The sequence below is a fragment of the Thunnus thynnus genome, chromosome 9 (assembly GCF_963924715.1).
Source record: "Thunnus thynnus chromosome 9, fThuThy2.1, whole genome shotgun sequence".
Classification (NCBI taxonomy): Eukaryota; Metazoa; Chordata; class Actinopteri; order Scombriformes; family Scombridae; genus Thunnus; species Thunnus thynnus.
In genome coordinates, this window is record NC_089525.1 from 3,187,147 (window position 1) to 3,258,478 (window position 71,332).

General features: G+C 38.9%; 4 protein-coding genes, 1 long non-coding RNA gene and 1 other non-coding gene across 10 annotated transcripts; 4 read left to right on the top strand and 2 right to left on the bottom strand.

The window, feature by feature from the left end:
• The first annotated feature begins 8,858 nt into the window (after positions 1-8,858).
• Positions 8,859-16,981, top strand: cfap96 (cilia and flagella associated protein 96). 2 transcript variants are annotated; one of them, XR_010929557.1, is made up of 9 exons: positions 8,859-8,927; positions 9,706-9,814; positions 9,998-10,217; positions 10,344-10,481; positions 10,743-10,818; positions 14,635-14,820; positions 14,957-15,120; positions 15,318-15,433; positions 15,717-16,981. XR_010929557.1 is itself a non-coding variant. In XM_067598532.1 (8 exons), exons 2-8 carry the CDS (start codon positions 9,715-9,717, stop codon positions 15,769-15,771), a joined length of 939 nt encoding a protein of 312 aa, XP_067454633.1. In that variant the 5' UTR covers positions 8,859-8,927; positions 9,706-9,714; the 3' UTR covers positions 15,772-16,981. The 2 variants fall into 2 exon arrangements, 1 of the variants encoding a protein (XP_067454633.1); XM_067598532.1 differs by lacking the exon at positions 15,318-15,433.
• A 1,105-nt stretch (positions 16,982-18,086) lies between these two features.
• Positions 18,087-21,867, top strand: LOC137188942 (uncharacterized). Its single transcript, XR_010929558.1, has 5 exons — positions 18,087-18,195; positions 19,495-19,582; positions 20,988-21,048; positions 21,233-21,297; positions 21,590-21,867. It is a non-coding gene; the product is annotated as an uncharacterized lncRNA (long non-coding RNA).
• On the top strand, positions 20,128-20,326 carry LOC137190396 (small nucleolar RNA SNORA74). Its single transcript, XR_010930222.1, has one exon. It is a non-coding gene; the product is annotated as a small nucleolar RNA SNORA74 (small nucleolar RNA).
• A 633-nt stretch (positions 21,868-22,500) lies between the features above and the next one.
• Positions 22,501-40,082, bottom strand: LOC137188860 (protein NLRC3-like). The gene is made up of 11 exons (XM_067598437.1): positions 39,985-40,082; positions 38,676-38,789; positions 37,464-37,577; positions 36,252-36,365; positions 33,316-33,397; positions 32,809-33,037; positions 29,589-31,377; positions 27,433-27,606; positions 26,927-27,100; positions 23,916-23,959; positions 22,501-23,511 (listed from the first exon to the last, which is right to left on the bottom strand). Exons 1-11 carry the CDS (start codon positions 40,080-40,082, stop codon positions 22,943-22,945), a joined length of 3,501 nt encoding a protein of 1,166 aa, XP_067454538.1. The 3' UTR covers positions 22,501-22,942.
• A 4,566-nt stretch (positions 40,083-44,648) lies between these two features.
• Positions 44,649-49,540, top strand: hvcn1 (hydrogen voltage-gated channel 1). Of its 3 annotated transcripts, none has more exons than XM_067598537.1 (6): positions 44,649-44,728; positions 46,177-46,398; positions 46,700-46,804; positions 46,890-47,121; positions 48,593-48,705; positions 48,982-49,540. In XM_067598537.1, the coding sequence occupies exons 2-6, from the start codon at positions 46,225-46,227 to the stop codon at positions 49,036-49,038; spliced, it is 681 nt and encodes a 226-aa protein (XP_067454638.1). In that variant the 5' UTR covers positions 44,649-44,728; positions 46,177-46,224; the 3' UTR covers positions 49,039-49,540. The 3 variants fall into 3 exon arrangements, with proteins under 3 accessions (XP_067454638.1, XP_067454636.1, XP_067454637.1); XM_067598535.1 differs by lacking the exon at positions 44,649-44,728 and adding an exon at positions 44,966-45,185; XM_067598536.1 differs by lacking the exon at positions 44,649-44,728 and adding an exon at positions 45,192-45,435.
• tctn1 (tectonic family member 1) lies at positions 49,476-59,118 on the bottom strand. 2 transcript variants are annotated; one of them, XM_067598534.1, is made up of 14 exons: positions 58,792-59,118; positions 58,336-58,453; positions 56,999-57,132; positions 56,535-56,686; positions 56,319-56,421; positions 54,211-54,323; positions 53,900-53,920; positions 52,413-52,547; positions 52,143-52,268; positions 51,442-51,527; positions 51,124-51,261; positions 50,875-51,028; positions 50,142-50,273; positions 49,476-49,791 (listed from the first exon to the last, which is right to left on the bottom strand). In XM_067598534.1, the coding sequence occupies exons 1-14, from the start codon at positions 59,075-59,077 to the stop codon at positions 49,645-49,647; spliced, it is 1,845 nt and encodes a 614-aa protein (XP_067454635.1). In that variant the 5' UTR covers positions 59,078-59,118; the 3' UTR covers positions 49,476-49,644. The 2 variants fall into 2 exon arrangements, with proteins under 2 accessions (XP_067454635.1, XP_067454634.1); XM_067598533.1 differs by having other exon boundaries at positions 51,442-51,530.
• Positions 59,119-71,332: the final 12,214 nt, after the last annotated feature.

Below are 71,332 nucleotides of genomic sequence, written 5' to 3' on the forward strand. Positions count from 1 at the left end.
AGCATTCATAATGATATGTATGAAAATCCTGCATATCTATAACAACATGAAGACATTCAGTATATAATTGATTTTGGAGATAAAATATATTTTTGTGATGTATAATTTAGATTTTTCCTCTTGCTTCTTAGTCTTGATGACATTGATCATCCAATGGAGGCCAATCTTAACCTTCTCCTTTTAAATTTTTGAGTTTAGTTTGTTTCATATTCTGTTTGAATAATGCAATACACTCATTCAATAAGTGATATATTTTTTATATTTTGGTTCATTGAAGTGAAGACTATAAGTCCCATATGTTTAGATTGATGTCAGGCCAGAACTGACACTTATTGTTTTAACATATGTTCCTTTGAACACTGATGACTTTGGTACCTAATAATTTACGTGTAATGTTAAAAATACTCTCACCTTATTATTTTCTGTTCATCAAATTTAGACTGTGAGTGAGACTGTTTGTTCAGTCTAATATAAACTTCTATTTAAAACCCAGTAGATTGGTCCCAGAATACAATCAATTCACACTGAATTCTTCAGTGATTTTCCTCTTGGATTTGTAATGGAATGCATTTGCTGCATTGTACTGCATGTCAATAAAGCTTAGAAAGGGAGAGGAGGAAAGTAAAGGGCTGGTATCAGTATTTATTGGATTCAGATTACTGATTCAACTCATTATACTCAGCACTTCAACAAATATACTTCAATTATTTGCTGGACTCATACGCTATCATGTTTGAACATGTGGCTTTTGTGTTCAGTTTGAAGTCATTTTGAACATCTCAACTTATTCAATTCTTACTCAGAGTTTGCAAAAATTTAGTTTCACTTTTATTCTTCACAAATCCCCTCATCCTCACATACTAGTGGCATCCCTCTCAAGTACACTATAACAGTCATGCTGGTTGTGATTGCCAATGGAAAAAATAACCAGCTCTGACATCAGTGAAGCAGCCCCAGGCCATGACACAATGCTGCACAGTGGAAACCACACACGCAGAATATGTCACATTTTGATTCATCGGACAAAAGACTGACTTCTACTCATCAGTCAGCTCTGTGTTTTATGGCTCAGACATGCCAGAAAGACTTATTCAAGTCTTATTCTGCTATCTAAGTAACAATTTCTTTTCTGTGTTTTTTCCCTCTTAACCTCCTCTGAATAACTGATGTTGATATGTATGTATTGAAGGAGCAAGGAGTTATATGTTTTGCGGTCAGAACAGCCACTTTGTTTTTCAAGTTCATGTCTGTGTGTGGACTAATCTGGGTCATAAGCAGATGTAACGGAGTCACCATTACTGCAATTTCACGTCACGTGTAAACCTTTGCAAAAACAGTTGCAGTTGTTGTAGTGGATGTAACGTTTTTTAGCTGCCTTTGTGTAGGTTTTTGCTAAGAAATATGTCCAGGAGATCCTGAAGAACCTGTTACATGTTGAAATAGACTCCCTGGCCCCATTTACACCTATTAACATGTGATCTGTATCTGGATTCATTACCTGGATAATGACATCCGGTCTTTGCATTTACACCTGGCATTAAAATGTGTTCTCATTGTCTTAATTCTGCCTGCATTGTGATCACAACATGTCATGTCCTAGGTCAAGGAAACAGCTGCCACAAACGGATGTCATTCATTTCTAAGTCACTTTTTGTGACAGAAGACTTCTAACTGCCGCTGCTACTTGCACGATTTAGCTGGCAGGAGGAAGCAGAGTTGGGTGATCTTTCAACTCGGTGGGACGATGTTTTTCTTATGAATGTCATATAGGTAGCATTTACATCTGGCTGAGATCTGATCACAATATGAGCCTGACCACCTTCATTCAGATCCCAATGTGTGAGTGCATTTACACCTGCATTTACATGCATTTTTCCTTATCCAGATATCGTATCCAGATACAATGGCATTCATGCCAGGTGTAAATGGGGTAACTGAAATAATGTTGTATGTAAGCTAGATCAACAGCTGGGTGTCTTTTCAGCTGCTAATCACAAAAAACAGCGTGCTGGGCTGTTCTGTCAGCTGTTCTAACAATAACCTTCAACTTAAAGATCTACAAACTGAATCTTGCTTCTCTCTGTTTCCTGCTTGCAACAATTTACAATTTAATGTTTCAGGTTTATAATGAATGTATTTTATCTGATAATAACGCAGGAAGAGATGGGCTGAAGTTTGTTGATTGATGACCACATTCTAGTAAATTAAGTTTGTATACTTATGCTGGCTAGGGATAACTTGCTACATAGCACCTTCACATCCATTCTTTTAACATCATGTGCATTCATGTACAATACCTTTAATCCAGCCGTTCATGTTTCATTGTCAGTGTACTTGTGTCCCTGGTGTCCTTTATTGAGAACACATTGGTTATGCAGCAAAACGTTAGGCTACTGCAGGACTGTCTTCCACTTACATGCCTGCAACCTGACAGCATGGCTCTGCATATAGCAAATTTGGCGTGCATGTTCCCAATTGTCTCTTATGATCTCATGTTCTGTTTCCCTGGGCTGAGGGAGCAAGACTGGACTCTATCAGTCCAGACAGTAAGTATTTGGACTTATTTTGCTCTTCAGGCTCTGTTCTTCAGCACATTGAGTTTGAAATAAAATAATGGATACCACATTAAAGTGCCAAATCTCAGCTTTAATTTGAGTAGGTTTACATCAATGTAAAAAGTGGAGGATATAGCCATTTTAACACATAGTGCCCAAAGTTCAGGGTTTCAAAAGTGTTGGACACTTGGCTACTAAATATTTGTTGGGCAGCTGTGTGTTGTTTCAAATTAGTTCAGCACAAAAGAGCTCACACATGGCTCAGAGCTGATTGAGAGCTGAGTTACCATGTAGATGGAGGTGGTATTATCTGTCAATATGAGGAGTAAAGAGGTGACCATGCAAGTGAAGATAATAATGAGGCTGGAAAAAAGCAAAAGTCTATCAGAGATATATCAAAGGTAGTTGGTTTACCAAAATTAACAGATGGGTTCATTATAAAAATAGCAGGTGAACACAGGAAAACTGGAAAATGTGAAACGAGCTGGTAGACCAAGGAGCACAAGTCTTGTGGATGAGCAGAAAATCACTTGCATGGTGAAGAAAAAGCCCTTTATGACCGTACAGCAAGTCGTGAATGCTTTCCAGGATTCACCACAATATGCAAACCCCCGGTAAACCTCAAAAACAGAAAGACAGGCTGCAGTTCACAAAAAAATACAAAAAGAAAGCAGTTGAGTTCTGGAACAAAGTTTAAAAAAAACCAAAGGACTGATAAAACAAAAGTCAACCTCTATCAAAATGATGGAAAGAGGAAAGTGTGGAGAAAAAAAAGGAACAGCTCATGAGCCAAAGCATAGCACCTCATCTGTCAAACATGGTGCTTCTGTTAAGGCTTGGGTGTGTATGGTTGCCAGTGGAACTGGCTCACTGGCATTTACTGATGATTTTACTGCTGAGAAGCAACAGGATGAAGGCAGAGGTATACATGAGCATTCTGTGTGCTCATATTCAGAAAAAATCAAAACTGAATGGAGCACATTTCAGGTCAATGATGAATTGTGAGTCAATCACCTGATCTCAATCCGATTGAGCTGCATTCCTCTTGCTGAAGACCAGACTGAAGGCAGGAAGAGTCCACAACAGCAGAAGCTGATTGGTGATTGGCTGCAAAGGATTTTCCGCTAAATATTGTATATGATCTTTTTGTTTCACTCCATGTGAATCCGTCCAATTACATTTGAACCCCTAAACTTTGGGCACTATGTGTTAGAAGGGCTATATCTTCCACACAGTTCTTTCTATATTGATGTAAACCTACTCAAATTAAAGCTAAGACTTGGCATTTTAATGTTGTATCCATTATTTTATTCACAATGAAATGTGCTGAACAGTAACAGAAATGTACTCCTATGAGACTGGTGGTGACCAGCCTCTCTCTTCTCTTTGTGTAGGCAGCTCAGGGTTTTTTTTATGGATAAAAGGGTGGATGGCAACATTTCCAAATTGTAACACTGTCCAGAACCATAATTAAAACAATTCACCCTATCAGGATTGTCTCTACATCCCCACCATTGCTCCTAGCCTCCCCCAAGTGTGTCGCATCAATTATGATATCTCTCCCATGTGTAGTTTCATTCTTGAACTTAGAAATAAAATTATTAATTCAAGTTCCACTAAATAGATTTTTCCCAGAGCTTTTAGCCATATCCCATGGCCTTCACCAGTGGATGGATTAAGAGAGAAAGAATTTATAGATAAATAAATGCTTCATTTATAAATGAATATAATTTCTACATGATAAATATTTCATATATACTGTAAATTATTGGGACATATTTTACATTATTACAACTGTGTCACAGTATATTGTCTGTCATTCATTATCTCTTTATACACAAGTTACAGATGCATCACATGAGGAGCTCTAGTTGTTAAAAAATACATTCATAATCATTTAACACTTATCCCTGCTTGAAGCTATATTATAGTCTGTTATAACCATGTATAAACTATTTATGAATGGTTTATAATACTGTGTAAGATAACATGTTACCAGATTGCTGCTCTGCACTATCTCACCTTCACACTGGTTCTGTGCGCTGCTCACAAGAACACATATTTACATCCGCAAACAAAAGAGCTACATATGCAGTTTTTTGTCCAATAAAACTGAAGAACTGAGATCAAAACAGAAAAATAAATACAAACATTGATGGTCTCATTACAATGAATACACAGCAGGACAGATCCTTCAATAACATCGCAGAGATGTCTGTGTGTCTGCCGGATGCTGGATGAGTGTCATGCATGCTTTCCCTTTTTGATTACTGTGGAATATGTCTGCATATGCATGTGTGCACATTGGTCAGTGTGTGTGTGTGTGTGTGTATGTGTGTGTGTGTGTGTGTGTGTGACCCAGCTGCCGTCGAGCTGCCCTCCCCCATTCTCCAAGGACGTCTGGCCAACAGAGAGTCAACCCCTTTGTCTCTCAGTGTGCTTACATGTATCCTCTCTCTTTTACATCATCTATGTCCGTGTCTCTCTATGTCTCCTCTAGATCTTTCTGTCTCTCTCTCTCTTTCTGTCCCTGTCCTCCTCTTTCTCAACGTCTCTCTCTCTCTTTCTCACAACTGCACCTCTCTCCCCTTTATCTGTCCATCTCTTCTCCGTCATACATCACCTCACTTTCTTTACGTTTCAGTCTCTTTCATTCTGGTTCTTTATGTACCTCAGTGTCGTCTGTCATTTCACGGCAGTGTGAAGATACACTTTGTGGAAAGATGAGGGATCTAGAATCCAGTGAGGCCTATTTGAAGTCTTTAAACACTTTACATGTGTAACAGTGTTGGGTACTCTTCAAATTTTCATTAACTAGCTGAGAGCATTTGGGCTTTTCACAGCAGAGCCCTTTGTCATCATCACCCTTCATTTCCAAGGCTGGCCTGCCACCTTGTGGCTACAGGAACAATAGACTTCGAGGCCTCCAAATTAGACCACCTTAAGGGATAGGTATCAGGTATTTTTCAAGTGTGTCTTAAAACAACAGTCAGGTGTCCATATGAACAATGAAAGAGGTTTTCCTCACTGTAATCATTCCTCCTGTTCAAACTGGCTATTAAAAGATCCCCTTCAAATGTGCTTTCAATGTAAGTGATGGAGGCACACAGTGTGTCCACACAGTCATTTTGTACAAAAATGTATTTAAAAGTTGATATGAAGCTTATATGAGGCTTCATCAGTCTGAGTTAGTCATATCAAGTGGATATCTGACACACTTACAGTCTTTTTAGCATCAAATTCCCTCTTTGTGTTTCCTCAGACAGTGTTTCCCTGTTGAGCTGTGGTGGAAGTATAGTAGAAAAAAGAGGAACTTTGGCACTAAAAAGACTGTAACGTTGAAAGATATCTACTTGATTTGACTCATTTGGACGCTGAAGCTTCATATTAGCTTCAGATGTACTTTTAAATACATTTTTACACAGAAGGAGGACTGTTGATTTTGTCCCTCATCATTTACATTGTAAGTGCATTATGAAGGGATCTTCTAATGGTCAGTATGAACAGGAGGAATGATTACAGCAAGAAAAACATGTTTCCATGTTCATCTGGGCACCTGACTATTGTTTTAAAATGGATTCTTTGATGTGAAATAATACCTCAAATTCTACAAGTTAACAGCTTTTGCCAGTATTTAATTCTTCCAGGGTGAAAATAAATAGATAAAAAGCATTTAAGATGGCAGTTATGTCAGAGTCACATCACCCAGTCATAAAATGACAAATTTATTCTCAAAATCTCTCTTTGTCCACAAGAGTATCAATGATGTGGAGCTCAACCTTTTTTGGGGGTTGGAGTATTGTGCTGGTTCAAACGAGGAACATTTTTCAATGAGAGTTGTTCAAATATGGAGGCTTATTCTGTTGTTAACAGCAGTGTTGTACTGGATGTGACTCGTGGCTACGATGTGCAGCTACAATATCATTACAATAAAATCATTTGTTAAACAGTCCTGTTTGTATAAGCATGAAGGAAAGCCAAATGCCTTATGTCCGATGCATCACAAAATACACTTCAGTCATGCATGATTCAAGCTCAAATATATTAACATACACACAATATATTTACATACAGAATAATTCAAATACATGTCAAGCATAGCAAACATAATGAAATTATAGAAACATTACTGCTGCAATATGATCCCTGCAGCTCAATTACAAGTCAGCAGTATAACTCTCTGCACCACCAGCACAGTTTGAACTCCCACATGACTTTAATGCTACAGGGGTTTTTTCTTTTTCTTTCTTTTTTTCAACAATTTTTTGCTTATTATTGCAGTAATACACATAGGGGGTGCTGATGATGATAATGATAATAATTTATATTCATCATCATACAGTACCAGTCAAAAGTTTGGACACACTTATTCAAGGGTTTTTCTTTATGTTTACTGTTTTCTACATTGTAGAACAATACTGGAGACATCAAAACTATGAAATAATGCATATGGAATTATGTAGTAAACATATTTCATATTTCATAGAGTCTTCAATGTAGCCACTGTTTGCTTTGATGACAGATTTGCAGACTATTTGCAACATCTCAACCAGCTTCATGAGCTCGTCACCTGGATGCTTTTCAATGAACAGCTGTGCCTTGTCAAGAGTTAATTGAACTTAATTGGTGGAATTTATTCCTTTCTTAATTCGAGAATCGGTTGTGTTGTGCTGAGGTAGTGTTGGCATACAGCAAATGGTATGGATGGTATCTGCATGTGTGGTTCCCACTGTGAAGCACAGAGGAGGAGGTGTGGTGGTGTGAAGGGGTTTTACTGGTGACACTGCTGGCAATTTATTCAGAATTCAAGACACATTTAACCAGCATGGCTACCACAACATTCTGCAGCAGGTTTGGGATTAGTTGGACTGCAGAGTGAGGGAAACGCAGCCAAGTGCTCAGCATGTGTGGGAACTCCTTCAAAACTGTTGGAAAACCATCCAGGTGACGACCTCATGAAGCTGGTGGCGAGAATGCCAAAAGCGTGCAAAGCTGTCATCATAGCAAACAGAGGCTACTCTGAGGAATCTAAAATATAAAAGATATTTTGGTTTGGTTAGCACTTTTTTGCTTACTATATGATTCCATATAGTTTTGATGTCTTCAGTATTGTTCTACAAAGTAGAAAATTGTAAAAAAAAAAAAAAAAAATCAGTCAAATAAAGAAAAACCCTTGAATGAGTCAATGTGTCCAAACTTTTGACTGGTACTATATATCTTCTCATTATATCAGGGATTAACTGTGCTTCAATACAATTTAATCTTTGTGCTAGCATTTGTGCTATTGGTTTGTAGTAATGCCCTCGCTAATGATGAATGCAAAGAAAAGCTGGTTGACAGATAACAGAGGTGCACATGAATGAGTGTGTCCATTTGTGAGTGGGATACACATCAGTTCATTTCAGGAGCTTCAGGAAAACACAACAACACTTTAATTTTTAGAACATGTAATACAGTATGATTTTTATTATAGGACTGTCACCTATGATCAAAGTGTCTTGTTGTTGGAGATGGTAAGGGGCAAACACCACCAACAATAAACACTGCAGACGTTGTACCTGGCTGGTACAGTATGTCCACTGGCTTCTGAACAGAATATTTTTGTCTCTACTTTTTTGATTGTTTTGCTGCCTCAGATAAAGGTTTTATCTCTTTTATGTCGGATGCAGAAATGTATCAAAGTAAATCAGCCATGCCAAAGTTGAAATGTTTATCCAACATGCATTTCCTGCTGTGCTGTGGTTCTTTCTTTTTTTAGAGAACAGATTGATGAATTTCAGTATTTCAAATGGGATATAGATTTTTTTTACCCAGGCTTACATCTGTAGGAAACTGCAGACAATGTATAGCTAATGTTAATGAGTTGTTTTGTTTGTTTGACAATTGCTAATAGCAGTACAATCAGAATGGAGCCTAGAGGTTTGTGCACAAAAAATACTCAAAAGAGAGTACATGCAGAAACTAAAGGCATCCAGCAAGCACAACTTTGTTTTAATAAAACAATACCTGACAGATTATAGTAGTGCAAATTTTCACAAATACCCATTGTATCATTTCATCATTACTGTATTATGTACATCAACAACATCTTATACTTTTATTCTGAAGGCACCATTGCCTCACCAGTAATTCGAGCACTCGCTTAGCACAGTTTATTTACTTCCCCTTCACCATGGTAACCGAACTGTATACATAGACAGAGACTGTGCAGAGATAGGTAGATAGATAGATAGATAGATAGATAGATAGATAGATAGATAGATAGATAAATAGATAGATTTATAGATAGATAGATAGATAGATAGATAGATAGATCTCTAATGACACTGATATCCAATAGGACAGCCGAATAGTCCAACACATAGAAACCAGGTATGTATGTCTGTGTGTTGATGGTGTTTTTCTGTTGGATCATACAGCACACTGATCAACCAGTTTATTAGCTTATATTTGATTAAATCCTCATGATTCCTGAGGTCATAATTGGTGGTGGGGTTGCATTGGACTGCATTATATTAAAAGTGTTACTTTTCTTTTTACTTTTAATTGTCCTTGTCATGCATGCAAATTGGGGTGTAAAAAACCTTTCAAGATAATTCCAACACAATCCCCAGTACTGAGTTAGGACACAAAATTCCATAATATAACCTATCCTTTTACTTGCATGAATATGTGTTTGGCCTCTTGGAGGCAGCATAACAAGCTGTTAACACACCGCGGACATACAGTATCTTGAACTTATGTTAGTTGTTTGCAAACAGTCTCCTACTCACACATCCAGCAGATGCAGAGCAACATTATCATTCATTTGGAGTTATGATTGTCTTCACCTGGTGAATCTAAGTGCAATATTCACTCTCTTTCTTGCTCTGTTTTGCTCTCTACCAACTCCTGGAAAAATATCTGTGTCTGTCTGCTATTTGGTGCTGAGCAGGTAGTGTGCCGTGGGTCTTTTGTTTTTTTCACTGAAAACAGCTGTCTGATGCTGCTGGAAACAAAGCTGATGAGAGCCGTAGGAGTGAATCAAAACAATTAAGGGCCATAAAACTAAAACGATGAGCTGAAAAAGCTGGTTTTGTAACAATGTCCAGCTGTCTCCATAGTATTACATGAGTGTTATTGGAGTGTGTATGTGTATGTGTGTTTCCAGTGGGTAAAGATGCCATTAGATGAGGGGAAGAGTGACATGGAGCGTCTGGGTGTCTTCAAAGAGATGAGCTACATCTCTATAGGAGACAAGTACTCCCCACCCACCAACCGTAAGCATCTTATCAGCTTATTTATCTGCCTGTTTACCTGTAAATTACATGCCAACTTTATTAACTGTCTTTAAAGTAAAATCTCATGAATGCAAACATCAGCTTTTAGCTTGAGATGATTGACAATATAAGTAACACGTCTATACAGTATGTAAGTGTGTCGTCTCTTCCTTCCAAATCCAGGTCCATTCAACGAGTCTGCCTATCGTAACCGGCAGATTCAGGCAGGCATCGCTAAACAGCGCTGTGCACTGCAGAGCGGCTTTTTCGACAAGTCATTTAAACGGATATTTGAATGCGAGGCACTGAGTGACCCGGTGAGACTTGCCCGACAGAACCGCATCCAGCAGACCAAGAAGAACCTGGGGAAGGCCTTCCTACCCTGTAATGGGATCAAGAAGACGTAAAAAAGCACACACAGACAACACACACATAATACACAGAAATACTGTACACTTTTAAGTGACATAAAATGTATTTATTGTGGTACTTAGCATGCTTCATGCTTTCCTTGTCTGTTTGCCTTCAGCTGTGGTTCAGGTAGTTACTACGGGACTCTATCAGGACCACTTGAAGCCATGAGTCCTCAGTCAGTTGCTCAGAAGGTTCATCGCTCACCTGGACGCAACATCGTCACTTCACCTCCCAAGAAAGGCAGTGGTTACAGGTTCACGGCAAGCACTCTTTCTAAAGCGGTTCATCACCATTCAACAAGCATATTTTAGACTCATTTTGTCTCTGGAATAATTACAATACTAGAGAGTGAAAATGCATTTTTACAAAAGGTGTAGCCTAAGCAACATATTTGCATAATTGGAGCTTATGCTTGTGTTGAATTATCTAACCCCTGTTTTAGGATGGTTTCCAATGACTAGTGATGAATGTTTATTTTGTGCATCTGAAGTAAGTAAGATTTTATCTCCGGCAGCTATCCTAATGTAACACTGTCCAGAGTGGAGTTGTATGCCTCAGACCCCTACGACAGAGCCAAAGAAGCACTGAAGGTAATGCTTAAAGGGAAAGTTCTGTATTTTTCAACCTGGACCATATTTTCTTTGTGTCTAAGTGACTAATGGGGACAACAATTTTTGAAATTGGTCCATTATTGAACAAGAGCACTGCAGTCAGCAGCCATGTACTTGTTCCTGACATGGGTGCTGTGATGTAATCTGATGGGGCAATAGCGCCCCATCAATGTACGTCCACTAAAAGTGCTTGTTTTCGCCACTAACAGGCTCAGATTGTTATAATAAGTGTCTGACAACATTATGGAAAGGACCGTAAAGAGAAATAAGACGTTTTTCTTTACCTTTCGCTTGATCCTGTCTGTTACTGTGTCTCACCAAGTCTCAATCAAGAAGTCTCGTTCTGAAATCTCGTGAGAGTTGAGTTGTTGTTAAAATCAGCTAAATATTCAGCCATGACATGACAAGAGGAGTTTGTTGTGGTGGCGTACAGAAAGCATAGCTTAATGTTATCTAAAATATTTTCAAGGTCATGGCTGAATACTTAGCTGATTGCCGCTATTGCCCCGTCAGATTACAGATTACAGATTGCAGCCTGTTTCGCAGCGCTCTCACTCAATACTGGACCAATTTCAAAAATTGTTGTCCTCATTAGTCACTTGGACACAAAAAGATGGAAATATATGGTCAAGGTTGAAAAATACCAAAGTTTCCCTTTTAAAAAAAACTCGTTTTCTAGTTTTGGCCATCATTCCTTTCAGTTAAGGTCACAGTGGACTCACCAGAGTAATTGTTGAGATCTGAGGATACGGTGATGTCACTACAGCCAGATGTGGCGGGAAACACGTGCAGTCAGACAATCAGACAGGTTGTAAACAAACAAACAGTTCATCCAGATTATGTAAAACACTTTATTTGAAGGGAAAACTGGCAGTGAACACACCTGAAATGGTGCTAATAACTGTTCATTGCCAGTAGTAGAAGGAGTATTTACTAGGATCATTTACTTGAAGTAGAAATTCCACAATATATAAATAGCCTACTCCATTACAAGTAAAAGTACTGCTTCCAAAATGTAGGACAAATGTGAAAACAGTTAAATTGATTTAGTCTTGTGTTTTGGAGTTTCACAGCTTTTATGTGTAACATACAAACACAAGGCTAAATCAATTTAACTGATTTCACTATTGTTAAATCTGCTGTTAGATCTAGATAAAATTGAATCTACTGGGTGGATGTGGTCACTGCAGTCCACGCAAGGCAGGTCCATTCGCTGAAGAACAGAAGAGCATGTAATCCGTGTGCATGGATTGTGAATCCAAGGGCACAGTTTAGAAATCCATTCGAACGGATTTACACATTTTTTTTCTATCCTGTGAGCCCAGGGGGGCTCCCTATAAAGGTGTTCCAGCCGAGGAGCAAAGGCTAGAACATGTTACATGTTAAAAATATATTCATAAAAAGCCATTAAAATACAGGTTATAATCTATAAAAGCTAAACTTTTAAATAAAAATTAAGCTAGTCCAGTGGCTAGACATCTTTTCTGGGCTCTTCTGTTATCAGCAACTTTACTGGCATTAACTTCCCCCCCCCCAAAAAAAAAGGAAAGTAAACGTCTCTACTACATTAAATCAATTTTACTTTTATAAATCTCCATTGAATCCTCATGTGTCAATTGCATTCTGAGTGACATGCAGACAACAGAGTGACCAGAAAAAAAGGCAGAGCATCAATAGTGAGCCTCCATTCACGCCCACGAAATATGACAGCAACAGTAGCTTTGAAAATAGTGTTTTTCAAAGATGACTGACAATCACAATTACACAGAGTTGAGGTAGTAGATCTATTAAGGTTAATTTGCCTCGATTTTAAGCTAGAAGAATATACTAGCAAACAATATATAATAAGTTAGTCTAACATTAATTCTTGCATTTCATACACATTTTCACAGCCTGCCAGATGTCCTCAGTACGAGCAGGTCACTATTATTTTAACATTCATAGCTGGGTATTGTTTGTATCTAATGAATTAATGATGTAACTAGGCCTGCTGTATGGTGATGGTGATGTAAATGGCTAGTTTTTAGTTTTTGCTTTAATTTCAAACTTGGTTTCGTTGCCCCTCTATCCCCTCTCACCTCTCTCCTTAGAGGCAGGACATTGATTTAGGATGTCCCTCTACCTCCTTTATGTATCTATGTGTCTTGTCTATATGTGTATGCCTCCCTGGTGTTAATCTGTTTTTACCAACAGTCTTTGTCCTGTCTTACTAACATCCCACTTATTGTCGGTACCTTGCTGTGGTGAGTGGGCTTCATACCAAATCAGGCCTCAAGTTGTGTATCTTGTCTCAAATGTTGAAACTTAAAAACAATTATATTCTCCCTCAAATCTGTGTACACAAATTCATAGTATTACATTCACGTTTCTTAAAGGGAACAACTTAAAACAACAAATTCATAAGTTATTGACATCGCATCAGGATACAACAGAGGAGAAAAACTTAATTGTCTGTACAAATGGCAACTTTTAATGCAAATCTGTCTTCAGGCTTCTCTGTCCAGAATGTTTTCAGTCAGTCAGGTTACAGATGCCCAGCACAGCCTTAGGGGATGGAATGACTTGAAAATAGATTTCATAATAACCTCAGGTAATGCATTATGATTTTGTGACAACATATCCATAAACAGTAATCATGGACTTGATGGACTTGGACAAATGAATTATCAATATATTGCATGTAATGTTAATCAATGAAAGACTGAAGATCTTTAGTGGGGGGCACACCCTTTATGGAAAAAGCAGATATGGTAGAGATAGTAATTTATTCCTATAAAAGATACAAGATGGGTGCATAGTTTATGTGAATAGTTTAAACCCCCCAGCTAGTCTCTATCAAAATCAATGACCTTTACAGCATTGGAAAACCTGTACTTCATGAGTGGTAAGATGGACACACACTGAGTTACATCCCGTCAATTGGTGTCATGACAATAAGTTAACATTACTAAAGGCCTTTGAACTGACTGCATTCCACAGTTAGGAAATAGCACACAAGCTAGCTAATTCTTGTCTCACTTGTGGTCTAATAAACAGTAAACCTATCAAATTTAGTGCCCCATATTGTTATTTTCCAAACTACACATAATACAGCCTCTATGTTTGACTCAAACTGTTAACTCATAGTCCTTCAGAATGAATGTTTCCCATTACTAAACACCAGAAACCCACTGAACATACAGTTAGGAAATACCATGCTAGCTAGCTAATTCTTGTCCCATTTGTGGTCTGATAAATAGTAAATTCATCAAATTCAGTGTCCTATATCACTGTTCCATCAAGGCTTTCATCATATGGATGTGGGCATGGTTTCATCAAAAATTGGGTTGGCAAACGATAGACGCATCCTGGCGGGGTTTAATTAGCTACTACACATAGCATTTTCACATCCAGACTGTGGATGTTGGCATGCCCATAAACAGCCGTCTGCTCTGTAGCCTTGGTTGCTAAGGTTCTTCCATGTGTTGGTTGTGTTGTGTTTGCGAATGCACTGGTTGAACGACGAAGGAGAAGAAAGAAGAGGAATAAGTGGTTGCTGGTGGTGGCTAACCGTTTTGTGTTGTGAGAAGTTTGAGAACCCACATTTTGACAAATGGGGGATCATATTTATTTAGCACAAGAAAAATCAAGGAGGCCACCGCAGGTTCTTCTGCGCACTTGGAAAGGGAGGGATGAGGGGAGGGGTATTCAGTTGGTTGCAATCTACAAGGTCACCACTAGATGCCACTAAATCCTACACACTCGTCCTTTAAACTAACTTCCTTAAAATGTGTACTGTGTATATGTGCGATACAGAAGGAGGCAGCGATCCATCGCTCTAAGTTTAGGGACGGCCCCTTCAAGCTCAACCTCCATCCCAGAGACTATTTCCAGGGCAACCCATACCACAGTGACAAGCCACTCGCACCAGCACATAAGCCCCTCCCACCCGCGCAGAAAGTCTCCCCTGCTCCCTTCAAGCCCTCGTCCCCCAGTAAACAGGTCAGTATCTCTGTCTGCTTTTCTCAGTCAGAATAAGAGTGAAACATCGGACTACTTTTTATTACAAATCGGATACTACCCAATCAGTGTCACCCACCTGTGATATGACTGTTTATGTGAATTTCTCTTGTGTTAGATTGGAGGAATGAAAGCAGGGACATTTGACAGGTATCCCTCACATTCTGCTGATCCATACGTCCTTCGCCGTTCCAGACCGACCAATCATGAACCAATCTTCCGTCCTGCACCTGGTCCTAAGAGCACACCTGTCAAGAGTATCATCACTGTCAATGTTAACAGGTTTGATCCCTGATTCTCTTTAAGCACCTACCCTCTCTATGCTCTCACATAGGGGGCTTTCAAGTGAGACAAACCACCCTCATTTCTAAAAAAAAAAGTTAAAGGATTAATTAAAGGAAGCATGGTAGGTTAGGGTGAAAAGTTGAAGTAGTAGGACACAGGAAGTTCCTCCTTTTTAACCTGCATTAACTTTTTAGGCCACTTGGGTTCAGCAGAACCAAACTGTAAACACAACACTGACATGCTGAGACTGGGCATTATCCTAGAAGTTCCAGAGGTCTGACTTCAAATACAATTCAGATACAACAAACAGGTATTTGCTTTTTAAATGAGAACAAAAAATACATAAAAAGGAAATTCTGGAAAATTAGTTCATCCAATCTTAATACATTGACTTTGAATTAACCTTGACATTTTCAAAATATTATTAGATCAATGCAAAATTTGATATCATATTTTATTTCAGCTGCACTTCACCCTGAAGAGAGCTGTAATTAAAGTTGACAGCTTTCGCAAGAACAAGAGTCAAAAACAAAATGTATTTTTTGAGCTAATTTTCTAATGTGTTCTTTCTTGTTGTTTTCCTGTTGTTTCAGGAGTGTACATTCTGCAAACTACACTTCAACCATCCCAGCTGTGATGACCTTCTGACTACATTACCCATACTGCACCAACATTGGCTAACTTTTCTTTTTACCCGCTGTATAAGTTATTTTACTGCATTTGTTTTACCACCTGAGTGCTTTAAAAAGTTTTTATTCCAACATGAAGACGATACAGCTTTTAGCAGTGGATTGATTTATGTCTCTGATTACTTTTCTCTTTATAGCATATCTTTGCGTAATGTTCAGGATGTCACACATATGGTAACAAACGAGAGCTCAAATAAAGTTGAGAAGAGTTACTTTAGTCTTCAGCTCTGTAACAAGATGTTTTTTTACTATGAATGGAAATATTACTCTTGATGAAGAGTACAGCAGTATGTGTGTGTGATGTTTGTTATGGACTATTGAAAGGAACTAGATGATTTCCATGCAGCAGTATTAACTCCTATGTATTAAGGGTCCTCCAATTTATGGTCTGGAAAAAACGCAAGGAAAAATACAAGATTTCTCAATAACCAGTTAACTTGAACTTACAAATTATGTATTAAAATGAAACAATAAACATGAGCCAAGGTGAAAACGGATAGCATAATATATCTGTTTACATTGGAAGTCAGCAGTACAGACATCACAATCTCCATTGCAAATGTAAGAGATTCTGCACATGAGAAATGTTGACAGTGACCTCTACTGGGCAGGTTTTTAACATCAACTTAACTGGCCCTTATTAAAACAAATGGAGCGAGACTACATTTATGCAACTCACCATATTTAGGTGTGTACCCTAATGTTTCATATTGGGAGTATAAAGCTTGTTAACTGAACACACACACACAGTAGTCTCTAAGTAAAGCAACATGGAGGAGCACAAAATAATGAGCAAACTATTCCCACACAGAGACTGTAGCTGAAATTTGACACTAAATGCAACAGAAATTGGTTAATTATTTTCTGGTCTCACATTCATATTTTGCAGGATTAATCCAATCAGGAAAGACATTAAATGCCACATGAAATATTCCACTGTTAGGGTAACTGGAGCTTGGCTACTTCATACTATAACTAAATCACACTGTGTAAAGCAGGCCTTTGCTAGTTACCTCTCAGGTGTGATTGGCTCATTAGCTTAGTGACTTCTATCAATCAGGAACAAGTAGTAATAACAGGATAATAAATCCTTAAAGGATAAGGCTGGTGATTACTTCTATTTTTCTTATTATCAACAAATCTCATGAACAGAACCAAACAATGAACTGATCTACCAACAAGTATTGTGTGTGTATCCAAAGCCTAATATATCTTATTCCTCTGTGCCATAGACCTACACTGTTGCCATAAACTATTAAAAACCACATCAGTAAACCACACCACTACACTGGGTGACTTGTTCCTTTGCCACAAAGATTATAGTAAGAGTAGTTTTTTGGAAACAGCTCCAAAGACTAATAACAGCGGTAACGTTTTCAGTCTCCAGACAGTATTAAGTGTAAGACACACTACACTGAGCATGTGAAGGAACGCAGTTCTGTTTACAGCTTTGCTTGCTTGTTGTGCTACATATCACAGCCACTCAACTTTGTACTATACTGTAAAGTTATTACAAACTTATCTGCTATCCTTTAGCTTGATCATTTGCTCAGTCTTTCTCCTTAGAAAATGCACAAATATATTTGTGTAAATACAATGAAAGAATGGATCGCAAATATTTTATTTAGTAATTCACAGTTAATCCATCTGTCTCATCCCACTGGCCAATTTTAAAGTTTTAACCTCAAATCTATTTAATGATATCTGACTGTTTCTGATGCTGTAGGCCTATGTGCTTTTGCTTGTCTGGCTATGTGTGTATCTCTGTACTCAGGTCTCTCTTGCAAAAGAGATCTTGAGCTTGATGAGACTACCTGGTTAAAAATAAAGGTTAGCCTATATATAATACTTATGATAGCCTATCCAGTCTATACTGGTGTAAAATTCTAAAAGAAAACATCTCTCGGTGGAAGAGTTACACCTCTTATGATATTAATTATATATTTTATATGCATATTTTTAATATAAAACCACTGCACTTTCTGTTGGTGTAACTGTGTGAATAACAGTAGGCTAACTCGTATGTTAGTGACAATATTTACATTAAGAAGTTGTTGAACAAATAGGTTATAATATTTTCAAAACATTTTATAGAATAAAAAATAGCTATTAGTGCACCCAACGTTAGTGTCCAAATGTAGATTTCGCATGGAGGGAGTGTGGCTGGTGAGCAGGGCCACCCCATAATACTGTATGTGTCTTTGTTCAGGGGAAAATAAACTAGTGGGCCATCTGTCTGTGTGACGATCTTTGGGAGAGCTTCCCTTCCCACAATGCATCGCGACAAACTGTACCTTATAAAGTTGTGCGTGACTCTCGCGCCTCCTCTCAGTCCGGAACAGCCATGTGTGAAAAGCGTGATACCAAGATCCCCTTAAATGTGGTAAGTACTTCAGTTGTTTTTAACAAATACTAGTGTAAAAATAAATATAGCTTATTGTATTAGACAATAATGTCTCAAGAAACTAATATAGTGTCTCGTTACTTATCAATGGAATGAACCGAAGTTATTTTTGGAAAATGGCGGTTTTAACTGTTAACGTTAACGTTACTCGTTTTTTCGCAAAGTGTAGGAATGAGCGTTATAGTATCGTTAATTAACGGTACAGTACAAGCCTAACTTTTGTCTGGTTTGGTGGGAGCACCTGGTTAAATAAAACCTCAGGAGTGCGTGAGTTATACAAATGGACCTCGGTTGGCTTCAAGTTTTAATATTAAAGTTTGAACGCAGCAATGAAACAGGCGGGAAAGAACTAATTGTCGTTAATTCTCCGGGTTTTGAATGGAGTTGGTGGCTGAGGCCGGTGTTGCACTGTCTGAGTCAACTGGACACGCTGCTGAAATGCTGCTCGCTGCGTAAAGTGTTCAACAGCGCCGGTTAACATGAGCATTTACAAAGTGCTTTACAAGGGGGAGACATAAAAAGAACATGACAGAATAAAATACCAAGTACACATATATTCCCTCATAGGCTATATAGCATAAAAATATACGTAAATCAATTTTGTAACGTTAAACCAATTGCATATTTTACCAGCATTTGGCTAGTGCTAATTTGTGTCCTGCTAGTAGAAATGAGCACAGAGAAACTTGCCACTTTCAGCAGATGAATATGAAAGCAAACTCTACACATACATCATTCCACACAGTGAAGCTCAAACATCCAACTGAAAGAACACGAGAAACATATATTTTAGTTGGGTGGACTTTAAAGAAGATGGTGACTTAGCAAGTCTGAGATTCTCAGGCAGGTCATTCTATGAAAGCTCTGCCCCCTCTTGCAGACTGTCCTGCCTGACAACCCTTAAAGGGTGTGCAGGTTGACAAGGAGAGTAACTCAAAGAAATAATCTGGGGCCTTGGAGTGATTTAAACGAAAGAGTAGGTTCTTAAAGTTAATTAAAGCTAGCTGGCAGCCACTGTAAGGACTTTAAAAAGGAATAATCTCTTTTCTTGGTCTGTTTTAGAAGTTTGGCTGCTGCATTTTGTACAATTCGTAGTCTAGGAATTGATTTCTGATTTAGGCCAGATAAGAGGCCGCTGTAGTTATTTAGTCTGGAGGAAATTAAACTGTATGATTTCATTTTTGCCCACTGTACTGCCTGCCCACCAATTTTTATGATAGAAGAAACACTTAGTGGTTCCAGTGTGGCATGTTGTGACGTTCATATTGTTTCTTTCAGAGATGCTGGGTCCCCTGATGAACTAACGTGGCAGAGCATCAGCTATGGGATAGAGCCACCAACCTCCTGCCTTTTCTTTGGACTAAAGGTAAATACACAGATAGATAGTGCAGCTTTCAAATGCCCATCAGGAACATTGTTTTACCTCTGATGGTCAGATATTTGTGTAGGGACTATGTTAATAATCAACACCCAACTATACATTTCAGTATTTTTCAGTGTGGTATTAATAATAAATCCCTGAACTACCATTTGTTGGGAGTACCAGTGATGGTTGTATCCAAGCAGAGCTGCAATGATTAAATGACAGAAAAGTAATCGGTTACCGTTTTGATAATCAAATCCTTTTCAGTGAAAAAGAAATTAGCAAAACGGACAAATGTTCTGGTTCTCAAATGTGAGGATTTGATACTTTTCTGTCATACATGATAGTAAACTGAATATCTGGACTTAAGACTGTTGCTCAGACAAAACAAGACATCGATAATGAAAATCGTTAGTTGAACCCTTATATCAAATGATGTATGATCAGCTTGTTTGCTCAGTGATCTTTGCATTGGGCTCTGCTCAGGTTACACAACCATAACTTCAGGTACTGCAGCAGAACCCACATGGTGGTTCTCTCCCCTTCACCCCAGCACTCAGTCAGCTGTCCAGGCGGTTTGTGTCTGACTCAGTGTTACAGTGCTGGTAGAGTGTCTCTGTACTTGGCCTCAGCTCTGCAGGTTCTGTTTTAGAGTCTGCTGCTGCTGAGCTGCTGCAGAGTGCGGCCCAACGAGAGTGGCCTGTCCTGATCCAACAGCAGGGCAGGCCTAGTGCAGGGCCGCACACTACATACTGACACCTACAGGGTTGCTCTGAAGGTCATTGTTGTAGGTAGTGGTGCAGTGGTAGAAATCACTGTTACAGTGTGGTTCATAGTGTCTTGAGATGCCTTTACACTTCCTGGTAAGGATGGATTTATTTAACTATGCCTTGGGACTACAGTGACCACAAACTGGTCAGCTGGGGCTGCTTGTATACTGGCTAACAATATAACAGTGAAATTATAATGAAGACAACAGAGCAGTTTGGAAGGTTCAGTAATCTGTCAGTGATGCTAGACGTTTGTTAAAATGAAGATGGCAGATTTGCTCTGTTTATAGTTAGTCTGACTGAAGTTTGAACTTAATGGCAGGTGTTGTATGGCTCAGCTGAATTTGACATAAATGAGACACCAAAATTCAAAACTGGACAGGGGGGTCTCATAAACATGGCCTCATGGTGTCTTTATGGTGAGTGATGTGGTTTGAGAACCCGTTTGAATCGCAGAATGCTACATGGATATTAAAGAATGAGACTTCCATACATCTGACATCTCAGTTTAAATTGATCATTGATTAATCATAGAACCAATGAAAAGGTAGCAACATGACTGATTATTTGACCATAGACATTTTTGTTGTGAATGAACTTGAGTGAAGTAAATATTTGTTTTTCCATGACTGTTGCAGGCAGAGCCACTGATGAGCTGCTCACTGTGGAGCTGACAGTCATGCTGCAGGCTGACTGAAAGTGAGTGTTGCAAAACCACTAATAACATCTATATTAACAGTCATGTTACTTGCTGTGATGATGAAATATATAACACATCATGCTGACAAAACACCATGGTGAACTCAAACCCCTGAGCATAGCAGCTGACTCTTAGCAGTGACCATAGTGTTTCTGCTTTTCCTGACTCTTCATTTCTCTACAGCAGTGTGTGAAACAGCCAAGCTGGAGGAGGCATTACACTCCGCCAGGAACTAAGACTGACATTAGGTATGTAACAGCTGTGGACAGACATGATGTATTCTGTATGTAGTGTGCAGAAACTGTAACCCCAATCAGTACTGCCATGTCAGAGACCTCCCCTCTCTGCTGTGGAATCGTAGTATTGGGAGAGAAATGGCAGGACTTTGGCACAGGTTTAAGTAAAAACAATTTACCAGAAGCTGACTGAAGACCTGCAACATGCTTCTTGTAATAAATTCTAGTAAGCTAAGATTTGAAGGGCAGTTTGTTTTAAAAACTTGTGTTCTCTAGTAATGTCCTTTTTTTTTTTTTTTTAAAGTGTTGACAGCATAACCTGCCTGACTGGTCTGGATAACTGGAGTCCACCTGCCGGGATGTGACAGGGCTGCTGTCGGTCATTACCTGCACCTCCATGTTTCAGCCTCTTCTGCTCAGCCTGACTGAGGTCGAGGCTTGAAAATCAAATTGTTGATACTCTTCTGTGGATTTTGTGCTGCAGGCATCACTTAGTTAACGTGTGCAGGCAATAATCACTTGAGCTTTACTGGAATGTAACATCTGTGATGGATGAATAAAAATGGATCTGCAGCAACTTGATGTCCATACATTAGTTATTGTTTTTTTTTGTTTTTCTCCCAGATTTGTGATCAATAGGTACCATGAAGAGACCAATGTGTTTGTTTCATAACTTTGCAACTTCCTTACTGTGTGTGGCTCTGAGCCTCAAGCCCACTGGTTCTACTGAAGATGTAAATCTAAAAGATTATATATTAGAGGTGTTTTTTTTAAAAATCGCATTAATTTACTAAAACAGCTGGTCAATAGTTTTTAACAAATGTCACTCAACTGAGGAAATGGTGCATTTGTTAGTATTTCTGGCAGGACTGTGTGTGAGCCGGACTGACTCAAAATAAATTGGTGTGTTCATGATAAGGAAGGAACATGTCACCCAGTGCAGCCTTTTTTTTTTTTTTTTTTTTTTAAAAAGTCTTTGAACAACAGTATGGCAGGCTGTATACAAGTTCAATTCATTGTTGGTTTGGGTCTCCTTGTGGGACTTTTTTTCCCCCACAGTTTTGCTTGTTAATCATTTGTGCCTGCAACAATCAAATCTGATTAAAGCAAGAAATCTTTAGTTTGTTATATAAAGTGTTATGAAAAGTTATGCATCCCCAAACACCAGCCAGTCTTTATTTCTTCTGATTCATCAAAACTGTTTAATATGATCACAATTTAACTGTTTACATGGTTTTCTTAAAGTACAATATAATCTCATTGATACACAAAAGGAGTGAATTGATTTGTGAATGACATTTTGCTGCTTAACTTTATAACACTTAAAGATTTAGAAGACTGCACCAACACAAATGTTGCTGGGTTTCTGGGTAACATAAAAACTAGTGTTATATAATGGGTGATTATAGGAAAAAGCAATGTGTGTTGGTGCCGTGTTTCACCATGAGCCTCCAGAACAGCTTCAGTATTTGTCATAGATTCTTCGAGTGTGTGGATTCTACTCAAGGGATGAACAGAGTTCTTCTAAAAGTTAGAACTCCAAAGTCTCCCATAAGCCCAGTTGTTCTGAGATATAGACTGATTGGTGTAATTTTGATGCTCATCAACCACCCATCACAGTTTTTTCCTTTATTTTGTCACCTGTCAACCCCTGCTGTTAGCCTGTTATGTTTCCAGAGGGTGGCTCTTCCTCTGACAGCTTGCACAGACACACTGTGGATCCAGGTCTAAAACAAAACCCAGGGTAGAGTGGTTCAGTGAATGTGGATTGGAAGGTGTGGAGGTGGACCAGTGTGTCAGAGGAGACTCTGTAGAAAGACAGAATGCCAGCATGCCAATCCAGATACACTCCTACTCTCTTCGAGTGGAAGGAGGGTGGGACATTGATAGTTTTGTCTTTGTCATTGTGCCAGGCAGAGAAATGATTATCAGAGGCAAACAGAGCCCAGGACTTGTCATTCCTTCCTAACCTGCAGTCATTATCACTTCCTTTCCGCCCGATTCCTCTGTAAGTCACTCCTATAGACAGCCATCCCTCCCTCTCAACCTCCCAGTAACATCTACCAGTCAGACCATTAACACACAGAACTGCATACAAGAAATCGAATCTGTCTGGGTGATGAGGATACGGCTGCTCCTCTGTCACCGCTGACGCCTTTCTGCTGCCTTCAGAGAGGAGGATATGTCTGTTTGCTGTGTTTGGGTCCAGTGTGAGTTCACAGGCATCTGATGGACAGAACAAAACACAATAGAGCACAGAGTTGTGAGTGAGATGATTATTATTATTTTAGACAACAAATGTGCTGGAAGTAAAAGTCTTGTTCATTTTTTGCAGTGTCAGGTGACCGACCTACTGTGAAAAAAAGAAGTCAAAGGAACTAGCCTATAAGCTAAATTAAAATTTAAGGGATGGGAAGTCAACATGACTCCAAAAGAACATTTTGGTAACACATCCAGTCACCAAGCTTAAAATTCAGTTGCATGTTCCTCTAATGTTGAGTGGAAACTAAAGATTAGAATTTGAGATACCATTCTTTTGACAGTCTGCAGGTCTGCATTTCATGCATTCTCCATGGAATGTAAAAAAAAAAAAAGTATTTTATTGGAATCTGACTAAAAACTTCACTTACACTTTCTTAAGCCTGGTTTCAACCATTGTTCTCCATGGTCAACCCTGAAAGTAAGAAAATACACAAATTCAGGCCCACATATGATCTTTTATACAGTAAGTGAAACATGTACTTTAAATTGCATTTATGAAAATATTTGTGTTGCATGTTGATTTCTGTCTCCTAAAGCAGAATGTCACATCTGTATCCATTTTTGTCATGTTCTGAACAATCTATTAATTATAAAACCATGTTTCTATGTGTCGTTTTCCCAACTCAAATGCTCACCATTCAATATTACAACAAATCCCACACTTAATAGCTCAAAAGAACTGAAAAGCTGAAACGTGTTTCTTGGGTTTTATGTTCATATTCTGAGTATCTTTTAGTGTAATGGGTAGCATGATTTAAGTATCTTGCTAATACAATAAAATTGTTTTGTTTTTATCAACAACTAGTGCAATGCCTGTTCCGAACATGCTGTTTGGAACAGGCCAATTGCTTGGCCTCTAGTATTGCAGCATTGCATAGAAAAATTAATAAAGTTGATGTCAGGTGAATGAATATATACACCAACAATATGAAAGAACCTAACATTCTGTTACACACAGATGTTAATTACTGCAATAATGAATCTTTTCTCATTTCAAATATAATGAGGTCTGCATTTAAAAATAAAATAGGCCTACATAACAGAGAGCCTCCTAAAAAATGTGCATCCTAAAATAAAGTGGATCGATCATATTGGGCTGTTAGATAATTTATTTTCTGTGGCTTCAGCTCATTTCAGATCATTTGAGTGAATATACTTGCTTCAAAGATTTGTGCTTATATGAGACATACTCGTTTTTAACTGCTCATGGGAAGTAGCCTAAGAGTGTCCATTCTTGATTAAAATGTGTTTTCACTGTCTAAATTTCTTTTTAGAGCACGCCATGTGAAAAACCTTTCTCTGACTCAAGGTACAGCTCTGATCGCTGGCTGTGTTCATGTTTACAGTTTTACTATGGAGTACAAAAAATCAGAGACAAATATTTTTTGTTGAAAGCAACCCATGCAGAGACTTGAGGATTTAATGAGCACTCACACTCAGTATTTTCAGTAGTTTTTTTGTTATTTTAATTAATTTGATTTATTAATTGTTTCGTCTGTCCAAATGTGTTTTCGCTGTATACTCCTTGCTCAGACACAGAGCTGAGCGACTCACTGTCCACTTGATTATTCACAGTTTATTAATAAATTTAATTTATTGTTAAATGTGTCGCATGTCCAAACACGCCATGTGAAAATACTTTTCTCTGACTCACTGTGCAGCTCTGATTTCTGGCTGTGCTCATGGCATACAGTCACAGAGCCTTGAAGCTCCGCCCCACTGCTGCAGAGCTGAGTGGCTCACTGATTGCTTCTGACTGCACTTCCTTGGGTCATAAGCAATATGGCTACCAAGTGTGAAGTAGATCGAATGAACGGTTCTCGAGCTATGCATAGGACATACAGACAGACAAACATACAGACACACAGACAAAGTCCTTGCTTTATAGTTAGACATACAGTTCCCTCAAGTCTTTGGCCATACCAATGATTAAGAACATGGGGATATGTACTGTATGTTGTTGAATGCCAATTAAGTAATCATTGTTTTGTCTTGGTTAAAATGATAAGAGGCTCAGATTTTACATAGTGTATTCCTGGAGTCTCGAGGCTATCACCATGCCTCATGGGAACCAGTTGTTATCCTAACAAAACAGTTGTTTTACCTTAATCAAGGAGCTCAGTTTTTACTGTAAAGTGCAGCAGTACTAGACATCCATTTACGTATGGACAGAAAACCAGAAACATCCATCCAACACTTTCACAATTTGAGTCCACACTGCAGTGTCAGCGGGCTAGGCAAGATAACCCATACATTCTTCTCTTAGCTCCCACCTCCTCAACTGACTCATTTAAATACACAGGCGCAATGGCTCGACTCTGAGCTCTTAGCAGATGTCAGAGTTCCTCATTCTAACATTTAGGGTGAGCCTAGCCACCCTATTAAGGAAACAATTTTGGCCATGTATATCTGCGATCGCATTCTTTCAGTCATTACCCAAAGCTCGTAACCATGGGTTGAAGGTTAGAATATAGGGTGATCAGTAAATCATGAGCTTTGCCTTTAGGTTATGCTCTTTCACTACGGCAGTCCAGTTCGGTACAGCATTACTGCTGACACTAAACGAATTGTGAACAAGATCCCAACATTGTCAAACTCCTTTGCTTGGGGCAGTGACTCACTCTCAACACAAAGGGAGCAATCAACCATGGCCTCAGATTTGGCTCTGAATTTCTGTTCTGAAATGCCTCAAGTGGCAGAAATGTAAAACCACCCCAGCATGCACTGTACAGTATGAATCAAAAGTTTGGACAAACCATTCCATTCCCTTGAATGAGAAAGTGTGTCTAAAGTGTGTCCAAACTTTTGACTGTTATTATAGTTCTGTAAACAGCAGAAATGCATTCTTAAATGTCAACATACCGGACAGTTTCCACACTTCAGCTACAGCTTGTTATTGCATATATATATCACAATTCTGTTTGCGATATTAATGAAATTAATATCGCAAACAGAATTGTAAAATGGCACAAACCTGATGGAGCCCAATGCCCACAGAGAATGGACTAACTTCTAGCAGAGAATGTGGACAGAGCTCTCACTGTGGTTATAAAAGGGCCTAATGGCTCATAGTAGTAGCTCCATACCACATACTCCTGCAGTACACCCTACAAGATACACCAGGGACAAGGCCCTAAGCCATACTGAGTCCACAAAACACAAGTGTGAACAAAAGTTGCACAGCTCTTGGGGTGCCCCTGTGGCTGAGGTGTTAAAACTGCAATTGTGTATCTCAACAAGCCTGGTTTGACCCTTCCATCCCACATGATGTGAAGTTACATACATATGACACAGGTTGACAGCATGATAGAGAAAATGGTTTCCTACTGCAAGAGATCTACCAAACAATGACTACACTTGGTAGAGGGTCTCTCCATACCTGAGAGTGTCAAGTTTCCAGTGTGGATCGTTCAGTCTATCAGAGAGCAGTTTTACTCCCATGTCTCCTAGATGATTGTAGCTCAGGTCCAGCTCTCTCAGATGGGAAGGGTTGGAGCTCAGAGCTGATGCCAGAGATACACAGCCTTCATCTGTGATCAGGCAGCCCGAAAGCCTGCAAACAGAAAGTGAGACACTAGTCAGAAAATGTGTGTCTTAAACTGAAATAGTTGACTGAGTCATACATTTTGTGTTTTTATTTGAGCTATTTGTTTACTCCATCAATAACAGAATCTTTAGTATGTAAATGGCAGATGCAGTGATTAGATAAAATAACTAAATATGCTCACAATACAGTAATACATTGTTGTTGGAAGCTATTGCTTCAGAGATTTGCAACAGAACCAACCGCAGAAAATACTTTGAAGGTTGGTCCTAACTGATGTTGCTATAACTTAAAATAGAGATTTAAAGGGTTGTCTCTTGAACATGTTGATGAATCCTGACCTTAGAGTCTCCAGTCTACAGTTTGGACTCCCCAGTCCAGCAGAGAGCAGCTTCACCCCTGAATCTTGCAGGTCATTGTTACTAATGTCCAGCTCTATCAGACAGGAGGACTCTGAGCTGAGAACTGTTGCCAGAGCTTCACAGCTTCTCTCCGATAGGTTACAGCCACTCAGTCTGAAGACACAATGAAGTGTAAAAATACATTAAAAGATAGGTTTGGGTTTTTTCAAGTCTGTGTTAATACAATACAGATGTCCCAATGTGTATATATATGTGGAAAGGGGTCTTGTGCTGCTGTGAGAATTCCTAATCTCCATACTGGCCCTGAAGCTCCCTTGGAGTGCAATTACACTGAGAAGAAATGGGGAAGAAAATCCACAGCCCTCATTCTGTGTAAAAATGCATTCCAAAGTTCAGCTGAAGCTAAAATGAGGCCTCAGCAGTCTCAGTTAACTGAATCGAGTTGGTATTTTCCAGTTACAGCCTGTTGAGTATCAAATTCATTCTTTTTGTTTCTGCTGAATTAAGTATCCAGCTGAGTTGTGGTGGAGGGATACCTTCTGGTAGTTAATGGTTTTAAGTCGTTTTTTTGCTAGCAAAAAATAGCATTAGCATTATCACAGTTAACCATAGACTGTAAGTGCACTGTGCTTACTAAGCTAGCAGCTAGCGCTAGGGTCACCTCCACCCTATCATCCAAATATGGTCACTTCTGGTTCCAAAAAACCAAGATGGCAACGGTCAAAATGCAAACTCAAGGCTTAAAAACAAGAGTCCACAAACCAATGGGTGATGTCACGTTGGCTACATTAATTATTTTTTACAGTCTATGCTCAGATCCAATCTCCAGCTGTTCTTATTGTCCTCCAGACCTCGTTGATTTGCTCCCCTTTCTGCGACATGGAATATGATTTGTGTCTGTGTTTATCTGGTGTGTTCTGAAAGAAATGAGTGATTAGCAAATGCGTTCCAGAGATTTCCTTTGAGAGACCCTGAAAGGAGCAAGTTGTGGCTAACACTGTCAAAATGGACTCAACATTCATGGGAAACAAAAAGAGCAAATTTAGTACTAAAAAGTATTGTAAATTTTGAAAATACTGACTCGATTTAGCTTACACAGACTGCTAAAGCATCATATTGGTTTCAGCTGAACTTTGGAATGCATTTTTACATAGAACAAGGGCTGTGGATTTTGTCCCCCATTTCTTACAGTGTAGTCTCATTCTGGGGGAATAGCTTCAGGGCCAGTAGTAGTAATTGTTCCAGCAAACAAGACCCATTTCCAGTGTTGGGCAAGCTACTTGGAAAGTGTAGTGAGCCAAGCTACCAGTTACTCTACATTAAATGAAGCTCCGCTACATTGACGCTATCCCCCAGAGAAATGTAGCCAGCTAAGCTACAGCAACATGACATGAGAGTGACTAGTAGCTATATCTACATAAATTTCAAGCAAATAATGTTGACTAACCACCATACTTCGGATTTGTAGAGACTTGTATTTTTGTTGTACCCTCTGTTGGTCAATGTTAAAAACTAGAAAGGTAATATTTCAGAGTAATCTAAAACTTTACTCTGTTCCCACATTTCCCCCCCATCTCTTCCCTCCCATATATATGTGTTTATTTTTAGTTTGTCTTTTAAAAGTTGAGAGCAGCTTCTTATTTGGATTGCACAGTTAAATGAATGTATTTGTGAAGGTATGGCTATGGCGACTCCTTCGGGATCAATTTGTCTCCACCCTCAATGTTACATGTTCCCTCTGCCATCTTTCTATCAAGTAAACTGAAGCTCTGAGGCAGTTTTATTTCAAACTGCACAGAAGGCTCCCCTGCACTTGAACTTCAGAAAAGCTAATGTAGCTTGTGTGGAAGCTACCGCTCTACTTGATCAATAGAAAAGCTTGGCTACTGAAAACACTATTGGATTCAGAAAACAGCAACACTACTACCATGCTACTGAGAAATATAGTTAAACTAGTAGCACTGCTACTTGTAGTGATGTTACTGCCCAATACTGCCCATTTCCACATACTTATTGAGTGTGTCAGTATTGTATTAAGACAGAATGAAAAAACCCAAACCTATCCTTTAAATTTCTTTTCAAAATAGAGTTTTAAGTATATCTACAGTAATCTATTTAAGTATGGGTGTACATACACAGAGTTTTTGGAGGCTTTGACCACTGGCAGGAGTCTCAGAACAGCTTCTTCTGAAGCAGAGTATTTCCTCAGGTCAAACATGTCCAGGTCTTCCTCAGAGGACAGTAAGATAAAGACCAGAGCAGACCACTGAGCGGGAGAAAGTTCTTCTGCATAGAGACTTCCTGAACTCAGGTGGTCTTGGATCTCCTCCACTAGAGAATGGTCCTTCAGCTCATTCAGACAGTGGAACAGATTGATTCTTCTCTCATGAGTGGTGCTCTCCCTAATTTTCTCCTTGACATACTCAGCCGTTTCCTGGTTGGTCTGTGAGTTACTTTCTGTCTGTGTCAGCAGGCCATGTAGAAGAATTTGGTTAGTCTCAAGAGAAAGGCCCAGAAGGAATCGGAGGAACAAGTCAAGGTGACCATTTGGACTCTGCAAAGCCTTTTCCACAGCACTCTGATAGAAGAGTTTAAATTTGTCACTTAACAGTTCAGATGTCTGGGATTTTGATTCTTCTTCTGCCAAGACGTTGACACCGCAGTTGATGAGTGTCAGATGGTCATAAAGAGCAGCAAGGAACTCCTGAACACTCAGATGGACAAAGCAGAACACCTTGTCCTGGTAAAGCCCTCTCTCCTCTTTAAAGACCTGTGTGAACACTCCTGAGTACACTGAGGCTGCTCTGATATTGATGCCACACTCTGTCAGGTCTGATTCATAGAAGATCAGGTTGCCTTTGTGCAGCTGCTCAAAAGCCAGTTTTCCCAGAGACACAATCATCTGCCTGCTCTCTGGGTTCCAGTGTGGATCTGTCTCAGCTACTCCGTGATACTTTGCATTGCTGAGTTTGGTTTGAATCACCAGGAAGTGGATGTACATCTCGGTCAAGGTCTTAGGCAGCTCTGCGCCCTCCCTGGTTTTCATCACATCCTCCAGAACTGTAGCAGTGATCCAGCAGAAGACTGGGATTTGGCACATGGTGTAGAGGCTTTGTGTTGTCTTGATGTGGGAGATGATTCTTAAGGCCTGCTGCTTATCTCTGAATCTCTTCTTGAAGTACTCCTCCTTCTGTGGGTCAGTGAAGCCTCTGACCTCTGTCACCACGTCAACACACTCAGGAGGAACCTGATTGGCTGCTGCAGGTCGTGTGGTTATCCAGAGGCGAGCAGAGGGAAGCAGTTTCCCTCTGATGAGGTTTGTCAGCAGCACATCCACTGAGGTGGACTCTGTAACATCAGTCAGGATCTCATTGTTGTGGAAGTCCAGAGGAAGTCGACACTCATCCAGACCGTCAAAAATGAACACAACCTGGAACTCATCAAACCGGCAGATTCCTGCGTCTTTGGTTTCAGTGAAGAGGTGATGGATAAGTTTCACCAAGCTGTACTCTTTCCCTTTCAGCAAATTTAGCTCTCGGAAAGTGACTGGAAATGTAAGCTGTATATTTTGGTGGGCTTTGTCTTCAGCCCAGTCCAGAGCAAACTTGTGTGTTAAGACGGTTTTCCCAATGCCAGCCACTCCCTTTGTCATCAGTGTTCTGACAGGGGGATCTATTCCAGGTTTGAAAATATCTTCAGATCTGATCATTGTTTCTGATCTTGCTGGTTTCCTGAATGCTGTTTCAATCTGTCTGACCTCATGTTCGTTATTGATCTGTCCAGTCCCTCCCTTCGTGATGTAAAGCTCTGTGTAGATCTCATTCAGGAGAGTTGGGTTCCCAGCTTTGGCAATCCCCTCAAACAAACACTGAAACCTCTCTTTCAGATTAGATTTGAGTTTATGCTGGCACGCTTCAGGAGATTCTGAATTAGAACAACAATTAAGATAATGAGTGGATGTACATTAACTGCAACATAATTTTCATATCATTTGATATATTTTGCTACTGTCCACCACTGTGTGTGGCATACTACAACCACATTCTTTTTCACCATTTGAGTGAATGACAATATGAATGTAGAGTTAGCATTTTAGATCTGCTTCCTGGTTGGCAAAATACCCAGATTTGCAATACTGAGACACTACCAAATCTCTTATTTTCTTAAATCTTTAATCTTAATCTCTTGTATTTTTACTAGAAAAGAGCTTTTTTTTTCATTTTAGCTGCTGCTGAACTTCATATTTACCAGTTGAAATGAGAAATGTCAAAGGCAGTACATTATATTAGCCGGAGCTAATATAAAGTTAACTTGTAAGTAATTGACTAGAGGTGGAAATAACAGTTTTGGCTGAAATAACAGTTTTGCTGTTGTTTGATTAATATGCTTTCTGCAAACCAGTGTCTGCACTTGGCCAAAGATCATCTTTTAGCAAAAGAAACACCACTCTCTATAGGGCTGTGGTGAAGACCACTCAAGTCAAGTTCGAGTCAAGACCAAGTCCAAAAAAAAAGAAAAACAGTATCCATTAAATCTGTGAAAAAAGTGTGAGAAATATGAGAAAATATGATATGAGAAAAAGTATTTTTGCACAATGCCAAATGACAAAAAGTTTTGTGTCTTTGGTGTGTCCTGGTAGCCAACTGGTTAAGATGCATGCCACATCACCACAATGTCAATGGTCAATTCCAACAGTGGACCTTTGTTGCATGTCATACCCTGTCTCTCTCTTCCCTTGTTTCCTGTCATTTCTCTATATTTTTCCTATAGAGATTTATGTTCAGGGCTGTAGCTACCACTGACAAAAGGAAGGTCATGTTCTTGGCTTCACATTCTGCACTTAATGCAAATTAAATTTGTTTTTTTGTTTTGTTTTGTTTTGTTTTGTTTTGTGTTTTTTGTGTGTTTTGAAGGCTGATCATACTAATTAACTTTTCTTGGGCAAAAATGTATATGCACTCTATAAATATATAGTGGGTTAAATGTCAGATACACTTAATCAATTACAATCAATCAATCCTTTCATATCTTCTGCTATTAATGTCATTTTCAGATTATGCATACAAGTTGTCAGCATTAATTAGGTTACCACTTAAAACTGTTGTGTTTATGCCTTTTCAATCAACAAACAACTAGTTTAGATTTGATACAGGATTATAAAAAAAGCAGATTTGATAAGCAGATTTGTTAGTGGAGTGCAACTGAACTCCAACCCTACCTGGGTATAGCATGCAGTTATATAGAAACACTTAAAGTAATTTTGGAAATGCAATGGACAATTTTCGCTTTGGACAAATTTTAATAAATAAATAGTAAATAGTAAAATAGTAAAATTTATTTTACAAAGCCTCTTACTGCTCTGCAGAGAGTCAGCCAGCTCATCCTGATTCATTCTCCTCAGGAAGTTCAGTGAGATCTTCAGAAAAGCCTCTCTGCTGCTTCTCCTGTGCTCTTTTTCCTTATCATCGATCACATCCTCATCCTCCCTCTTCTTCTCCAAACATTTTGGGTCATCCGGACTCAGAACCTTCTTGAACCTCTTCAGCTCATTCTTCACAAAAGTGATAATGTTCTCCTCAAGCAGCTGGAAAAGAATATTGTATTATTAAACAATGGACTCCCAACCTGACCCATGCATCATTGCCCAAAATGTATTGCACCTAAAACTTACCCCTCAACTCAAATGACTTATCCATTGGTAAGTAACTGGAGTTAAATTAATAACAAATAACAAATGAATAAAGTTAACAAACTCTAATTGTTTTCATTATAATGCAAAAGGTGTATGTGAGGGACTCCTACTGCTCCTACTGAAATGAACAAAACATGATCACCAAGATTGTTTCATTAAAGAAGACTCACCACTCTGTTGGCCTTGATGAACTGAAAAACAGTCTGCTCACAATCATAGAGCAATTTTGTTTCTTTGACAAACAATCTTTGGCTGCAACATGGACACAGGCTTGCAAGAGCACAGTGACAACACGACAGTACAAAGTTTTTACCACCTAATTTTCATTAGCTACCCAAACCTACAAATATGATTTACAGGCCCAGTTCCAGGAGTGTGCCCCAGTATCACTTTTTGCGGGTGAGGTTATGTCTAATGTCTTTATCAGTCATAGCACCTTAAAGTACAACTTTTATTTTTTTTTCCATAGCTCGGGCCATTGGTTCTATCTGTTATGATAACATTGTACTCACAAAACACGGGAATAGCTCCAACAGGGAGGAAAATGCTACCAACTCTTTTGGAGGTAAAACTGAAACATAATCTGGGAGTACTAGGATATTCCCAAAGATTAGCTGTAGGAAGCTGCATGGAACTTCATGCTTTTGCCACCACAACCCTGACCAGTAAAAATGACTCAAAAATGAATGGAAGGATTGACTATTGATACAAAAATATTGTGACAACTGCCTTACAGGATGTTGCATTCAGACAATTACAAGAATTGACTCTGTCATCAAATTGACTGTCATTTCATTTCATTTCTTCTAGATGAAGTAAAAGGTGTACATTTACACACCATAAATATGTAGTCCAAGTCTGTTTGATCATGCTTGGGCAACTGATCAGTGGGAACCTCTGACCTCTTCTGGTTGACTCTGTGAAGTACACATGAAATAAAACATTAAGTACTGGCTCATTTTGCAGTATGTCTTCCAGCTTTCCAGATTTTTGAAATTTAGTCATAACAGGTTGACTTAATTCCTGTAACTGTAGCCTCCTGTTTGGGACATTCGTTGGCCCTTTACCAATTTTGATTAGCTGAAAGGATTGGAAGACTAAACAAATAATAAATAAAAAAACAATGGATGCAGTATAATTTTGATGGTAGTAATACATACATCATTTTAGGGAAGTCATGTCCATCTCTGAAGGTAAAAGGAGGTTCTATTGATTGGTCACTCTTCATAGACACACAGCTGGGTTCAGGGAAATCTGGTTTCTCCTTATGGATCCTGATAGACAGATAGGAACATCGCCATCTAATTAATCATCAGGAGCTGCTGGATACACACAAACTATTTGGGCAATAGTGCTCAATAAAATTTATAGTTCTTTCCACTCAATATTTTCTTGTCTCTTCTCATACTTTTTAAGCCAGTCGGTCCTTTGGTAACAAAGGATGGGAAGCTGACAAGAATGTCATTAGTTATGCAGGTATTTGGTTATAAAGCAACTATTAGACAAAAAATTTAACCTGATGAGCCACATGAGGGCACTAACACCATCATAAGGGAACAACAAGGTTATTACATTTTATCCTGAGGGGAATGTGAACATCTATAGCAAATTTTGTGCCAATTCATCCAGTAGATGTTGAGATATTTTACTGGATTAGTGAAAAATCTGACCTGCTGGTGGCACTAAATGAAAAGTCAGGGGTTCACCAAAATCATTAGGATTTATTCTCTGGGGACCATGGATATCTATACCAAAATTTACGGCAATCCATCAAATAGTATTTGAGATATTTCCCTATGGACCAAAGTGTTGACCGGTAACCAAAAGTCTGACCAACTTTGCCATCCATACAGTTACGCTGCTAGCATGGCTAACAATAAATATACATTTTTTGTATGTTTTTGTGTAAAATACAAATGTTGTCTTTATATGAAAAATGCAGCATTTTTACAAGCACATTTTTATCCCTATAGAACAAAACTGTAGAGTTAAACAATGTGTAGATGAGAGTCTGCTTGACAAGAGCAACAGTCTAAACATGATTGGAATAACAATCTCCAGACACCTCAGTAGACCACAAATGCCAATTTAAATACCTTCATACAAAATAATTTTTGATTTCTGGAGTAGGGCAGGAACAAATAAAATTGTATCTTTTCTGGGAGTCAAAACTGATTAGATTTGCATGGTATTGCTCCATGATTCATACTGTCACATTTAACACTGACAACATCATCCTTAACATGTTGAAATTCAACATGCAATCCAGAATATGACCATCTGAGTCATTGTTAGATCATTTTGGAAATCACTTATATAACTTTTTTCTTTGTTTAGGTATGACGACTTAGTTAAAGCCTCATGATATTACAAGAATAAAGTCGGAATTTTATGAGAAAAATGAACATACATGACCAACAAAACTTAACCAGATGAATACATGCATCATCTAATGCTAGCAACATCTTACTTCTTGTCAGGAGAATAGTGTTTATGTTCACATGTGTGACTGGTCACGCTTAATGGACACACAGCTGGTTTCAGGGGAGTCGGGTCTCTCTTGATCGATCCTGTACATAGAGATCTGATCTGAGAATTCAGAGGCTCTGAAATACCACAGTGTGGGCAGTCATTTCTCAAATGGCAGGCTGAACTGAGAGGCAGGGCTGTACCCAACGCTTTGTTTGTTGCTGTGGTATTTGAACATTAAAATCAGCATCTGAATTTTTTTTTTTTTTTTCCTGCCGGCAGCAGTCCAATAGGAAGAGGCATGAAGAGAGCAGCAACACATTGGGCAGAACAGCTCTTCTCCACTACCTCTGTGGTCTCTCCTTCGCTCTCCACACATTATTGCTTTATGGAAGATCTGATTGGCTGTATCGAAGTAAAGACTCCAGCTATGTAGACTGATAAACAATGGTATTCCATCAAATTAATGCAAAACTAGGGGGCACCATTATGAAACCAAAAAATATAAAATATAAATTTCTTCCTTTTAGTTTCAGATTTTTTCTTAAAGGAGAGCACAGAAGTGATTTACAGAGCAGAGGTGGATGCTGTAGTAGACAAAAAATGCAATTTAATTTCAGTTGGAGTTTAGGCTTACTTTTTGTCAGGAGGATAGTTTCCATCTTTGAACATAAGAGGTAGTTCCTTTGAGTCATCACTCTTAAAGGACACACAGCTGGGTTCAGGGGAGTCTGGTCTCTCTTGAAAAATCCTAGCAGACAGATAGGAACATCTTCAGAATGGAGAATTAACTCAGTGTAGTTGCACCCATAGCAACTAGATATCAACAAGACAGGTAGTAGGTAGTATGAATAAAATGATCTATTATGGTATTTGTAATTCTATATCTCCATATCGACATATATCGTTACATAATACATTTTCTGGAAAATCAATTAAGAAACTATTAATGGATAAAATAACCATCCTGTTTGTGGCCAATACAACTCATTTATAACCTGCCAAATCAAAGTGATACAAAATACGATTTGTCACATTCGTCACATTGATGCAAAAATCATATAAAAATCTCATATTGCCTTACAGCTGTCATGTTCGTTGATTTACAACATTGCCCACACATTGTCTTTGTGTCAGCTTCTATCACTTTCAGTGCTGCCGAAGCTTTGGAGCACAAAAAAAGGACAGCCCTAATGAGTTTGTTTCACTTTTCCAAAGGGCATGGAGCCATCATTAATGTTATGAGTCACAACTGTGTTTTGGCTGCTATGGCAGGTCTAAATGAAAATGAACACACAGACTCAACTAACCTGTTATTTCTCCTAAATTTTTTTAAAGCCCAACTGAAATCACATTTTATTATCCCTTTTTGCAGTCAAAAATAATGTCAATCTGTTATTTAAATGTACTGTTAATACATTTTTATTATTAAAAGGAAGAAAAAAAACTCTCTGGGGAAATATCAGACATGCTCCTCTTTGTCGCAGCCAACTGGAGGGGCATGATGGCGTCCGTGTTTGATTGACAGCAGATGGCAGGCTGCTATCAGGCTCAGTGTGACCGTCTGCTCTGCCTACGATAAAATGCCATGTTATGGATTTACAGAAGATCTGATTGGCTGTATCGAAGTAAGGACTTCAGCTATGCAGACTGATAAATAATTGTATTCCATCAAATTAATGCAAAACTAGGGGGCATCATTATGAAACCAAAAAATTAAAATATAAATTTCTTCCTTTTAGTTTCAGATTTTTTCTTAAAGGAGAGCACAAAAGTGATTTACAGAGCAGATGTGGATGCTGTAGTAGACAAAAAATGCAATTTAATTTCAGTTGGAGTTTAAGCTTACTTTTTGTCAGGAGGATAGTTTCCATCTTTGAACATAAGAGGTAGTTCCTTTGAGTCATCACTCTTAAAGGACACACAGCTGGGTTCAGGGGAGTCTGGTCTCTCTTGATGACTCCTAGAAGACAGATAGGAACATCTTCAGAATGGAGAATTAACTCAATTTAGTTGCACCCATAGCAACTAGGTATCAACAAGACAGGTAGTAGGTAGTATGAATAAAATGATCTATTATGGTATTTGTAATTCTATATCTCCATATCGACATATATCGTTACGTAATACATTTTCTGGAAAATCAATTAAGAAACTATTAATGGATAAAATAACCATCCTGTTTGTGGCCAAAACAACTCATTTATAACCTGCCAAATCAAAGTGATACAAAATGCGATTTGTCACATTCGTCACATTGATGCAAAAATCATATAAAAATCTCATATTGCCTTACAGCTGTCATGCTCGTTGATTTACAACATTGCCCACACATTGTCTTTGTGTCAGCTTCTATCACTTTCAGTGCTGCCGAAGCTTTGGAGCACAAAAAAAGGACAGCCCTAATGAGTTTGTTTCACTTTTCCAAAGGGCATGGAGCCATCATTAATGTTATGAGTCACAACTGTGTTTTGGCTGCTATGGCAGGTCTAAATGAAAATGAACACACAGACTCAACTAACCTGTTATTTCTCCTAAATTTTTTTAAAGCCCAACTGAAATCACATTTTATTATCCCTTTTTGCAGTCAAAAATAATGTCAATCTGTTATTTAAATGTACTGTTAATACATTTTTATTATTAAAAGGAAGAAAAAAAACTCTCTGGGGAAATATCAGACATGCTCCTCTTTGTCGCAGCCAACTGGAGGGGCATGATGGCGTCCGTGTTTGATTGACAGCAGATGGCAGGCTGCTATCAGGCTCAGTGTGACCGTCTGCTCTGCCTACGATAAAATGCCACGTTATGGATTTACAGAGGATCTGATTGGCTGTATCGAAGTAAGGACTCCAGCTATGCAGACTGATAAATAATTGTATTCCATCAAATTAATGCAAAACTAGGGGGCATCATTATGAAACCAAAAAATTAAAATATAAATTTCTTCCTTTTAGTTTCAGATTTTTTCTTAAAGGAGAGCACAAAAGTGATTTACAGAGCAGATGTGGATGCTGTAGTAGACAAAAAATGCAATTTAATTTCAGTTGGAGTTTAAGCTTACTTTTTGTCAGGAGGATAGTTTCCATCTTTGAACATAAGAGGTAGTTCCTTTGAGTCATCACTCTTAAAGGACACACAGCTGGGTTCAGGGGAGTCTGGTCTCTCTTGATGACTCCTAGAAGACAGATAGGAACATCTTCAGAATGGAGAATTAACTCAATTTAGTTGCACCTATAGCAACTAGGTATCAACAAGACAGGTAGTAGGTAGTATGAATAAAATGATCTATTATGGTAGGGTCATATTATCCAGCGTCATATTGTCCAGCCCCATGTGCTTTGCAAAGAATTCTTCCCACTGTAAAGAATACTGATGGATGGCACATGCTTTTGCGCCCCAAACAACATGTAATGAGGCGAGAGAGAGATAAAGAATGTGTCGCCTGCAGGTTGAGATGAGAGGAATCATCTAATCTGGCCAGTGTTGCACCTGGCAGTGCTGGATTTAGGTTATTTAGGCTGGCTCCTCCATTCTGTCTCTCTCTCATCATTGGTTTGTCTTCTTTGTTTTTCCTTCGAAACACCACACATTCACTATAGATTAATTTATAAAGTAACTTTTGCCTTCCTCTAAATAAAATATTGTTTAGAATACTTCAAATCCTGTTTCCCTCTTTGTCTAGCTTACTGAGCCTGGGCTGTGACACATACATTAAAGGTCTCTGGCCAGAAACTAACCAGGAACGTTGCAGTTTATGGTCAGCACCTTAAACCCTGTTAGCCTTGAGTTTAAAAGTTGTATTTCCATAGACCAAGTCCAAGCTTAGGCGATCACCAAAGTCATTAGAATTCATCCTCAGGGGACCATGACAGTATGTACAAAATTTGATGACAGTCCACTCAATATTTGTCAAGATTTGTCAGGACAAGCACACAAAGAAGTTGAAATTGAGCAAAGCCAGTTTCACAGAATACTGCTAACAACACTCACTCCTCTCTGTTTGTCACAGCAACAGCAGAAAGCCCCAACATTAACAGTGTACACACATTCCTTCACCTGATTGATTGCAAATGCGGTCTTCTTCTATCTTTTTTCTTATTATAGTTAAATCAGTTTAAAATAAGAAGTAGGTGGAATAAAGTATTGGCTACAGTACCTTTTCATGGTGGAAGCTCTCCTGTGTTCACCAGGTTTGTACAGAGAAAGAGCTTTCTGTTCATCTCAGTGCAGCTTGATGAACAGAAAGAATACACCCATAGGTATGAAAGGAGTAAAATATGATAGACATTGCTTATCTTTTTCTGCAGTCCTGTGCAGTGTATGACAATGTGCAGGTTTAGTCATATGATATCTAAGATATGCAGTCTGACTGGTCTGAGCATGCGGGTAGAAACTGAACCACCTGTCGGTGGCCAAGGTTGAGCGGTGGTGCACTTTCACAGTCATCTACAGTGAGGTGAAGATGCATAGTTCTGTACACGACAGCACTATGCAGTTTGATTCTTTACAATGACTTTTGGTGTAGTAAGAAACCAAATTCCAATTGTGCTTCGTGGTAGCGAGATTGTCATACAGAAGCAACACTATCTAGCAGGAAGTTGATCACATTAGGTCTAGTCCAAAGGACCCCATCCCTTCAAAGGAACTGAGGCCAGAAAAATAATTCTGAGGACAGAGAATGGTGACGGGGTGAATCTGAATTCTGAGAAAAGATGTGAATCCAAAGAAGAAAAAAATATACCTTTCTACTGACTAAGTTGTTCGTTAAAGCTGCATAAATTATTTTTTTATGGTTGTAGAGCAAGCTATAACCACTTATTGTCTTTTCTGACACAGAGCAACATTATCATTCATTTACAATTATTTTTGTCCTCCTCTGATAATTGTAAGTCCAATACTCACTCTACTTTGAGCTCTGTTTCGGTCTATACCAATTCCTGAAAAAAATATCTGGCTCTTTAGACCGACAAAGTTAGCAACTAGCTGGTAAACATAGTGGAGCATGTTGATAGAGAAAAATCTGAGCTAGAAGAGAGTGAATATTGGACTTACATTCACCCGGGGCCAGTTTCAGAAAATGTTCTGAAACCATGGTAACTGACCCTAAGACTCTGTGAACCTAACCTGCTCGCTGGCAGGTTTTCTTCAACAAACCCTGAGTTTCTTTCTGTCTCCTCCCTCTTACAGAGCCAGACATGCTGTTTCATTTCCTCATTCATTCAGTCTGTAGCAAAGTGCATTCATTAGCAGAGGTTCACTATCTGTCAGAATCTAAATCCTGGTTGGATATTAGTTTGTTACTCAATGACTTTCTAAAGTTATCGCTTTTATGTGCATCAGTCATTTCTTTGAACAGCATTTTTTTCTCACACATTCAGATATTACACAGCATGAATTCAGCCTCAGCTTAGAATAAAACCTCTGCATGTCCTTCTGTTATAACATTGAGACTCTGTCAGTTTGTTATAGCAGCTCCTGCATTGAAAACCTTATTGCACATAATGTGTAATCTCAGTTTAAATGTAAACAATGAATATGAAACTTTAGACACGTTAGATCAATGAATAATTATCTCATCAATCATGATGTGATTGGTTGCACTGATGAAACATTATTCCTATAATATTGGAGATAACATGTTAATATGCTTAGTGAGCAGGATAGTGGTGCGGCTGCAGAATGTAGTTTGAAAGTGAGATTTTTAAATAGGGAGCATAATCTTAACGTGTTTTAACAGCATTTCAGTGACAATGTTTAAATTTAGTGTATTTGTTGAAGTAGCTGAAATTAAGTCACTGAATGCTGTTGAGCGAAGATACAAATAGACGTCTAAAAATTTAAAATATTCTGTATTGTAACTTCAACGCCTTTTCAAGTGCAAATCACCAAACACATTATTACTGATCAGACTGTGAGCTTACAGTCATGTCTCTGTGTCTTTGATCTATACATTTATTAAATCTTTAACTATATTTTTCATCTTCAGTCGCTGCCTCCTGTGTTTTTGTCCCCGTCAGATTAAAGCTGAACAAATATATTTAAAATGTAACGTAGCTGCAGCCTGATACACAGTCAGATTCCACTTTATCACCATTAATGAAATGTAAGTCTGCTAAATGATGAATTAATGGACAACACTGAATGAAACTTTATTGTGTTCACTTATTGACACTTTCCTGCTCTGACTCAGGCTCTTTTTTTTAAAGATAAATGTGCTTCGTCCACACACACATACATTCATATCTCTACATCTACTGGATTAAAATGGAGGCTCTGCCTTTTATTTACCTGTTGCCATGGTGACTCATAGCATCAGAGCTCCATTGATAATGGCTTTTTTTTATGCATCATGCACACACTTAACTCAGAGTGAACATACTCAGAGTTGATTGAACTGACTCTGATCAACTGTTCTGAAACTGAAAACTCAGAGTTTCCCATCTCAGGATTCATCAACTCAGAGTTCAGGGTTAGACTCAGAGTTTGTTAAACCTGCTTTCTGAAACAGGCCCCAGGTGAACAGAAACACATCACCAAATGAATGCGAATGCTGTTTACTAACAAGTTCGCCATATCAGTTCAAAAGGTGTTTCTGCTGCCCCCAAGTGACCAAAAAAGCTTTTTTTTAAGAAAAAAAAAAGTCCAAATTCTCTTATGAAAATAATCTTATTGGCAGCCATGATCCCAACCATCCACTTGAGTGTCTGATTGGATTTATAAGCCACACCCTACAGGATGAAGACACGCTTTTTTCCTCTTTGACGAATGTCTCCTCCACCAGAGACATACCAGCACTGAATCCCTACAGCAAATCTAAGAAAACTAATATATCAAGCATTGCAAAGACAAGCATATGGATCAAGACAACAAAGAAAGGAAAAATCAAAGTACAGTAAAATGTTCTTTGGACCTACAAAGAAAAAAATGTCTTAAAGACAACTTTCAACCAAATGCAAGCTCAGTGACCATCAGCTGGCAACCAAAAAGGGAAGACAGAGAATGGCAACCAAGAGACGGGACATGTGGTCACTGTGCAATAGCGTACTGTAGCTGAGATTAGGACAGATGTGTATTTCCTCCTGACGAGTGGAAGAATACACCCAAACTACTGCAGAAGGCTACTTCAGCAAATCCAATAATCCAAACTTTAACTTGGAGAGCAGCTCAGCCAATCAAATACAGCTGAAACACTTTAATGTGTATCACAATACATTTGTTAATTTCAACTGAATCATCCTCATGCAGTACACACTAGGGGTGTGCCCGAATACAAATATGTTATTCGGCAAAGCACAAATAGTGGGTTTTTTCACTACTATTTGTGTTATACAAATATTTTAAAAATTATTTGTACTCAGGAGGGGAAAAAAAACATGTCAAATACCAGCGCGCAGGTCGGTTACATCGCTATCTCAGTTTCTCTCCTCTGCTCCGCTGTTACGTCCATCAGCAAGTCTCAACAAGGGGAGTCACATCCACCTACTACATGACACACATTTCATAATTTGGACATCACTCCCAGAGTTGGGGGTGTTCCCCAGAGATAAAGCTGAGCTACTGACACAAGCGAAGTGCTCCCAAGGGACTCTCCATAACCTGTTGTTCCCCTTCTCCTTTCTACAAAGTTAGGTTGTAAAAAATAAGCAATAAATGAAAAGTGCAAAGCAAGAATCATCTTTGAATTTCTTCCCTACATGTTACACAGTGTGCTGTCTCTGTGTTATGGGTGTATAAATAGGTAGAGGTCTGTCTGCAATGAGGCGATGAGTAAAGTTTTAGCTCAGTAGTCAGTGCAGTTGTCTATGATCTGAGAGACTCCCGTTTGAGACCTGGTGTGGGGACCTCCTTCATGAACACTTATTGTAACACTTTAATTTTAAAATTAGAAGTGTAATAAAAACAAAAATAGTATTTTTAAGCCTCTTTCCACTTTTATTCAAATACAAATCCAAATAATTTTGCTGCCTCAACAAATACAGATACAAATACAAATACTGGGCCCTCTGCACATCCCTAGTACACACACACACACACAAACTACTGATCCACACTGCACTGTAGAGGGTGTGTACATGTATGCAACAACTCACATCCTCCACTGACAAGACACACACATGCATGCATACACACACGTTTGTGCAGCTATCCTTGTTTGGACATTGCATTGACTTCCATTCATTGTGGACAGCCTAACGCAAACCCTAACCTTAACCTAACCTCAATTCACACCTTACCCATAACTTTAACCAGGAGCTCAGAAATGACATTTTGCCTCACTAGGACCTGGCTTTGGTCCCAATGAGGACTACTGGTCTTGACAAGGTCGGTGTTAATACTGGAAAAGGTCCCAATGAGGTAACAAAAACATGCACACGAAACTATTTGAAAAATATGAATCAACATTGTCTTATTGTCATGATGTCAGACAATAGTGTTGATAGATAGATAGATAGATAGATAAATAGACAGATAGATAGATAGATAGATAGATAGATAGATAGATAGATAGATAGATAGATAGATAGATAGATTAAAAAAGCCTGTTTGATACTTAGTGTATTTAGGTAACGTAATGTTAGCTGGAGCCAGTAGAGGGCAGTGTGGTCTAAGGAGGGGTACTAATTGCTGTGTCACATAAAACTACACTAAACTGAGTGCATTGATACATTATACACATATAGTATGACAGCCTTACTTTAAAGACATGATTATTACTGTTGTGTTTTATATATGCAGCATAATAGTTAGTAGGTTTCTGGAATGAATTGAATTTAATCTGAGTTCAATAGTCAAAGCTACTTGATGCAGGACAAGAATCCCTCTTTATTTTAATAAAAATATTGGATTTTACATTAAAGCCTTATGGCAAAACTCATACAGAATACATCATACAGAATCTAAAAAAAACAGTGTACAGTATAGCAGGACGGTTTTAATGCATGTAAAAACTAATGGTCAACAATCTGAATTCAAGTGTTTACTGTCATGACAAAAAAAGAGAACGTGATAAAGACTGACAGGATGCCACTCCCCCCCTCCTCTTGGGGAAAATGCTCATTGGGGCAGGTCCGTTATTTCACAGCAAACTCCGTCGTGAAATAAGCATATTTAAAGGTAAATGCTCTGCTAACATGCACTTGTATTCTGAAATCAATAAAAAACACCTTGTTGAAATAGGTCAGTGGCAGCACTTTAATTCGGCTCATATATAATCTGTTAGAAAGCATTTATACGAAGGTATTTCAATAAAATGTATCAATGCTGCCCGCCGTCTGGTTTTTAATGGATTTGTTGGCGCAATGTTGGGGCCCAGTTTTAATTGTATGTACTTATATGCAGTGTGTGCAAGAAGTGATGAAGACTCTTAAATGTCCGTTCATCATATTCCAGTGTGACATTTCCTCTCCTAAGAGTCAACATTAATCCAGATGAGTAATGTAGTTTGGCAAGAAGGAGAGAACGGGGTTTGGTTTGGAGGCGGAGTTTTCTAGTTGAAGTTAACAGAACTCAGGAGTTTTCCTCAGAGAAGAGCAGTGTGTTAAACTTCTTCAGGGAAAAGTGGAGGAAAAGGGTAAGCCATTAGATCACTAATGTAAAGTGAAGATTTGACTCTAACGTGTTAACGCTGAGGCTCCGGATAATCCCCGGTGATTTAACGTTACCGTTACTGTCAGTAAGAATGCTTGCTTGGCAAAATCAACACAGACGGATGTTTTTATCACGAGTTTGAGCAGCTGTGACCCCTGAACAACTGCTAACAGCTAAAACAGATGAAGACAGTTTATCTACGCAAACTGCTACGTTGATTTCTGCAAAATCTGGTAGGAAAGATTACAAATTATTTGCGAGTTTTCTCACGTAAGACAGTTTAATGTGTTCTTCTGTTTTGGTTCAACATCTACAACGATTACACTTCTCAAATCGGCTGCCTGTCACTTTATATTTAACAGTAATAGTATTATATCTCTTTAATAATACTCAAAAGCGATTTGCAAAAGTTGAATATGTGCCCTTTGAGATCAAAAATTGATAGGATGGTAAATTGACCGAAAAATGAGTGGAGTTCGGTTTTGTTGTCTGTTTTAGGATATTTTTGCACAAGTCAACAAGGTGGATGGATCATGCTGATATTTTGGTGGATGTTTTTCCGCCACACTGCAAACAATTTTCATGACTTTTTGCCACAGCAAGTAGCTCTTGGCTTATGCTTTTGTCACCAGACTGAGACATATTTTTGCTTTCTCAATAATATGTTGCAAACCTGAAAAAGGAGAAGTGAACTCAGATTGTCTAACATATGGAGAAATCTGTCCAGATGCTGACATGAATTGCACAGCTCAGGGTGGCAAAAAGGGGCAAAAAAAAAAAAAAAGTGTCAGTTTGGCTGTTACTGACCTGCTTTAGTCTTCAAATATTTTTGCTATCATCAATTGGCAGACCTAAACCAAAGTGTTCTTGAAATAACCTTTTCTACATTGCAATTTATAAAGTTATATAAAGAAACTGTTAGGCTTTGAAACAACATTGAATTTAAATGGACACTTCATGTTCTTCCCTCTGAGGTGAGCTGAGGTAGGACGTGGTCCTTTCCTTTCGTGGAGCCTGCTGTCATGGCGAGGTACCTGAAATATTTCACCACTGTGGGTGATGATCAGCCCGTTCAGTTGGATGAAGAAGAGCTGCACCAGGCCAGCGAGGAGCTGGGTCCAGCTACCGGACAGTTTCCAGCAACGTTGACCTTCAGGGAATCTCTGAAAAGGCTCTACAGCTCTGAGCGGTTCCAGGTACGTTCTTTATGCACCTGTTGGTAGAGAACTGTCACAGAACCATTACCCAACTTAATAAAGTGTCAGAAAATAGTGAAAAAGCAAACATCACAACTTCCCACAGGCCAAGGTGATGTCATCAAAGAGCTTGTTTTGTTGCAGTAGTCCAAATCCCAAAGACAGTCAATTAGCCGTCAATCCTCACATCGAGAAGCTGGAACCAATGAATGTTTGGCATTTTTGCTTGTTTCATTGATGAATCTTAAAATAGCTGCTGTAAGAAAGGCACCATCTAGTGATTCTCTAACTTTGCTTTCAGGTGGTGGTGGTGATTCTGGTCATCCTGGATGCCTTGTTTGTGCTGGCGGAGCTGCTTATAGATTTGTCAGTTATCAATTTGAAACATGGTCACGTTGTTCCTGAGGTGAGACAAAGATTTATCCACTTACTGCAAGAAACCTCACTTATTATTATCAAGACCTTTTTATATGACTTATTGTTCTTCGTAGGTGCTTCACTACCTGAGCCTGGCCGTTCTCACATTCTTCATGGTGGAGCTGGCTGGGAAGCTGTTTGCTTATCGCCTGGAGTTCTTCCAGCACAAGTTCGAGGTGTTTGATGCTGTGATTGTGGTGGTGTCCTTCGTGTTGGACGTGGCCTTCATCTTCCATGAGGACGCTTTTGCTGGGATGAATCTCCTCATCCTGCTGCGACTCTGGAGGGTTGCCAGAATTATCAACGGTAACATTCATTGCTTAAAAGTGTGCACAGGGTGCAGACAGTATAACAGGAACACCTGTGCAACCAGATGCATTTCTAAATATTACCTGTATGAGTGAATATCCTATTAATATAAAACTATACTTAAAAGTGTTCCTGGTACTTTGTCCACTAGTTGGTCACCTGTTGTGTCAAACTGGTCTATTATATGTCACAAGCTTTAGACCAAAGCAAGGCAAGTCCGTGGAGCATTCAGGAGAATGATTAACAAGTTTCATATCAAGTATACAGTCATTAATAGTCCTGGTATTTCTCTAAGTAGACAGATACTGTGACTAATTCATATTTACAATCACACTAGAGGTGTGGCTCTAAGGGGTGGTAATGTCAGACAGTCGGTCCACCACTTTGCTCCACATTGAAATATCTTAAAATCCCCCTCAGTCCTTCAGTTGGACGATTTCTCTGTGCAGAATGATGTGTGTGCAGAGTTTGTTTCAACATTTGTACGTATGAGCATGATTTGTGGCATCACAACCAGTTTGGAGGCAACTGCCACAAGTGTGATGTAGAAACTTGAAGCTTCCTGTGCATAAACACTGAGAATGGACTTTACAGTGAAGTAGCAGACATCTTTTGTCCAACAACTCAACCTTTGAAAGGAAAAATATTTGCATATTCATATTCTGTTTTCTTTTTTTTTTTGGTAATTTTATGTAATTCATGTTGGGTATTTAAATTGGACAGATAGACAGATTAGAAACTATAGACCTGCAGGCACTGACGCAAATGATCAGTCAGAGAGCTCATTTCAGCAGGGTTTTCTAATGATATACCATGTCTTTACTTTATTTGATGTTTGTTTAAAGATACCCTCCACACATATTTTAAGATTTATGTACTCTACTATATAATATAATTATATATAATTTGTGTCTAACATAGTTTTTCCACAAAAAAGTTAAATTATCTTGTTAAAATCCTTAAAATAAATTTCCTTCTCCCTTGTTAAAAATCCCAAAGTCTATAAATATGCAAATATATTTAATCTCAAAAGTTTAACTGCTGGACAAAAGTTGTCTCCTACTTCACTGTAAAGTCCATTTACAGTGTTTGTGCACTGGAGGCTTTAAGTTCACATCACACTTGTGTAAGTTGAATACTGATTGGCTTCTAAACTATTTGTGATGTAACAAATCCTGCTCGTAGGCCTGCCTCTTAAAACTGAATTTTCAATGAGCTCAGAGAAACTTTCCACTTTCAGCAAATGAATGTGAAAAAAACTCACACATACATCATTCTGCACAGTGATGCTCAAACATCCAACTGAAGGAACAAGAAGAAAAGCATGTTTTTGAGTGGAGGGGGACTTTTAGACATCCCCTGAGTTTACAAGAAAAAGGTACATCTCAGAGAGAAAAGAAAAGAGCGAAGTCAGTATAATAATTGTAACATCTAGATCTATGGTTGACCATGTCTGAATGTGTTGCAGGGATCCTGGTGTCGGTGAAGACCCGTGCACATCAGCAGATCCACAAGCTGAAGCAGAGCTACGACCACCTTGTCCAAAGAGTCACAGAGCTGCAGGAGCGCAATGATAAACTGGTACTTCCTTCCATCTTCTTATGGAATTAGACAAAGGTCAAAGGTCCAGATTTACTGAGATGGTGTAGTGAGGAACGTTTTTGCTCCAGATATGTGGGCAGAGATTGAGATATTGAGGAATTATGACAACGTTGTAATCAAAGTAATTGTTGAGATCTTGGAATGCAGCGACGTTGCTAAAGATAACCTGCCTGTGTAGTGTGTAAATCTTAAAATGTGCACCATGACTCAAGTCCAACAACAAGTTCGACTCTTCTCTGTCTGCATCTGTTCTAGGAACAAGAGAACCAGAAACTTCAAGCCCTCCTCAAGAAGCACGGCATAGACTTCTGAATCAACAAGCTAACTATTGTGGAGCTACTGTTCAATATGATTTATATCATGTACCTTTCTGTACCATTTGTTTTAAATTTCAGACTGTACATTCCATGATAATCCTGTATTGTAGACCTTATTTGAAGGTTCCTTCTACTTGTTTGCATAACCCCAGGTATACTTACTGCAGAGAAATTATCTTTTTTTATATTTGTTATGTAGCAGTCGATCCATATCCAGGTTTGCCGTTATTGTAGTGATGGAAACCAGTTAATTTATCACATGAATTTCAAATATTTAGACGTTACTGGGCAGAACTGCATAGAGCTATAAGGTCATGGCCTTTATTTGCTTGTAAATAACTGAAACCTTCTTGACTGATAATGTGTACATAAAACTAAATTGACATCTTGCTGAGTGACTGTATGTTGTGTAAAAAATGAGATTTTAATAAATGAAGTGATTTCATTTATTAAAAAAAACATTTGTTAAATAAAACTTATTTACATTATTCACATTATTCACACAGTATTCCATAGATTAATCACACAGTCTGTGATCTGTATGGTAAATGTCAGCCTACACAGGTGAGTGGAACCTGTCAGGACTGTTATGTAGTGTGCATCACACAAAAGGGAAGAAGAAGTCAAACGGAAGTTTGGCGTTGATGGTGGGTGCAGCTCTGAAACCAGGAAGAGCAGCAGCAGACACCGGTACGAAGGCCACGGAGCTCCTGATTGATAGAAGGCTGCTGCCTCCAGTCAGCAGGGCCTGTGGCAGAACAGACAGTCAGACACGGTACAGATGGTTAGACCACTTCTAGATGTCGGTCTTGAGCTCTGAGTTACAATATAAAGAAACCTGCATGTCTTTTGTTTGTTCTTAAGGCCTCAGTATGCTTCAAACAAAGTGCTTATCCCACCCTTTCCAACAGTGGAATTGTTTTGTTTCACTGCTCTCATCAGCCTGGTTTCCAGCAGCAGCAGGCAGCTGTTTCCAGTGAAAAAGCTCTGATAAAGACATTGTGCACTTCCTGCTCAGCGCCAAACAGCAGCAGTTTGTTTGAAGCATACTGAGGCCTTTAACCTCCAGAGTCCTGCCACAGTAACTGTTCGTCTTACCAGACTGGTGGTGTTGGTTTGGATTACTTCTTTGATGCTCACAACCTGAGCTTGGGGATTCACCAAGGATCCATATTTGGTCCATTCAATTTCTAAATGCAGCGACAATGGGATGTTGCAACTCTGTCCTTCCTGTAAATCACAAACATACTGTTGTATTGTAGCCTCACAGTGTGGTGCATGTATTATATATTTGCTTGCTTGTTATCGACTGTAGTAACGCATATGAGTTGATATTAATATCAAGTCTAAATAAGTAGGATGCAATATATTTGAAACTTCTAAGCCTGTCAGGTTTCAATACCATCAAATGGCTTGTGACACCTGTATTCTAAGCCAATGTTTTGTGACAAATGTTTTTACGAGATTTTCAATATTATTATGAACAAAAATTCCATAAACTACGTAACTTTTCTGTCAACGTTCAGCAGTATCTTAACTGATTCACTATCTATGATATCTAAATATCCAGCATCTCACACTGGGCCTGTATTTATATAACTGCTAAAAGTAACATTTTGGACTCAAGTCAAACTTATGTCACATGACTTGCAGGCAAGACTGACTGTATGGACTCCAATTTTCACTGAAAAATTTGAGATGTTATTGTAGTTTGGACTTGAAATAGGTGTGGGGCTTACTTGCTTATTTGACTTGGCTTGAACTTCTGCAATCAGATTCAGGATTTGACTTGAGACCTCTCTATCTTGGTTGGTATTTTATCAGTGCTTACCCCTGGATTAAAGCTGTTCTTGATGGGCACCCAGTCAAATGGATTGTCTAATGCAGAGTTTCCAAATGCAGCCACATACTGGGGATAGTTTGGTCCTCGCAGAACATCCAGAAGCACCTGGGAAACCAGGGAGCAGTTGGCAGCATCCTCCAGTCTGCAAGGACAAGACAAGTCACCATCACATATTTCTTAACGACACAGAGTACCAGTAACCTGGAACGTGATGTGTTGAGTGTGAGGATGTCGTGCCTTAATGTGCAGCCAGACACAGAGTCCAGACCAAACAGGACAGGGGAGCGCTGATGTGGACCCTGCAGACAGTCCTGGTCCTCAGCACTGTGGAGAAGAGAAAGCGTGCCTCTGGGGTCAACGCTTCTCACGATCCCAGTGAAGACGTTAAGGACAAATGCTGGGACATGTAGCACATCAGACCATCATTAAACACTGTTAAAGTACCCTTCACTCCCCTGCTACTGCTGCCTAATTAATATCTTACTATTCATATTGGTTCATACTGTTTATGAATCAGGGTGAGAGAATTCCATCTTACAGACAGGTAAAGGATATTCTGCTATTCTTTGTCCCGACACAAGAGGCAGACCCACCACATAACCTGGATTTCCACTGTGGTGGACAGCCACCTCCTCACCATCCTGCTATACAACAGACACATAACTTTCATTAAGTCTCAAGAATCAAACCATTTCCTGTATATCATTTTTCTTTCGACCACAGCTTTACTTTTACATTTACAGCACTTCTATCTTACTCAAAGTGTGGAGGGATTTTTTTCAACACTCACACTGAACAAAGAGTGAAAGGTTAACAAACTTAAACTGAAGCTAATGGTCTTTGCTGCTCTATTAAGAATCTCCATTGTCCAGACATGGGATATACTGTATTGAGCACATTATGAAGGTTTTTACAGAACTGCACTCTGGCATGAAGAAAGCACTTAACTCAAGGTACTAACTTACTAGCTTTTTCTGAAGCTTTCAACCATATCTCACAGTCTTGATTCGACAGCAACTGACAACTGAGAAAACCTCTATCCGTCTGTCTGTCTGTCTGTCTATCGGCTAAGGACTGTGAGATGCAGTTGAAAGCACCAGAAAAAGGCCAAGAATGAACTGTGACACCCAATTATTAGTAATATTTAAGACTTTCTACATGGTTGTATATGTATATGTAAAAGAAAAATATAAATTTAGAAAAAAGTAACTCTTTTTTCCATTATACATAAAAAATTGCCCGTTGAGTGACACTACCTGGACAAATGTAATATGAAACTCCTGTTCGAGGGGCAGTGTTGTTTCCCGGACAAATCCAAGCACCAGAGACGCCATCACACTCACTATCTGACCAGCTGGGCTGAACTTCATCACATACACAACCTGAGAGGACAGAATGTTTGATTGGTCCAACAATGACTTCTTTTATTTGCAAAACTTGTCATTACGTGTTGTTGTGATAACATGTCCACAATCTAAGCTATACTTTTAGTGTAGTATTGTTCAAATAGTCATGTGTGGGCTCACCTTCAGCACCACATTAGCACAGATGGTTGGATTAAGGAGATCAGGGTTGAAGTTTTCTCCTCCGCTGATATTCAGCTCAGTCTGAGTCCCGTCTAGAGACTGCAGGACGACTGAAGCCACCTGCACAGGAACAACCTGCAGCAACACCACCACACCACATATAATCCACCACAGTGCTCATTATGCCTGTTTTTATTATTGGCATCATTGTTATGGATATGATGTTATTATAGAGAGAAATAAAGCACATATTCATTGAAAGGTTTGCACAGGTTTACAACAATAACATATGTGACATAAATAAAAGCAGACAAAGCAGAGCATTTCATCTCTCCACTATGCTGTGAAGAATAGTAAGTGAGAGTGATGTTAAGTGTGATGTGTTGTCAGTGTCAGTGTGACAATAAGTGATAACTTCCTCCTTCTTGGGAACTGAGCATAAAGTTGAGAGAAAAGTCATTTTCCTGTCTTTGCATTGCTACAGTTAACCTCAAAGTGTCTGTGCTAACTTGTTTCACTATGTGGTAAGTTGAAAGACGATGTGTTTTTGGGGTCTGACTATTCTTCTTGCAAACGCAACAGTATCTTGCTAAATTTCCTGGTTAGGTGGAGACTGTGATAAAGTTTTTTGTAGAGTCAGGGTCTCTGGCACAACTTCACCTACTTCCAAGGTGCACGGAGAAGGAAAAGAAGTCTAGAAGTCGCGTCAGTCAACTAATAAAGTTGTTCCTCATACTACAAGTGTTGCTGGAGTTCTCATCTTTCAATAAAGTTCTTTGACAGAGACTTTTATGCAGCTACCTGATTGTTCAATAGTATTTAATTGCACTTTCATATTCTAAAACTTCCTCCTAGCAGAGTTTCAACACATCAACACTGAGCTGGATGACATTATGGGATTTGGAGGCTCTATTCTGCATCAAAACTTAATCTAGGGAAGTACGTTTTAATATGAAAAACTTTAACTGGTTATATATTGTATATACAGCTGATATTTGCACTAAAAGAAATATATTATTTTGCACTACATGTACTTTATGAAGTTTGTCATGAATTTGTGCCATTTAACTTCTGATTCTTTGAATTGATCATTTTGGTGGGCATGTGATCACTTCTTCAGTGTACATATATAGTGATTGTTGTTTTAAGACAAGGCAGAGGACTGTAGAGCTACAACAAATTATTATTTTCATTAAGGATTCATCTGACGATTATTATTTCAATTAACTGATCAATCATTTGACAGAAAATAGTCAAATAAATGGCCAACACATTTCATCCACAAGATATTGGCTTTTCAATCAATCTGGAATCTGGTATTTTGGGGATTTTTGTTTGAAACACAACTTAAATTACTTGATTATCAAAATTGTTGTCAGCAAACGTTCTGTTGATGAATGAGTGTGAATGAATGAATGAAAGAATTAATTAATTAATTAACTGACTCAACATTTCAGAGTTAATACACAAAAAGTAGGCATACTCACTGCAGCATCTTTATTCTTCCCCTGTAGAATGGAAGAGATAGTAGTAATTTAACATATTTAAATTTACATCAACTGATCCTCTTTTTGTAAAGTCCAGATTCAGAAAGGATGGTTGAGGAAAAGTGAACTCACCAAAAAGTAAATGACAACACTTAAAAGAGTGCTCAAGCTGTTTAGTATTGCACTTGCATAAAGTTAGTGAACTCATAAAACTCATACTGTATGTACCTTAAACATCCCTCAATGATAATGTTTGAGAGTGGACTTTTATTTGGATGCACAATGTGAGGCAGAGGAAAGGTGAGACTCACAGCAAAGAGCTGGATGTTAGTGTAGGTGTCCATGCTGAGGGCCGGCAGAGTGCTGCAGTCCTGCTCCAGGACCACACGTCGGGAACACCGGCTGCTCTGCTCCTTCAGGAACGCTGGGGACACGAGCAGGAGAAACACCACTCATAACAAAGAAATATACTAATTTACCATGTTTGAGATAAGAAATTACATGGAAATAAGATGACAGAAAAAGCTTTTTTTTTACAAAATTGTCTATGTCTATTCCCTTAACTTGTCATGCTTCAGTCTTAAAATCAATTTAAAAACAGCACTCTTAACAAGCTGTAGGTATGAGAGAGATACTTAACTGATGCAGAGTAAAAAAATGTTATAATTATAAATAATCTTAATGTGATTAAATGAAGTCATGGAGGGTTATGTTTCTGAAGAAGCATGCTGTATACAGTTGTGCTCATAAGTCTACATACCCTGGCAGAATCTGTAAGATATGTACCATTCATGGTGTCTATAGTTGTGACCATAAAGTTCAATTTTGGTCTCATCACTCCAAATAACTTTGTTCCAGAAGTTTTGAGGCTTGTGTTGTTGCTGTTTGGCATATTGTTAGCAGGCTGTTTTGTGGTGTTGGCACACTAACGGCTTTCTTCTGGCAACTTGACCGTGCAGCCCATTTTTGTTCAAGTACCTCCTTATTGTTCAGCTTGAACTTTCAGCTGAAGTTGCATGTGGGTTTTTCTTTGCAACCTGAACTATTTTTCTGGCAATTGTGGCTGAAATCTTTGTTGTTCTACCTGACTGTGGCTTGGTATCGACAGAACTCTTCATTTTCCACTTCTTTATCAGAGTTTGAACACTACTGATTGGCGTTTTCAAATTTTTGGATATCTTTTTATATCCTTTTACTGGTTTATAAAGTTCAGCTCCCTTTTCTTGCAGGTCCTTTGACAGTTCTTTTGCTTTCCTCATGGCTCAGTATCCAGTAAAGTCAGAGCAGCCCTGGATAAAATGTGCAGGGTCTCTAAAGAGCTGAGAAACACATTGACTATTTATACACAGACATTAATTAAAATCAAACAAGTCACAGGTGTGGACACTTACCCTTCATAGCCATTTAAACCTGTGTGTGTCAACGTGTGTGTATATTATCAGGTCAAACATTCAAGGGTATGTTAACTTTTGATCAGGACCATTTTGGTGATTTCAGTTATAATTATGATGTAAAAAGGGAAAATACAATTATGTGAAAATAAATGGCTTCACCTGACTACTATCATTAAATAAAACAAAAGTTTTCAGCATGATCAGTCATATTTTCCAAAATATGGCCGATATTTCACAAATTCTACCAGGGTATGTAAACTTATGAGCACAACTGTACCTCTGATGCTACAGAGAGTAAACCAGCCTTGACTGTGTTTTACTTTTATTGTGTTGCACCTTGGACCATGTGTCATATGACAGCCATCATGTCACATGTTCCTGAGTAACCTCTGCAGCTATTATCATAAACATAACACTCTTAACTGACTGGCTGAGAGTTCTAACACTGTTGAAGTGTTGTCATAGTGTTTTAGATTTACTGCTGTGCTTCGCGACTTTTTATTATAGTAATTCATTAGAGTTACTAAACAGAAGGTCAACTTCTGTTTACATGAAGCATTTGGACTCTTCTTGTGATTACTTGTGATACATTGGAGATGTGGGTAGTGGTTCAGAGGTCCAGTCAGGCTAAGTTAGCGTAGCTTTTAAAATCATTTGTGATCTCACTGCAGTATATACTTCAAGTTAAGGCATTAAAGGAACAATACATGACTTTTGAATAAGACATTCTTTCTCCTTTTTCAAATGAAAAGTTACATTTGTAAGCAATTAAACACTGTTGCTTAATTCAATACACTCAGGGGTATCACTGCTACAGCCTCACTTGTTGTGGTGTGACCGCTAGCTTATGGTGGCTAATGTTAGCAAACTTTAGATACTGTTGTGTAACTAACATTACAGAATCAGTTTGCTGACTTTATGATTCTTTTCTAGTTGTAATACTGTTTTAGCATTTACCATTGACTCATAATTTGTGTCAGTTTCACAATTCAGCATAGTTTCACATTAATGTGAGCAGTAGCTACCTGCAGGACTGGTGTCCATACAGTCAGCAGTAACACCGGGAGCTGGCAGCCAGAAGATCCCTCTCTGTCCACTCTGTCCTGCTGTCACCATCACGTCTCCATACTGAAACCACACAGCATCAACAGAGGATGAACATATACTAATCTGATGAAAAGTAGGTCACTACAAACAACCAGTTTGAGAGAAACAGACAGAGATTATTAACAGAGACTTGCCTGGTATCCAGATGAGGCCCGGAGCTCTGCAGTAGACACCTGACCACTGATTACCTCTGAGCCGAAAATAAAGCTGGTAAATTGTTTAAAGAGCGAGTCAAAGTTTCCGTCAGTTGGAAGAGCAGGCGATGGATGAGATAATCCATCAACACCTAGACAGAGCAAATTGTTAGCAACTGAGACACACTTGGAGATGGAGAAATAGGTATCATAATGTACATGGCTCCATAGGGCTTGTGTTCCGTATCAGCCTAAAATTACAATGAACTTAAATATATACTAATTGAGCAACTGGTGTAAGTAGAGCTGCAATGATTAATCCGTCAACAGAAAATTAATCATTAGCTATTTTGATAATCAAATAATCGTTTTAGTCATTTTTGAAGCAAGAATGCCAAACATTTGCTGGTTGCAGCTTCTTGAATGTGAGGATGTAATCCAAATAAATACTCTTGATGACTTACGGTTCTGTGAATGAATGCAGAAGATGTCATAATTTGATTCCTTCTGGACAGACGACTGTAGCTCCGAGTATCCATCTATTGTACTCCTTAAAGAGTAGGACGCCACATCACGGCTGCACAGCTGCTTGTTGCCGCTGGAAACACACAAGCAGTTCTTGTTGAAGATCTCCTCCAGTCATGTTTTGTGACATATAAAAATGATCTGCTTTGAATAATATTTATGTCTGACATGTTTTTTTGTTTGTTTTTTACAAAAATAACTGAGATTTAAGGTGAGCACAGAGAAACTTTCCTCCTTCAGCAGATGAATAAAACAATCTCTGTACATACATCATTCTGCACAGAGAACAACATCCAACTGAAGGAACAAGAAAAACACATTTCTGAGTGGAGGAGGACTTTAAACAAAATAATAGACACATGGGATGAACCTTTACATACTGCAGATATTTCTTATCTCCATTTACAAACCTGTATGAAACATTAAATTGAATGCTCATATTTGCACTGATACACAATGGAAACAGAAGGTCATCAACATAGTAGTTTCGTGATGTGCATGTTAATCATAGAGTTGTATTGTTTAAACATCACTTAATTGGGGACTTTAAAAGTGAACTCTAGATTTATATGAATTGACTGTAAATTCCCAACAGCAGAGAGAACCAGACCTTTCTGTCAAACAGGCCTGCATGTGTCTGTTCCTCCATTCTGCCTTTCAGACTGCTGCTAAACTACTAGCAATGAAACTCAATATTTTCTACACAGATTTCACATTAAAAGCCTTGCACAGACTCAAATGGTATAATCCCTACCTCTACTGGAAGGCTTTTAATTTGAAATGTCAGCAATGTCTGGATGTATTTTATTCACCTTTAGTGACGGTGACTTAACCATGTTTGGAAAAACAGCAGGCTAAAAGGGAATAGAGCTTTAAACTTTAACTTTCAGTATGGCATGACTCTGTTATTGGAAATGTACAGTATGCTGAATTTACAAAGTGAGCTTTTTAAGTAAAAGTGAATCCACCTCTCCTCATTATTGTTTTTTCCAGGGCTTCATCAAAAACCAGCCTTTATTTGTTTGTGCTCAGCCATTATTTGAATCGGCAGCTTTTATTTGAGCGTTTGCAGTAAAAATCAGTGTTTTCTTACTGTACAAACGCTTTCAGGCTCCACGATACTTATGAATCATTGGGACAGATGTTTATTAAAGACACTGTAGTCTATGATCTTACTTCTTCACACTTTTATTACTTCTTCACTACTACTCAAGGATTAGCTGTATCTCTGCTGCTGAACTGCAGTGACTGGAAACAGTTCAGCTGGCAGACTTACCTGACAGTGCGCACTGAGCAGCTGGTGAACAGAGCCACCTCCTCACTACACTCTCTGTCACAGCAGCAGTTGATGTCACACACATCCTTGTGCTCGTCACAGGGACACAACCTGGCAACTGACACACACACACACACACACACACACACAGATGTGTTTATATTATATGTAAATAGCATATATTAGATGTACAGATTGTGCATGTGTGTGTTCTCTTTTTCTATGAAATATTTTATGATGCTATGCAAAAAGAAAAAGGGTATTATATTTGCTTAACTGGCAACAGATGAACACACGTTTGTGGGACTATATAGTCTATGTCTGGCCCCCACAGTAGCTAACTTACATTTTGACCGGTGAAGAGCCGAAGAGGAAGAGCAGACGTTCTATACGCTTCAGTTTCTATAATAAAGTTATAGAGTTTTAACCAAAGACGTAGCTACAAGTGGAACTTACCGTTCGTGACGGGTGTGAGCAGGTGGCCGGAGGCAGGCAGCGGTTCGGCGGGGACGGTCGGCCAGAGCGGGTACTCGGTGCTGCTGTAGCCTGGTGTTGGGGTCGTAGAGTCAGGCTGTGCTGTTGTAGAACTATCCGTTACGTCGTATGTGAAGGTCTGGTCAGGAAACACAGTCGTATTCAAAGTGTAGTTTGTTGTATTTTCGTCGGCAGTGACGGCAGTAAACAAGAGAAATAAACAGAACAGGTTTAAAGCAGACCAAACTACAACAGTTGAGGCCGACATTTCTGTTTAATGGCGTTGCTATGGTTCCTTTTCTTCTTCGTCTATTCTCATGGCGGGTTACTGCCGCTAATGGAGACTTACCGCCACCTGCTGTTTATGTAAAGAATTACTTAAATTCTCTGTCATGAAGCACAGTAGACGAAATGTCAGTGTTTATATATTAATTTGTTATTTTTGTTTAGTTGTGAGAACAAACAAGAATTACATTTTAAGGTGTCAGTTACCCTCAAAGAACAAAAAACTTTTCTCTCTCAAAACTGGCATTAAATGCAGATATCCGGTTTTGCGTGTGAAGGTTTTGACACATCAACCTGCTTAACTTTTGCCACCACCCAAATATAATAGAATAAATCATTTTTTTTAAATTATTATTATTATAGTGGCTACATGATGAAAACAAGACCACTGTAGATCGACCGCACATTGGACCGCACATCGGTCTGCCTCAGGGTCAAATAATCAAAGGTTTTTATACAAATTTTAAATAACATATAACCAATACCAGATAAACCCATTCTCGAAAAAAAAATAGTTAGTAGTAAATTAATTAGTAAATTAAAAAGATATAATAAGATGAAATTTTAAAAAAAACACTCAAAAAAGCAAAGAAAACAAGGGGAAAACAAAATAAAATAGAGTAAAGGAAACCATTCATTTCATTAAAAAGATGAAAATTCCATATCATCACTGAGGTCACAGTGGCATTCAGCTTATCTGAAAGGTTTCCCTTCCCTGCCATATCTTCTCAACCTGTCACCAACCCTTACAGGGGTAAAGATTGCTTAAATGACTTTAAGCAGTATGGGCTTTTGGGCTGTCTGGGGTTCACTTGGGGTTAACTGAATGGAGGGCTCAGTGAAAAAAAAAATCTGTAAAACTCTTGTCTTTCCAAAATGTCAGGATAACAATTAGACACTATTTATTTGCTTTACAGAAATTAGTTCTAATGAGGTTAGAAAAAACGTATTTTTAAATCTAATTTCCTGAATAACATAATAGTGTCCTGACAGATGTGTTAACAACCCTGGTATTCACTGAATTTATTACCTGGAATCATTTGATTTAATGTCCTGAAGTCAATGTACATTTACTGAATTACTAATAATACCAATAATTAATAATATATCGTCATACGATATTTACTGTTCTTTTTGAGGAAGAATGAGGTCATGGCCTCAGTATTCGGGGGGATGTGAGAGTTGTAGAAATAAATACATTACTGTGTGTCAAACTCAAATTTGTCAGAAATTAGGTGTTGAAATATTTTCAGTGACTACATTAACTTAATCTTTTAAATGTAGGCTCCTGCTCAACTCTGTGGTATGTGTGTTTGATAAACAAAATAAATTAACATTGTTTATTTCACCATCAATCTTTTGTTTAAAGGTACCTGCTTACCCTTCTATGTCTTTAGCTTTTAGCACTTGAAATACTGTAACAGGAAAGATACTGGTTAGCCCTGTTTTAACCAGCCTCGACAAAAACAGTAATTTTCCATAAAAGCCACACGCTAAACTTATAACATCAGTATTCCTAAAATCCTTTCTATGATAATTGAAGGAACATGTAATACTTTCGAGGAGTGTTGAAGTTTGTAAATGCTTTCTTGCAGTGAATTTCTTCAGTTCTTCTTTTCTACATTCTAAACCAGAGTATCAGACCCAGCACCTTCACTGTGATGTTCCTGTTAGTTCCTCACACTGAGTCAGTCTGAGATCTTAAACTGAGATTGCTCACTGTCATTTTTTGGGTTGAGCTTTCACAGTGTTTGTAAAGACATCCTTAGTTCCCTCTTTGTCCACAAGATGGAAGCACAGGACAGTGAAACACAGATGTGGTTCAGTTTACTGGGATGATCATACTGTCTTCCCCCACAGTTGTAGGCTGTGTATTGTGTTAGCCCCTCATCAAAATAGCCAACATTGTGATGAATGCAGAAGAGATAGTGAAATGATTATATCCATATAGCTACTGTATTAATATATTAATGTACTGCATTAAACTGATACATTGTGCTTGATGTATTATAAAAACACCAACAAATTGACACAGAGTACACAAGTATTTAATTATTTTTATTTATCTGTGATATGGAATAATTTGGTATAAAACTCTTGAACTTGAACTTCAGATGCTGAACCAATGCAGACCAAGATGTTGGTGGTGGTGGGGAGGAGGAGCACTGAAAGACATGGAAATACTGATGAGTGTATATTGTATGTATTGTATTACATACATTGCTTTGGCAGTGGCCTGATGAAAGAAGGAAAGTGAAGCGATCGGTGATTTGGGAGGAACAGTAGAGAAAAGTGGAATTACAAGAGTTGGAGGGTTTGACTGTAACTATCAAAGAAAATTAAAATGCATCAACTGTATAGAGAACCAGGATGCACATGGTGCAAACTGACTATTTAAAATCATGTGGTAGAGGTGTATGAGTGGTGAGATGGCCTTGCTGGTTGAACTTCCACTAAAACTCTGATTGGTTGCCTGATCACATAAATAAATTGCACTGCATGTGTGTCAACCCTACAAAGACTTTAAGATCGAAACTCTTGCATCATGTCAGTTTAACTCATGTGGCAAAATCTTACGAACTGTTACTAGAAACTAGCAACAATTATGGAGACTTTATCACCAGTGGGAACATTAAAGCAGCATAAATAGAATTTTTGGGCACAAGCTGAAAACATATGACATATTATCATGTTGTATAGATTGTTTTTTACTGTGAACACTTGCTTATTTACACAACCAGCAGACACAGAGCAACATTAGCATTCATTTGGAGTTGTGTTTCTGAGACCTGGTGTATTTAAGTAGCTGCTAGATGTTCCACTATGTTAACTAGCTAGTTGCCAACTACCAAACTGATGCTATAGCAGTGAGACTGAACCAAAACAGTTAAGTCCAGAGCTGTAAAACCAAAACAATTAGCTAAAAGACACTAAAATGCTCTATAGAGGTGAAGGGAAAATGCAGAGTTGGTGACAATTCTTTGAGGGTTTGTTGCCTCAAATGACTCCTTTCACATTACATATAGTCATTTGACCCATTGCTAATATAAAAATATTCATTAATACAGCTTTAAAGGAAGTTTAATCAGTGTGAATTAAATGGGTCTTTGTGTAAAGCTTAAAAATCAAATGTGTCATTTAAAGTGACTATAATTTAATTTTTGTTAGCAAAAATTAGATGTCAGTGTGAAATCTAAATATAATCTACAGAGCATTATCAGAGACTCTGCAGCTTCCCTCAGCTTTACAGAGCTTTATAGCAAGTTTCAGCTCATCGTTAAGCTGCAACCGTTTTGGTTCACTCTCAGCGCTCTCATAGTGTTGTTGTCGGCTGCAGCAGGCAGCAGTTTTCAGAGAAAAAGCTTTAAAAACCTGCTGTACACTACCTGCTCAGCACCAAACAGCAAACAGACACAGTTAGCTGTAGACTAGCTGGTGAACATTGTGAAGCATTTAGCTGCTAAAGAGCCAGATATTTCCCTCAGGAGTTGAAAACAAAAAAAGAGCTAAAAGAGAGTGAATATATTTATATTCACCAGGCGGAGACAAACACGACTCCAATTAAATGATAATGTTGCCCAGTTATTTCTCTGTAATGTGTTAATAAGCAACTGTTTGCTAACTTGTTAGCCATATCAAAGGCGACGATATGTCAGTGTTGTGTTCACAATGTGTTTCCAATGCCCATAAATAGCCTAAAAATCAGTTACAGCAGGTTTAAGGTGACATGTTTGGCCATGTCCAAAGGCCCTGCTCCCACTCTCTCAAACATGTCCTCTATTTCATTTTTATAGAGCTGTAACACACACACACACACACACACACACACACACACACACACACACACACTCTACAGATATTATCCTTCAATTATATGTTGTAGTGAGGCAGGTTGTGAAATAACAGAACCAACAGTGAGTGACCTCAACAAAAGAGTCAAATGGGACGCTTCACCTTTTCTCACTCTCCTGATTGACCTCTGACCTCCTTTCCTGTGTCTCTCTCTTCAGTTCCTGCTGGAGGTTAAGTACAACTATATTTAAACATAAACAGCTGTATGGAGCTTGTGCGTTTCCTGTAACATCACTTTAGTTGCTCTTTCTCCTCCTGCAGCATCTCCCTGCCCCTCACACCCATTAATTAATTGTAAATGGCCATTAAGGCAGCGTGGGCTGAACCGCTGATGAATATATTCAATCTGAGATTTTGAGGATAATATGCAACTGTCGGGGGAGGAACACCTGCCCTACGGAGGGTAATGGACAAGGTGTGTGTGTTTGTAAGAATATGTATACCTTTGTACTGTATGTTTGTGTGGATTCTTACACTGTGTGTGTGTGTGTGTGTGTGTGTGTGTGTGTGAGTGTTCATCCATTGAACGATGAACACACAGGTTATCACAAGGTCACTACCTCACTTGCATTGTGTGTGTGTGACCGTGAGTGTGCTTAGTTCAGTGGCAGTGAGAGGAAGGAAGTCTAATTAGAGCATTAATTAAGAAGCAAACGGCTTATTGAATAAATCCTTTGGTCATTAACAGAACACACACCGTCCTGCCTCCTTCCTCTCTGTTTCCTCCCTCTGCCCTGATGTCACTGTGACAACACTGCTGTAACTTTGTGCTAATAGATCAGTTACTTTCTCACCGCTCAGTGTTACTGAAACACTTCTTGCTCTGCTGCAGTATACAAGACTTTAAGGTGAAATAAAGAGACAAAGTCCTGACATTACCTGTGGGTTAGCTTCTGCTCCATAGCTTCTGTAACTCAGTGTAATTTCATACTGAGGGTTTCTTTAGTCAATCTTTCTAGAAAAAGTGAAATGAATTCCTGGGCTTTGCTATCCATTAGGGCTGCGCAATTTGAGAAAAATACCTTTTACCTACCTGATTTTTCTGACCAATGTTGTGATTGCAGTTTGTATTGTGGTTATTTCCCATGAATGAAACCATTTAAACAGCTAACAGGTTAATGTTGCTAGTTTTACATACGTTTCTACTGTATATATACATTTATACTTTAGCATGTTTTGTCCAATTTAGCACACTTTAAAATTTGAAATATTAAAGGATCAGTATGTAAAATTTAGTGGCATGTAGCGGTGAAGGTGCAGGTTGCAAACAACTGAATACCCCTCGCCTCACCCTCCCCTTCCAAGCAGGTAGGAGAAGTTACGGTGGCCATGAAACTTGCAAAAAAATGGGAAAGGTTCTCTTTAGAGCCAGTGTTTGGTTTGTCCATTCTGTGCTTCTGTAGAAACATGGCGGTGCAACATGGCAGCCTCCATGGAAGAGGACCCACTCCCTATGTAGATATAAAGGGCTCATTTGAAGGTAATGAAAACACAACGATCCTTATTTTCATGGGATTATACACTAATTAAAACATACTTATGAATATTATATTCAATTTCTGCCAAGTCCGTTTTGCTAGATGCCACTAAATTCTACACACTGGACCTTTAAATTTGTGCCTATAATTGACATTAAAACAGCAACTACGAATTATTTTTATTACTTATTATTTTCATTATTATTTAGCACTGTTCCTGGGGAGTTGATCTGAACCTTTTTGATTTCAACAAAGTTATACAACAACTAATCTGTTAGCATAACAAAAACTACAATTCCCATGAAAGTTATACAGTGTGGCAGCAGCGTATTTCCTCAGTGTCTGTATCCATCTGCTCTCTCCTCTGGTGTCATCTTTCCCATATTTTAGATTGAATCATTGCTGTCTGCTGTCCATTAGAGGTTTTTGAGCTTGTGGGAAATTATGTTTGTGAAAGGCCCCTAAAAACAGAAACATAAATATAAATAAATAACAATGTTGTATTTGTTTTGTTGACTATAACCAGTGTAACTAGTGTGTTCTTGCACATGGGCTGAGGTCAGAGGTTTTTTGGAGGCACCATCTAGTGACCACTGCAGCTTGAGATACTTGTGCTCTGGCTTCAACTTTTATCTGTCCTGGTTGCCACTTAAATGAAAAGTAATTTGATTGACCACATATGACACATCTTGTGTCCAAGTGCCACTTAATGATCCCAAGGACTCACTGTGCACACATGCTGTGTGCCCTTCACTGTGCTTTGCACCATGTACCACTGCTGTAAACCCACTGTATTTCTGCTGTTGCTCTCTCACAGCAACCTGCTTTCAACTCACTATACAAAGCATGTATGTGTGTGTTTGTAGTGTATCATGTCCCAGTGCTACAGAGCAGCACCTCTGCTCCTCTAATCCTCTCAGCCTATCCCTCTCTCTGTCTCTGTCTCCATCTATCTGTCCACTTATCTGTCCATCTCTCATCAGGTCATCGCCTCTACTGTTTCTGCCTTTCAAACATCATCCTTCCCTCTCCGCTGATACCAGTGTCCTTCACAGAAACACACACACATCAAAAGTACTTGTACTGTATTTCCAGAATTACACTTTGACACCCACACTGTCTCTCAATGAATAAATAAAGAATAAATCCTCATGTAGTATCCTGCAGAAACCTTGGCTATTTTTCTGTTTAGGTTGGTGACTGTAAATCAAACAATGTAGCAAAATGCAGTGATTAGAATATCTGGACGTCTGATTTATATCTTTCAGTCTCTCCCTCCCTTATTTTCTCTTCTGCCTCTGTCTGTCTCTGTCTGTCAGTCTGTCATCTCTCCGTCCTGATAACATCATGTTATCTACTCTCCAAATTAAAACACCAGCCTTGTGCCCTTCACTGACACATACCCGCTCTGTGTGTGTGTGTGTGTGTGTGTGTGTGTGTGTGTGTGTGTGTGTGTGTGTGTGTGTGTGTGTGTGTGTGTGTGTGTGTGTAGGTCACTGTGTTTTGCCATTGTCTTGTAAGAAAGGTCAGATAGGATTTGTTAATCAGTTTCTAACAGTCAGGATTTGCTGTATGGTGAAACATGGAAGCATCTTATTTCCTTCTTTTTCAATGAGATGTAAGCAAAATCACTACACTTTGGTTAATTGTGTTTTGGTACCTAAGACAGAGAAGCACACAAACTGTAACAGGTACTGGATAAAAGCACCTGCCAAATGAAAAAAATGTAAATGTCATTGGTCAGATGCGTAAACACAGGTAGAAGTTTCATGAAGAAGCTCCTATCTGCCCAAATATCAAGAAGGCAATGTGATTCACTGTTAGGCCAGACCTGGCTATGGCAACTGGCAGAGAACACCTTTTGGAGGTCAGATCATGTTCCCACTACAAATGAACCACTCCAGAATTCATTTGTGACCAAGATCACTTCCTCTAAAGGGTCTCAGTACAGTTATTTAATCTGAACCTGAGTGTGATTGTTGTGTTCAGATCTGCCCAAATGAGGAAAACCAACCAGAGTCCAATTCAACAAACTTAACAATGCAGTTTAAAAACGCTCTTATACCAGAAGTGTTTTTAAAGAGTATGTTTCAGTTTTAAAAGAAAATAAAAGATAACCTACCTTAAATTCAGTGTTGAGCACTAAACTTAACTAAACCTTGTGTTGGAAACATCTGGGACTGTCTCCCACACAGTGGCTGAGACAGTCAAGAGGTTAGCTAATGTAACTGAAACACTGTTGGTTTATCTTAATGTCTTGTTTAACTTATGTTCTTGAGTTTAGTCAAGTTGACTCAAGTGAACAAACTAGTTGAGTATATTAAAATTTAAAGGCAGTCAGTTATCACATTGTACCAGTATCAGCTTCATATTTTTATGTTGACAACTTTTTACCAAACCACAAATAAAACTATGATGGCATAATAATGAACATTAATGCATACAAGTACAAATCCTCTCAAACTGTGTCTCTAATCAGTTCAGGATAAGGGTGTCCCATAAACAATCTGTGTTGTATTGATCAGTTCAATTAATATGTAACCAGTCAAATTGCATCATATCCATCAAATCACTGGACGACAGTGACTGGACCACATCCTATTTTTAATAACAGGACAATATCAGCCCCATATATTGGTCTAACTTTAATATACATAAAGTAGATGAACACACATTCATATCATATTCAGTCTATCAAATCTGAATTATCCATCATAACAAAGACCTTGGCTTTGCCAGATTTCCATCCAGTTATTACTGGTTATTACTGCCAATGAAAATATAAAAACCCAACAGCTGATTTATCCTCACCAGCTGCATGTGCAGAGCTCAGCTCATTTCAATCACAAACGGCAGCATCTTGATTTACACCGGCCACTGTTTTAATAGAGCTAGCCATGGTCAAATTTAAACTAGCCCGATTAATCAACTAAACATTCAATATCTCCCATTCAGCAGGCGAGCAGCAAGCACACACGGCTTCTCAATATGAATTTTCCGGGAGATTTCTCTATTGATCGACAGACAGATGATTTGTGAGATACATTGTGTGGAGATCAATAGGTGGCCGGTCAATAGCTCATAGGGAGAAATGAACTGTGGTGACGTGAAGGCCACAAAGTCAAGTCTGCATGTAGTCTCACACAGTACATGTAAAAATAGTCAGGCCAGACCAGGGACTCGAACCAGCAACCTTTCAGTCACAGTCCTCCAGCCTACAGGGCTACAAGCAGCCAATGAGGTTTAATAAAGTAGAGAGGCACAGAGCCTGGAGTAGAGACAGCAGGGTGGCCAGTGACTTTTACAGCAATCAGCCTCATGTTTCTCTTTCTCACACACACACATACATGCAGCTTCATACGTTCTGCTATTTTCCTGGAGTTCCACTTTGCTGCTCTGCTCTGTAGGGAGACCTCTGTATTTGGGGGGACTGGTGTGTGTATGGATGTGCAATACATGCACACTCATGTGTATGTGTAAGGCCCATGTGTTTCTATGTGTTTCTCTTTGTTGGTGTGTTCAGCGATTCAACCCACTGCGTTTGGCTTGACTAGGGTGTGTGCAAGTGTGAGTGTGTGAAAGAACAGTGAGGTTAGAGCAGTGTCAAAGCCAAGCGGATGATGAATGGCATTAGTTTAGTCTGTCATTACAGGCTGGTGTTTTATGTAGGGGTCAACTCTAATGGAGGAGAGGAGAAAAGGGGAGAGGAGAGGAGAGGAGAGGAGAGGAGAGGAGAGGAGAGGAGAGGAGAGGAGAGGAGGATATTTCCTCCACCACCAATGGAGGACACACATTATCAATCCCACTTTCACTTCAACATTGTGCTTCAATCAAATCTTTAAAGGGGACATTTTAGACACAGTTTTTACAGGTCTATAATTATATTTTGGGGCTATACTGGAATATCTTTGCGTGATTTACAGTTAGAAACTCTGTATTTATCTTATACTGGATCTTTATGAAGCTCCTCAGTTCAGCCTCTGTCTGAAACAGGCCGTTTTAGCTCCTGTCTCTTTAAGGCCCCTCTCCGACTCTGTTCTCATTGGCCTGCTTCTGGAAGCTGTGTCACAGCCAAGCTGGCCATGTGGGAGGCAACATCAACAAACCATGAAACAAACTATAGTAATAGGATTTCACAACTTTTTTTTGTTCTTTACATAAAATGTCAACTTCTCAAATACATGCGTACATGTTCGAGCTGGAATCCAATCTGAAATATGAGTGGGCAACATGAACAGCACATGGAAAAACCTTAGAAACAACCTTGGCAACCGAGGCTACGTACTGGATGGTCGTTGATGGGCAACAAGCCAACGTCAGCCCATCAGCAAGGTAGAAAAAAACATTGCAAATTAATTGTTCAAAGCAGGTTGTGGCCCTTTGACCTGCAGGGAGCATTTCTACATACATTAACCTCAAGTTTTGGAACTTTGACCATGTTTAACATAAATATGCGACATCATAACAGTAAATAAATAACAGAAAATCACAAAAAACATCACATTTTGCCTTCCACTAAAAGTCTAAAGCCCTGCCTTAGCTAGTAAAGACTTTAGCAATGTGTAAGGGAACATCTGTAGCTCAATTAAAAGCAATGTAAACAGGAAGTCATCGAGCATCACTGTAGCTGACATAAATGCAAAAAATAACAGTTTCAAGGGGCCAAATTACATATCAAATTTAAATGCCAATTCTTTGTTAATGCAAGTGTTACTTTTATTCTACTGTATACATAGAGAAAAATATATGATTCAGAGACAGGGAAATATCTGATTATGCTAACCCAACTATCACTAATTAGTAAATTGGTCTCATGTTATTAGCATAACGTCTTGTAATTTGAGGTATATTGGGTCATTTTTGTAAAATGTAATTTAAAATCTTCCCTGTTTACATCATTATTAAACAAGGTTTATCAAGTGTCAGGTCAGATGTGTCCATATTTCACCTCTTTTGCTCTTCACTCTAAACAGGTCATATATTAGCAAGCTAATGTTTGCCTGTAGTTCAGTTAGCACAGCAGTAGTTTCACCTAGCAGTTACTGTAAATATATACAGTACTGTGCAAAACTTTTAGGCACTTCAGATGTTCAGATTCTTATCCATAATGCAATACCATCAGGGAGGCGTCTGGTCGCACCCAAATTTATTCTGCAGCTTGACAATGACCCAAACATAAAGCCGGAGCCATAAAGAATTTCAGCAACAAGAAGAACAAGTAAGTAACATTATTGAAAGCAGTTTTTGCCAGCTGAGATCCAAACACACACCTCTGACCTCTGACTAGATGTGTGTTGGCTCTGATCACCTTTTGAACACATATGACTGTAGAATATATTCAACATCATTTACAGCAAACCACAAATTCTAAATGTAACCATCTACAGTAGCTTGAACATTTTGTCTGCTTGTGTTTGCCATCTAAAAACTGAGCAACAGTATATCCCAGTAGGAAACTCATATCTACTGCATGTTTCCCATGGGACAGGAATGCAGAGTGACCCGGTCTTTGAGAAGAAGAAGGGATGGAGAGAGAATAGAGAGGATGAGAAGATAGACAGATAGACAAGAAGCAGAGGAGAAAAGAAGGATGGAGTGGAAGGGAGAGAGAGAGAGAGGGTGTGTGTGTGTGTGTGTGTGTGTGTGTGGTTGGGGGGGCAGGGGTAAAAGGACATACTCCCTGTAGTCACTTTGGGTGATGGGGCATGACTGACCCCAACCACACACACACACACACACGTCATGTCAGAGGGTTGGCAGGGCGCTGCTGAGACAGGCAGGATGTTTTAGTAATCTCCACCAATCAGCTGCTTGCTAGTCTGTGTAATAAAGTGAGCGAGTGAGTGTGTGAGACAAAGAGAGAAAAACAGAGAGAGAGAGAGAGAGGGAGAGAGAGAGATTTGCTCTAGTTGTTTTAAATTACAACCTGCTCTCTCTAGGTGAATAACCTCTCACCTACACACTTTATTTGCTGTTACACACACACACTGCCATCCCTACCAATGGCCAATGAACACTATGTTTACCACCTTGAAAAAGGGACACACACACACACACACACATACACACATCAGACCATGGTCACTTTTTTAGGACATTACATAGACTTACATTCATTTCCTGGAGACTTACCCTAACCCTAACCATAACCACTGGCCCAAAAATCAGCTTTTGCCCCATTGGGGACACGGCTTTTGTCCGCAATTGGACAAACCATCCCTAATTAACTGGTCCTAAGTCTGAAATTTGTCCCCAAAAGTAGCCTAATGACAGACACACACACACACACACACACACACACACACACACACACACACACACACACACACACGCACACACACACACACACATGCACACACACACACACATGCACATACACACACATAAACACACACATTTTCCTAGGTCACCTTTGAGGACATTACGTAGACTTACATTAATTTCCTGGAGAGACTTACCCTAATCATAACACTTTTTACCAATTGGGGACATGACTTTTGTCCCTAATCGTATAGGCTGTCCCCAATTAACTGGTCTTTAGTTTGAAATTTGTCCCCGAAAGTAGCCTATGAAAGACACACACACACACAAACATAATCACATACGACCAACAGGCCTCTGGGCTCTGTGAGACAGAAACATAGAAGACAGCAGGGTCCTGCTGGCTGACCAACCTTGTTATTAAGTCAGGGTGGCCAAACACAAGAGTAACATGAATTAAAGTGGCCCCACAGCAACCTGTCACAGGCCTGGCTGTTTCACTCCAGGGCCACACCAGGTGACACTTTGATGTGTTTTAACCCTGGAGCAGGTGAACAACAAATAGTTATTTCCAGCAGCACTCTGGAGAGGCAGGGTTACATACATGCATGAGACCTGGGAGCTGCCCAGTGCAGCTTCCATTACTG

What these genes read in the sequence shown, in the direction of transcription:
- LOC137188860 (XM_067598437.1), bottom strand. Translation starts at nt 40,082, where the DNA reads ATGCATCTTCACCTCACTGTAGATGACTGTGAAAGTGCACCACCGCTC. An exon ending in AACTATCCTCCTGACAAAAA is followed by an intron (nt 37,578 to 38,675) that starts GTAAGCTTAAAC and finishes TCTGTCTTCTAG; the next exon opens with GAGTCATCAAGAGAGACCAG. An exon ending in GAAACCAGGCTTAAGAAAGT is followed by an intron (nt 23,512 to 23,915) that starts GTAAGTGAAGTT and finishes TCTGTCCATCAG; the next exon opens with ATGCCTGTGAACTCACACTG.
- tctn1 (XM_067598533.1), bottom strand. Translation starts at nt 59,077, where the DNA reads ATGTCGGCCTCAACTGTTGTAGTTTGGTCTGCTTTAAACCTGTTCTGT. An exon ending in GTGCTAATGTGGTGCTGAAG is followed by an intron (nt 52,269 to 52,412) that starts GTGAGCCCACAC and finishes CTGTCCTCTCAG; the next exon opens with GTTGTGTATGTGATGAAGTT. An exon ending in GTGTCTGGCTGCACATTAAG is followed by an intron (nt 51,029 to 51,123) that starts GCACGACATCCT and finishes TTGTCCTTGCAG; the next exon opens with ACTGGAGGATGCTGCCAACT.
- hvcn1 (XM_067598537.1), top strand. Translation starts at nt 46,225, where the DNA reads ATGGCGAGGTACCTGAAATATTTCACCACTGTGGGTGATGATCAGCCC. An exon ending in GGTTGCCAGAATTATCAACG is followed by an intron (nt 47,122 to 48,592) that starts GTAACATTCATT and finishes AATGTGTTGCAG; the next exon opens with GGATCCTGGTGTCGGTGAAG. An exon ending in AGGAGCGCAATGATAAACTG is followed by an intron (nt 48,706 to 48,981) that starts GTACTTCCTTCC and finishes CATCTGTTCTAG; the next exon opens with GAACAAGAGAACCAGAAACT.
- cfap96 (XM_067598532.1), top strand. Translation starts at nt 9,715, where the DNA reads ATGCCATTAGATGAGGGGAAGAGTGACATGGAGCGTCTGGGTGTCTTC. An exon ending in TGTAATGGGATCAAGAAGAC is followed by an intron (nt 10,218 to 10,343) that starts GTAAAAAAGCAC and finishes GTTTGCCTTCAG; the next exon opens with CTGTGGTTCAGGTAGTTACT. An exon ending in ATCACTGTCAATGTTAACAG is followed by an intron (nt 15,121 to 15,716) that starts GTTTGATCCCTG and finishes CTGTTGTTTCAG; the next exon opens with GAGTGTACATTCTGCAAACT.